The 72089-nt window shown below is 47.4% G+C and overlaps 1 protein-coding gene across 1 annotated transcript; it reads right to left on the bottom strand.

The window, feature by feature from the left end:
- Positions 1-20184: 20184 nt before the first annotated feature.
- On the bottom strand, positions 20185-48039 carry LOC146206764 (uncharacterized). Its single transcript, XM_084575558.1, has 2 exons — positions 47323-48039; positions 20185-20343 (listed from the first exon to the last, which is right to left on the bottom strand). The coding sequence occupies exons 1-2, from the start codon at positions 48037-48039 to the stop codon at positions 20185-20187; spliced, it is 876 nt and encodes a 291-aa protein (XP_084431684.1).
- Positions 48040-72089: the final 24050 nt, after the last annotated feature.

Below are 72089 nucleotides of genomic sequence, written 5' to 3'. Positions count from 1 at the left end.
ACAAGCAGATCAATTAAGGGGAAATGAGGGTGCTCGTTATAATACATGAAGGAAAGAAGCCAACAGTCGGCGAGGCCAAGGAAAGCGTTGGGGATGGTACTTTTATGTATTTTTTTAATGTTTGCTTAGATAATCACAGAAATTAGTAATGTAATCTGTTTAGGGGAAAGATAATTAAACACAAAGTAGAAGAAAAAACAATGTGCCGATGGTGGGATCCGAACCCACGACCTCCGAATATCGCGTCCGGTGCTCTTCCAACTGAGCTACATCGGCCGCTGTCCCCCCTGCTACTTGCTTGGGTATTTATGTTGTCTGTATACGAACCTTGAGAGTGTTCACCAGCGCCACCCTCAGCCATAGCGGCGGACGTAGAACGTCCTTTGTTACCGCCAGCGTCACGTAGAACGTGATCAAGAGCGAGGGCGAAAGCTGTGCTAGAACCCTCTTACGCTACCTATGGCTTCAAGACTGCCAGAACCGAGACCCCCGTAAGCTACAAGCAGATCAATTAAGGGGAAATGAGGGTGCTCGTTATAACACATGAAGGAAAGAAGCCAACAGTCGGCGAGGCCAAGGAAAGCGTTGGGGATGGTACTTTTATGTATTTTTTTAATGTTTGCTTAGATAATCACAGAAATTAGTAATGTAATCTGTTTAGGGGAAAGATAATTAAACACAAAGTAGAAGAAAAAACAACGTGCCGATGGTGGGATCCGAACCCACGACCTCCGAATATCGCGTCCGGTGCTCTTCCAACTGAGCTACATCGGCCGCTGTCCCCCCTGCTACTTGCTTGGGTATTTATGTTGTCTGTATACGAACCTTGAGAGTGCTCACCAGCGCCACCCTCAGCCATAGCGGCGGACGTAGAACGTCCTTTGTTACCGCCAGCGTCACGTAGAACGTGATCAAGAGCGAGGGCGAAAGCTGTGCTAGAACCCTCTTACGCTACCTATGGCTTCAAGACTGCCAGAACCGAGACCCCCGTAAGCTACAAGCAGATCAATTAAGGGGAAATGAGGGTGCTCGTTATAATACATGAAGGAAAGAAGCCAACAGTCGGCGAGGCCAAGGAAAGCGTTGGGGATGGTACTTTTATGTATTTTTTTAATGTTTGCTTAGATAATCACAGAAATTAGTAATGTAATCTGTTTAGGGGAAAGATAATTAAACACAAAGTAGAATATATATATATATATATATATACAGAGTGTTCAAAATTCGGCTTTACTGATTATATAAAAAAAGAAAAATGATGCATACTCATGCCATTTTTGTACGTTGGTAATGCGGCCAGGCAGATACAAATCGGGGAATTAATTCCAATCCGTAGCGCACACAAGACGAGGGACTGAGAACGATCCCTCGTTCTCAGTTGCTCGTCTTGTGTGCGCTACAGATTGGAAGTATGAACCAACAAGCCCAAACTTCGACATTATTTGGGTATCAATATTCCCCGTAAACTCAGTATTTAACGAAAATTCAATAATTAACTTTTTATTGGCTGCAGTTAGCGTGCATATTTATATTGAGAACTTGGAGGCAAATCTTTTTAGGGCCATTTCATTTTAGGGAATTTTAGTAACGCGGCTGTGTCCTGAAATGCGCACGTCTAAAATTTTGTCCGAGTTCGTCTAATTACGCATGCGATAAGGCGGCTCTCGGCGTGAAGCACCTCCCACGTGTGACGCGACCGGTGACACACGGCGATTGTAGAGCGAGGCACAATATCGTCCGAACAAGACGGTCCGAGCTCTCAGTGCGCGCGCCATCTGATCAGCGCCTTCATCGTAGTTAGCTTCGGCGCTGTATCATCTTCTTCCTTACAATTGCCCCGGCGGAAAGAGGGAGCCATTCTGGCGACTTAGGGTGAGGGTATGACAAGGGCGTCGTAGTAGAGCTTAAGTCGACTGACGTGAACAACTTCTCGCCCGTGGCGACGGTGGTCTGAAGAAGGCTTTGCCGGATCCATGACGTAGTTAACTGGGGATTTACGCTCTAATACACGATAAGGGCCATTATACTTTGCAGAGAATTTTGAATCAGCCGGAACACGCAGCCCAACGAGGGCGTTGGTTGGAAAGTCAGCAGCGGGCTTTCCGTGATCGCTCTCATGTCGGCGAAGATCTTGAATGTCTGACGTGAATGAGCGCGTCAGCTGACGGAACTGCTCAGCATTACGGGCAACAGCAGAAAGAGAAGTGTACTCTGAACTGTCGGGGTGGTAAGGAAGTATGGTGTCCAGTAGACAGGAAGGCTCACGACCGTATAGAAGAAAGAATGGGGAAAATCTAGTCGTTGCCTGAGACGCTGTGTTATAGGCATAGGTGATGTACGGAAGCACCTGATCCCAATTAGACGCGTCAGAAGAAACGTACATGGCGAGCATGTTACCAAGCGTTCGGTTAAACCTTTCTGTGAGGCCGTTGGTTTGAGGATGGTAAGCTGTGGTGGTTCGATGTACTGTTTGGCAAGCTTCCAACAGCTCGCTGACCACTTGAGACAGGGAGACGCGGCCACGGTCACTGAGAAGTTCACAAGGAGCCCCGTGACGTAGAACGAAGTGACGCAGGATGAAGGAGGCGACGTCCGTAGGCAGGGCTGCAGTCTCCGCGTAGCGAGAGAGGTGATCCATGGCGGCTATTATCCAGTGGTTGCCTGATGTCGAAGATGGAAGGGGGCCAAAGAGGTCGATGCCGACACGATCAAAGGGTCGCGCTGGACTAGGAAATTGCTTTAATGGGCCAGCGGAGGGGCGCGGAGACGACTTCCGCTGCTGACAAGCAGTACAGGACCGAATATAGCGGCAGACAAATTTTTACATCCCCCGCCAGTAGTACCGCTGGCGAAGACGCTCGTAAGTCTTCAACAGGCCAGCATGTGCGCTTTGCGGGTCGGCATGATGATGGGCACAAATTTCTGTGCGAAGATGGCGGGGAATGACCAAGAGCCATTTGCGAACATCGGGGCGATAGCTTTTGCGATACAACAGACCACCCCGGATCGTAAAATGGGAAGCTTGGCGACGAAGAGCTCGCGGGAATGAAGACGTTGAGGGCGCGGTGAGGACGTCTAGGAGCGAAGATATTCAGGGATCCCGGCGTTGTTCAAAAGGCAGGTCGTCGGACGTGAGGGCTGTAACGGAGGGTTCGGATATCGAGTGCGAGGGTGCAGGAGAAGGCAGCGGCGAGCACGACAAGGCGTCAGCGTCGGAGTGTTTGTGTCCCGATCGATATATCACGTCGAAGTCAAAATCTTGAAGGCGAAGAGCCCAGCGGCCGAGGCGCCCAGAAGGGTCTTTCAGGGAAGCCAACCAGCAGTGGGCATGGTGGTAGGTGATGACGTTGAAGCGGCGACCATATAAGTAAGGGCGAAACTTTGTTAAGGCCCACACGATTGCAAGACACTCCTTTTTTGTGACGGTGTAGTTAGATTCAGCTTTTGTTAGCGTTTGGCTAGCCTAAGCAACCACATATTCGGAAAATCCTTGCTTGCGTTGAGCGAGGACAGCACCGAGGCCGATGCCGCTGGCGTCAATGTGCACCTCTGTAGGAGCGGATGGGTCGTAACGGCGGAGAATTGGCGGTGAAGTTAGTAGACGTCGGAGCGTAGTGAAAGCATCATTGCAGAGTGGGGTCCTTGTAGACAAGTCGGCGGGACCATTCAGCAAATTTGTAAGCGGTGCAATGAGGGTAGCGAAATTGTGGACAAAACGTCGAAAATATTAACATAGGCCGATGAAGCTGCGCAGCTCTTTAACAGACGTCGGTTTCGGGAATTCAGTGACCGCACGTAGTTTGTCCGGATCGGGCAGGACGCCATCTTTGGGCACGACATCACCCAGTATTGTCAGCTTGCGGGCGCCAAAACGACACTTCAAGTTAAATTGGAGACCGGCGCCAGTGAGACAGCTCAGGATTTGGTGCAAGCGCAGGAGGTGCGTCGGAAAATCGGGAGAGAAAACGACGATGTCATCCAAATAATAAAGACAAATGTTCCACTTGAGACCCCGTAATAGGTTGTCTATCATTCGCTCAAACGTAGCAGGAGCGTTGCAAAGACCAAACGGCATCACAGTGAACTCATATAGTCCATCAGGGGTAACAAAGGCTGTCTTGGGTCGGTCAGACTCAGCCATAGGGACTTGCCAATAGCCAGAACGCAGGTCTAGGGACGAAAAGAAGTCGGCACCTTGTAAACATTCGATGGCGTCGTCAATTCAGGGTAGTTGGTATACGTCTTTACGAGTAATTTTGTTAAGACGGCGGTAGTCAACTAGTCAACGCAAAATCTTATGGAGCCATTTTTCTTTTTCACAAGTACCACAGGAGACGACCACGGACTAGATGAAGGCTGAATTACACCACATGGAAGCATGTCGTCGACTTGGTCAGCAATAACGCGGCGCTCCGTAGGCGAAACACGGTAAGGGCGCTGGCGAAGAGGGGCATGAGGGGTGTTGTTGTGCCTGGCCAAAGCCGCCTAGAAATTCAGCCGGACGCCAAACTTCTTCGGCGAACGCCTCCTTCACAAACTTTGGATACTTCTCTGCAAAGCACCAATGCACTGGAGGCGAGCCGTACCAAAGGGACAGAAGCGACGTGTTTCAGCATGCGCTGAACGTCCAGACAGCACGGCGCGCCGTGGCCCTGACGGTGAACCCCTTCTCGCCCCGCGGCATATTTGAAGCGAGAGCGCAGCAAGCTCTCCCATTGGCCCTGCGAAAGTGCTGCCGTCGGATTGGACCATTTTGAGCGTCAACGGTTCTCGGCAACGGAGTCTCAAGTGCTTCCGTTCGAGACTCCGAGAGTGAGTTCGTCACGAGCGTCCATCGGGAGCAGTTCGCCCCCTGACAGTGCGGACGCGGCGGAATCTCCCCGGCCGTCGCTGCGCGAGAACAGTCGCGTATGGCTATGTTAGCTTTCGGCCCCAGAGCCGATCTTGTTGTGTAAATACATGTAAATAGTGTATAAAGCCTTTTCTTCATCTCACCAACGCCGACTCGGATTCATCGCTACCGCCCAGGGAGCTGACAGCCCTCGTTCACGAAACGGGTGACGAGCGCTGCGTTACCAACTCCTTGGCACAGCCCTGTTGACGGTGGGCTACTGTGTGATAACCCCACCGGCACAACATTGGTGGCAGTTGCAGGATCCACTGGCACAACCCTGTTGACGGTGGGCTACTGTGTGATAACCCCACCGGCACAACATTGGTGGCAGCGGTGGGATCAACTGGCACAACATTGGTGGCAGCGGTGGGATCCGCTGGCACAACATTGGATGGCAGCTGCGGGATTGACCGGCGTCAGGCACCTCGGTGCGGTGAGTACCTGAAGTTTCCCACAAACGCCAGACTTCTCTAACACACAGGGTAGCTTAGAGAAAGGCTGAGCGTAGCATTGTGTTAACCTTGCGTGTTTCAAGCCTACAGGAAGTGTTTTGAAAACCAGGGGATACTGAGAAGGGAATCAGTGTGAGAAAGGCTTGCGCATCTCTTGCTAGGAGCGAGATAGCGAACGTATAGTACACTATTTTAAAAACGCAAACAACAAGAGACCGGTAAAAGATGGAGAGTTACAAGGTCAAAGAACTTCTCCAAATTTGTGAGGAGTTGGGCATCGATTTGGGCTCAACAAAAAGAAAAAAGTAAATTCTTGAGATCATGCAGGCAGAGGAAGTGACGGTTGAGGAAGCCGCAGAGGCCTGGGATGATATTCAAGAGAGAAAAGAGAAGGAACGTCACGAGAAAGAGGATCGTGAACGTCGTGAGAAAGAGGATCGTGAACGTAGGGAACGTCACGAGAAAGAGGACGCCCGCGTAAGGCAACTGATGCAGCTGGAGATTTCAGCGCATAGAATGAGCGTAGAAAAGATTAAAACTTTTAATGCCATTCATTGTAACGGTTCAATACCGCGAGATCGTTCACCACCGTTCCTTATCGCCGAGGATATGGCAGTGTATTTGGCAGACTTCGAGAATGTCTGCAGAAGTAAACGTTTCGAGCGAGATAGTTGGGCGCAGAAGTTGGTAGCTCTTCTCTCCGCTGAAGCGTCGGAAGAAATCAAGCGATTGGTTGGCGACCGCTTGAAAAATTACGATGAGCTAAAAGAGTCATTGCTGATACGATATCAGATAACGCCTCAGGATCTTCGAAAAAGATATGAGAGCGAGAAACATTTTTACAAGTCGTACCTTGATTTGGCGTATCAATTGAAAGCCGATGTAACCGAATGGCTAGACAGTCAGGAAGTCTCGGAGCAAATTGTGCTTGTACCGGAGAATGAGACACAGCTTGGGGAAGCGGTCGAGCAACGCGATAGCAGCAGCGAGCTGATCGAGTCTCGAACAGAAGTGTCTGGGGTTACCTTGGTCGAGCCACTGGCAGCTGAGACGGTTGGAGCCGACTCCATCGGCGAGAAGTCCGAAGTGACAACGTCCTGCACGCATTCCCACGTAGCTGTAGGCATTCCACCAATCGAGAGTGAGGAACTGGCAGTAAATCAACCGCCTGACAACTCAGAAGCAGAAGTTGTCAAGCATGGCGGAGATGTAGTGAGGCTAGGAGACGACAAATTGGCAATTTCCGAAGTCAGAGTCGACGTGGATCATGACACACAGAAAAACGAAGTTGCGCTCATGGAAATTGCGCAGCTCACAAGTGTTGAACAGCTAAGGCAGACCCATGACGCGGACGCTGTCGAGAGCCACACTTGTAAAGTCGACACCGAACGGCTAGACTGGAGCCACGCATCTTCCTGTTCTGACGCGCTCAATTGTGTTGGCGAAAACAACCCTGGTGCGAACATGGACCTCACGCGATCAGAAGCGCCCCAGCTGTCAGACGACCTTGATCGTGCGCCGGTTAGCGCTGAGCGATGCGGCACACCGGCAGATCAGTGTAACTTGAGTGGCGAGCCTGCAGAGCATATACCTAGCTCGGGGGCTGGCGTGAGCGAGCCTTGTCCTTGTTCGGACGCGACTGGCAGTGAGTCATGCGCTGCTGGCCGCGATGCAGGCGCGGCGCCGAACTCCGACGATGTCGGCGCCATACTAGCTCCGGTTACCGGCAGCTTGAAAGAGTTGGCACAAAAAGAAAGTAAGCAAAAACTCAAGTGCCGCCACCGAAAAGAGCGGAAAGGCAGGTGCATGAAAGAATGCTCTCATCGGAAGGTGAGAAAACGCAAACGATCGCGAAAGGAAAAGAAACGGCGATCCCAGCGGCACAAATGCACCCGTGCTGAGAAAATGCGCGATTGGTGCGCAAAGCGTAAGGAACGAGACAGATCCTTCAACAAAGCGAGTAACTTGTGCTCGTCTGTTCCTTCACACTCAAAGTAGAAAGAAAGGTCTCGTAGAGAAATGGACAGCCGAGGCTGTAGCGGAGGTAGGAGAGCCAAACCGCCCGAATACTGCTTCGCGTTCTGCCGCTTGCGGAAGAGAGCAGCACAATGCGAAATCGGATGCTTTGAGTCATGCATTCAAAACATAGCTACCTTCGACGAGCGTTTCGTCGCTAACGGTAACTTTGTAGGCAGATCGGGGCAAAATTGAATGACCTCCTTACTTCCTCACTTATGGTCTACGGTCCAAGTGATTTCAAGGAGACTCTTTTCCATTATTGATTATTAATCTTCTTTGCTATTTAATGTATCCTTAATGCGCAAAATTGTTGTTTGAACCTTGTGTACTGCATCGTATACACTTGTCTCTTGTTGTAGTGGGAGCAAAAACGGGACAACAATTTAGCTAATTGAATTTGAAATTTTGCCTCTGTCTGGTGCTTGACGGGTGACCGAGGGTACTTGCTTGTGTTGGGTGTTGCCTGTTGTCGGTCGGTTTCGCAAGCCGCAGAAAAGTCTACCGTTACCAGTGGCAAGTGGCAAGGGCATCGGAGCGATCGAGCGAAGTTCATCGGCGTGCCCCGGCAACAAGGCTGTCGGCAGAGATCCTGACCTGGCGAGTGGAACCCGAGGCACGTGAGGCTACCTGGCGCCCGGACACTGTACGTGAGCTTGGAGGAACCTGGCGAACGAGCGCGTCCGGCATCCGAGCCACATGCGAGCAGCTCGTCTTCCCGGCGGATTGTCTGATGGCGGGGGTGCTGTTGTGCCTGGCCAAAGCCGCCTAGAAATTCAGCCGGACGCCAAACTTCTTCGGCGAACGCCTCCTTCACAAACTTTGGATACTTCTCTGCAAAGCACCAATGCACTGGAGGCGAGCCGTACCAAAGGGACAGAAGCGACGTGTTTCAGCATGCGCTGAACGTCCAGACAGCACGGCGCGCCGTGGCCCTGACGGTGAACCCCTTCTCGCCCCGCGGCATATTTGAAGCGAGAGCGCAGCAAGCTCTCCCATTGGCCCTGCGAAAGTGCTGCCGTCGGATTGGACCATTTTGAGCGTCAACGGTTCTCGGCAACGGAGTCTCAAGTGCTTCCGTTCGAGACTCCGAGAGTGAGTTCGTCACGAGCGTCCATCGGGAGCAGTTCGCCCCCTGACAGTGCGGACGCGGCGGAATCTCCCCGGCCGTCGCTGCGCGAGAACAGTCGCGTATGGCTATGTTAGCTTTCGGCCCCAGAGCCGATCTTGTTGTGTAAATACATGTAAATAGTGTATAAAGCCTTTTCTTCATCTCACCAACGCCGACTCGGATTCATCGCTACCGCCCAGGGAGCTGACAGCCCTCGTTCACGAAACGGGTGACGAGCGCTGCGTTACCAACTCCTTGGCACAACCCTGTTGACGGTGGGCTACTGTGTGATAACCCCACCGGCACAACATTGGTGGCAGTTGCAGGATCCACTGGCACAACCCTGTTGACGGTGGGCTACTGTGTGATAACCCCACCGGCACAACATTGGTGGCAGCGGTGGGATCAACTGGCACAACAGTGTATTGGGAGTTATTCGGAGGTCTGGCGACGGCGACCGGTGACACAAGGCGATTGTAGAGCGAGGCACAATATAGTCCGAACAAGACGGCCCGAGCTCTCAGTGCGTGCGCCAGCTGATTGGCGTCTTCATCGTCGTTAGCTTCGGCGCTGTATCGTCTTCTTCCTTACAATATATATATATATATATATATATATATATATATATATATATATATATATATATATATATATATATATATATATATATATATATATACCGCTACGCCAGAGATGCAGCGGTGGAGTACCGGTAGGACATCCGCCTCGTATGCAAGAGGACCGAGGCTCAAATCCCGGTGCCGCGCAATTCTCCCCCGGATTTAAAAAAAAATCACGTGTCGATGGAATTGCATAAACAGGTTTGGGGTGCGACCTGATGCCGGTGAACACCTCCGGCAACGCACTCCCTCACCAGAACAGGAGTTGGCCACCCTGGTGCAGTAATTGGCCGCAGCCTCTCATGATAAGCACCATACAACCTCGGCCCTCAGTCACCAGCGCCTGCGGAACAACTGACCACGGCGGTGGTGAGACCTGTGACGCAGCAGGGGGTGCTAAGAATTCTTGGCTCCGCTGGACAGGCCGCCATTGGAAACTGACCCTGGCAACCTTTAACGCTAGAACCCTAGCTATAGTGAAGCCAGTTTAGCAGTGCTGTTAGAGGAACTAGATGGTATGAAATTGGATGTCATAGGGCTAGCTTAGTGAGGTTAGGAGGCCGAATGAGGCATATACTGTACTCAAGGATGGTCATGTACTGTGCTAGCCAGGTTTACCAGAGAGGCGACAACTAGGAGTAGGTTTCCTTGTCAATAAGTATATAGCGGGTAATATAGATGACAGAGTGGCAGGCATCGTATTTAGGCCTACTAAGCGGTATAAACTGAATGTTGTACAGGCCTATATGCACTGACATGCAGTTATGATGACCAGGCAGTTGAAAGCTTCTACGAAGATGTAGAATCGTCAATGCGAAAAGCAAAGACGCATTATACTGTACTAATGGGCGACTTCAATGCCAAGGTAGGGAAAAGCAGCGGTGCTAAAAGGAAATAAACTTGAACTTGAACTTGAGACCAGGCAGTAGGTGACTATGGCATTGGTTCTGGGAATAGCAGGGGGGAGTTACTAGTTGAGTTTGCAGAGCGCAATAACTCAAGAATCATGAATACCTTCTTCAGCAAACAGAACAACCGGAAATGGACATGGAAAAGTCCTAATGGGGAGACTAAAAATGGAATTGACTTCATAATGTGTTCAACCCCAGCCATTATGCAAGATGTAGAGGCAATCGCTAATGTGTGATGCAGTGACCATAGGACGGTGAGGTCCCGAATTAGCCTAAATCTGAAGAAGGAACGCAACAGATTAGTAAGAAATAAACCAATCAACGAATTAGCGGTGAGGGGGAGGGCAGAAGAGTTCAGGATCTCGCTACAGAATAGATATTCAGCTCTAACCGAGGATGGCGACATTACTCTAGAAGCAATGAACAATAATTTCAGAGATATTATTACTTAGCGTGCGGTAGAAGTGGGCGGTAGGATAGTAAGAGAGGATACCGGTAAGCTGTCTAAGGAGACGAAAGATTTGAATTAGAAACGCCAGAGCATGAGAGCTTCCAATCCAACAGACCAGATCGAATTGGCCGAGATATCAAAGCTAATCAATAAGCGTAAGGTGGCCGATATAAGGAAGTATAACACGGAGAAAATTGAGCATGCTGTAAAGAACGGGGGAAGCCTTAAAGCGGTAAAGAAGAAATTGGGCATAGGCAAAAACCAAATGTATGCGATAAGGGACAAGGCGGGCAACGTCATCACTAATATGGACAAGATAGTCAAAGTAGCCGAGGAGTTCTATACAGATCTCTACAGTAGCCAAAGTAGTCAGGACTGTAACGAGATTGGCGATAGGGAAAAACAATCAGACGTTCCACCATGTGACGAAGGACGAGGTCAAAAAAGCATTGGAAACTATGAAAAGAGGGAAATCAGCTGGAGAGGATCAGATAACTGCAGATTTGCTGAAGGACGGGGGGGATATCGTGTCAGAAAAGCTGGCCACCCTCCCTGTGTACGCACTGCCTGGTGTCATCGACGGTTCCGGAACCATGGAAAAATGCAAACATTATCCTCATTCATAAGAAAGGGGACTCTAAGGACTTTAAAAATTACAGACCAATCCGCTTACTGTCTGTTATGTAGAAGGTATTACTAAGGTAATCGCTAATAGAATCAGGACACCTTAGACTACAATCAAGCAAAAGATCAACCAGGTTTTCGGAAACGGTACTCTACTATCGATCATATCAATACCATCAATCAGGCGATAGAAAAATGCTCGGAATATATCTAGCCCTTATACATAGCATTCATTGATTACGAAAAAGCATTTGACTTAGTTGAAACCTCGGCGGTGGTGCAGCACATTGCGAATCAGGGGGCAGACGAGCCGTACGTGAAAGTGCTGGAAGATATATATAGTGGCTGCACAGCAACCATAGTTCTGCATAAAGAAAATAAAAAAAATCCCCATAAAGAAATGTGTTAGGCAAGGAGACACAATCTCCCCAGTACTATTCACAGCTTGCATAGAGGAAGTATTCAGAGGCTTGGAATGGGAGCAGTTAGGGATAAGGGTAGATAGAGAATACCTCAGCAATTTGCGATTTGCTGATGACATTGCCTTGCTAAGCAACTAGGGGGATGAACTACAAATAATGATTGATGACCTAGACAGGAAAAGTTGAAAGCTAGGCTTTAAAATCAATCTGCAGAAGACTAAGGTAATGTTCAACAGCCTCAGGAAGGAACAGCAGTTTACATTAGGTAGCGAAATACTGGAAGTAGTAGGCGAATATGTCTACTTAGGACAGGTAGTAACCGCAGATCTGGACCATGAAAAGGAAATAACAAGAAGAATAAGATTGGGATGGAGCGCATTTGGCAAGCACTCGCAGATTATGACTAGCAGCTTACCGGTATCGCTCAAGAGGAAAGTATACAACAGTTGCATCTTACATGTAGTCACCTAAGGGGCTGAAACGTGAAGGCTAACCAAGAGAGTTCTACTTAAGTTGAAGACAACTTAGAGAGCTATGGAAAGAAAGATGGTAGGGGTAACATTTAGAGATAGGAAGCGTGCAGTGTGGGTCAGAAAAATAACTCAAGTTACCGACATTGTAGTGGAAATTAAGAAGAAGAAATGGGCATGGGCAGGACATGTAGTGCGAAGAGAGGATAACCGATGGTCGCTTAGGGTAACAAACTGGAATCCAAGGAAAGAAAGCGTAGCAGGCGGCGGCAGAAAGTTAGGTGGGCGGATGAGGTTAAGAAGTTCGAAGGGGCCAAGTGGATGCAGCCAGCACAGAACCGGGTTAAGTGGATAAATATTGGAGAGGCCTTCGCTCTACAGTGGGTATAGTCAGGCTGATGATATATATATATATATATATATATATATATATATATATATATATATATATATATGAAGGAAAGAAGCCAACAGTCGGCGAGGCCAAGGAAAGCATTGGGGATTATAACGAGCACCCTCATTTCCCCTATATATATATATATGTATATATATATATATATACATATATATATATATATATATATATATATATATATGTATATATATGTATATATATATATATATATATATATATATATATATATATTGTAAGGAAGAAGATGATACAGCGCCGAAGCTAACGACGATGAAGACGCCGATCCTCTGGCGCGCGCACTGAGAGCTCGGACCATCATGTTCGGACGATATTGCGCCTCGCTCTACAATCGTCTTGTGTCACCGGTCGCCGTCTCCAGTCCTTCTAATAACCCCAAATAAACCCCTCTTTATTTGGTGGAACGTGCAGGGGTACGACTCTTACACGATTACCGTGGAGCTCCGCAGCCGTACGATACCTTTGGCGACAAACGAGGTAGGCCAGCAGCCTGAGGCAGCCCCTTCGCAGTCCATCTCATGCTCCGGTGCCATTCGGCAGCGATACCCCGCAGTTTTCAGCGGGCAAGGCGACCAGGACGTTGAAGATTGGTTGGCCTCGTACGAGCGGGTAAGTCGTCATAACTGGGATGACAGCATGAAAATCAACAACGTCATCTTCTACCTGAGTGACGTTGCTAACCTCTGGTATCGAAATGATGAGGCCGACATGCCAACTAGGGCCAACTTCAAGGCAAAGTTCACGGACGTTTTCGGTTGTCCCGGAGTTCGGAAACTACGCGCTGAAGAAGCCCTGCGCGTACGAGTTCAGCATGAAGGGGAAAGCTTCACAAGCTACATTGAAGACGTCGTTAATTTATGCAAGCGTGTCGACCCGTCTATGGATGGGCTGCCAAGATAAAATACATAATGAAGGACATTGATGTCCATGCATTGCAGATGCTGCGAGAAAAAAGCCCAAGCACGGTGGCATCAGTATACAACCTTTTCCAAAGTTTCGACGAAATGCTCAAGCAACGCCTCTGCACTCGTCGCTCTCCCACACCTGCTGCCTCCATCTCTGGCCTGGCTGTGAGCAGCGACCTTTTGGCTGACATCACAGACTTCGTTCGGGATGAGGTTTCCCGACAACTTGGGCTTTTGTCTGGCCCACACCCGTCGTCTACAGCCCAGCTGCTTACCCCTTCTATCCGACACACCATCACGCCGGAGGTTGCTGATGCCCTTCCCAGTTTTGGCCAGCCAGCGCCTATCACCCCTCATGCCGACCCTGTTCCGCTGCAGCCCACACCTCTTGTTGCACCATTGAGTTACAGCCCCCCTGTTGTCGTGCCGTCCCTACCTGTGCAAGTACAGATGCCTCCCACGTATTGACAAGTTACCGCCCGCTCACCGCCGCCACAGTCCTTTGCGTATGTGCCGACTATGGCGCCACCATCTGTCGCCTCACGGTTCCGATCTACGACGCCTCCCTACAATACTTGGCGCACGAATGACAACCGGCCTATTTGCTATGCCTGCGGTATTCCCGGCCACGTCGCCCGCCTGTGCCGTCGCACTCAGCACTCTGCCCCGGCACGCACTATGGATCATTGCAATTATCAGTACGACACCTTGCGCCCACCTTCGGGTACATCTCCAGGGCAGCCACACAACTCATCGGGCCGCCAGCACATTCCACTGCACCGCTCGCCGTCCACACGCCGTCGGTCCGTGTCTCCAATGCGGCGTCGCAGCGTGACACAAGACTCGGAATGCGCACAATTCGCCTACCACAAGTCCTCGTCTGTTTCTGCCGAACGTTCTCGAAGGTTTTGTTGATGGTGTTCGTACCCTTGCACTCGCCGATACAGGGGCCACTCTCTCCGTCATAAGCGAAAGTTTTTGTCACTCGCTTAATAAAATCCCCACCCCGTCTTCTGGACTCTCTCTTCGAACCGCCAACGCCCATTCCATTCTTCCGTCTGCTGCTTGCGCAGAGCGAGTCGTTATCGCGGTCGTCTTATACATCGTCGAGTTTTCAGTACTTGCGTCATGCTCGCATGACTTAATTCTTGGCTGGGATTTTCTGCCGCACCACAATGCTGTTAGTGACTGCGCCCGCGCCCACGTCGCCTTCTCTTCGCTCTGTGATGCGGTTCTTGACGATGCGCCGTCTTTTTCTTGCATCAAACTTGTTGTCGCCGACGAAACCGACATTCCACCCAACTCTGCTGTGATTGTTCCCGTGTGTGTTTCCTTTTCCTTAGACGCGACTGTTCTTTTTGTGCCTTCTCCCATGTTCGCTTCTCGCCGTAAACTCCTTCTTACCTTTGCTACCATCGATATTAAACGCTGCGCCGCTGACGTTGTTGTTACGAATGCCTCATTCGCTGTGGTCCCGCTACTTCGTGACGAATGCCTTTGCCATATTGAATTTGCTGACCTCATCTCGCCGTTTGATGTTGATGAGTATTTACCACAGAGTGCCCACTAGCCTCCCTAACGCCGATTACTGCGTCTTCTGATATACCGAGTTGGGACCTTTTTCAATCATCTGTGGCCAGTGACCTCGACCCGACTCACCGTGAGCAACTGTTTGCTCTCCTCAAACAGTTCCATTCTTCGTTTGACGTGCAGACGACTTCCTTGGGCCGTGCGACCGAGGTTGTTCACCACATCGACACCGGCAGTCATGACCCTCTTCGCCAGCGCCCTTACAGTGTTTCGCCTACGGAGCGGCGTGTTATTGCTGTGCATGTCGGCGACATGCTACAACGTGGTGTAATTCAGCCTTCATCTAGTCCGTGGTCGTCTCCCGTGGTATTTGGAAAAAGAAGGATGGTTCCAGAAGATTTTGCGTTGACTACCGCCGTCTCAACAAAATTACACGTAAAAACGTATACCCACTACCCCGCATTGACGACGTCATCGATTGTTTACAAGGAGACGAGTTCTTTTCGCCCCTGGACCAGCGCTCTGGTTATTGGCAAGTCCCTATGGCTGAGTATGACCGCCCCAAGACAGCCTTTGTTACACCTGATGCCGTTTGGTCTTTGCAACGCTCCTGCTACGTTTGAGCGAATGATGAACAACATCTTACGCGGCCTCAAGTGGAACATTTGCCTTTGTTATTTGGATGATATCGTCATTTTCTGTCGCAATTTTCTGACGCACCTCGTGCGCTTGCATGAAATCCTGAGCTGTCCCACTGGCGCCGGTCTTCAACTTAACCTGAAGTCTCGTTTTGGCGCCCGCAAGCTGACAGTACTGGGTCATGTTGTGTCCAAAGATGGGGTCCTGCGCGATCCGGTCAAACTACGTGCGGTCACTGAATTCCCGAAACCGACTTCTGTTAAAGAGCTGCGCAGCTTCGTCGCCCTATGCTCATATTTTCGCCGTTTTTTCCACATTTTCGTTACCATCATTGCACCGCTTACAAAGTTGCTAAATGGTCCCGCCGACGTGTCTACATGGACCCCACTCTGCAATGATGCTCTCACTACGCTGCGACGTCTACTAACTTCACCGCCCATTCTCCGCCATTACGACCCATCCGCTCCTACAGAGGTGAACACTGACGCCAGCGGCATCGGTCTCGGTGCTGTCCTCGCTCAACGCAAACCCGGCTTTTCTGAATATGTAGTTGCTTACGCTGTCCGAGCGCTAACGAAAGCTGAATATAACTACACCGTCACGGAAATGGAGTGTCTTGCAATTGTGTGGGCCTTAACAAAGTTTCGCCCCTACTTTTATGGCCGCCGCTTCAATGTTATCACCGACCACCATGCCCTCTGCTGGTTGGCTTCCCTGAAAGACCCTTCAGGACGCCTCGGCCGCTGGGCTCTTCGCCTTCAAGATTTTGACTTTGACGTGATATATCGATCGGGACGCAAACACTCCGACGCTGACGCCTTGTCGCGCTCGCCGCTGCCTTCTCCTGCACCCCCGGACTCAATATCCGAGCCCTTCGTTGCAGCCCTTACTTCCGACGATCTTCCTTTTGAACAACGCCGGGATCCCTGGATATCTTCACTCCTAGACGTCCTCCCCTCGATCGTCCTCAACACCTTCATTCCCGCGAGCCCTTCGTCGCCAAGCTTTCCATTTTATGATCCGGTGTGGTCTGCTGTATCGCAAAAGCTGTCGCCCGGATGGTCGCAAATGGCTCTTGGTCATTCCTCGCCATCTTCGCACAGAAATTTGTGACCATCACCCGGACCCGCAAAGCGCACATGCTGGTTTGTTGAAGACATACGAGCGTCTGCGCCAGCCGTTCTACTGGCGGGGGATGTACAACTTTGTCCGCCGCTATATTCGCTCCTGTACGGCTTGCCAGTAGCGGAGGTCTACTCCGTGCCTCTCTGCCGGCCCATTACAGCCATTGCCTTTTCCAGTGCGATCCTTCGATCGTGTCGGAATCGACCTCTATGGCCCTCTTCTATCTTCGACATCAGGCAACCGCTGGATAATAGTCGCCGTGAATCACCTCACTCGCTACGCGGAGGCTGCAGCCCTGCCTACGGCTAGTTCTCGTGACGTCGCTTCCTTTATCTTACGTCACTTCGTTCAACGTCACGGGGCTCCTCGTGAACTTCTCAGTGACCGCGGCTGCGTCTTCCTATCACAAGTGGTCCACGAGCTGTTGGAACCTTGCAAAATAATGCATCGAACCACCACAGCTTACCATCCTCAAACCAACGGTCTCACAGAAAGGTTTAACCGAACTCTTGGTGACATGCTCGCCTTGTACGTTTCTTCTGACGCGTCTAAGTGGGATCAGATGCTTCCGTACGTCACCTATGCCTATAACACAGCGTCTCAGGTAACGACTGCATTTTCCCCATTCTTTCTCCTCTACAGTCGGGAGCCTTCCTGTCTACTGGACACCATACTTCCTTACCACCCCGACAGTTCAGAGTACACTTCTCTTTCTGCTGTTGCCCGTAATGCTGAGCAGTGCCGTCAGCTGGCTCGCTCATTCACGTCGGACATTCAAGATTTTCGCCGACATGAGAGTGATCACGTCAAGCCCGCTGCTGACTTTCCTACCAACACCCTCGTTTGGCTCTGTGTTCCGGCTGATTTCAAATTCTCTTCAAAGTATAATGGCCCTTATTGTGTATTAGAGCGTACATCACCAGTTAACTGCGTCCTATAGCCGGCAACGCCTTCTTCGGACCACTGTCGCCCCGGCCGAGAAATTGTTCACGTCAGTCGACTTAAGCCTACTATGATCCCCTTGTCATACCCTCGCCTTAAGTCGCCAGGATGGCTCCCTCTTTCCGCCGGGGCAATTGCAAGGAAGAAGATGATACAGCGCCGACACTAACGATGATGAAGACGCCAATCAGCTAGGGCGCACTCAGAGAGCTCGGACTGTCTTGTTCGGACGATATTGTGCTTCGCTCTACGATCGTCTTGTGTCACCGGTCGCCGTCTCCTTACCTTCTGATAACCCCCAATAAACCCCCTCTTCAATATATATATATATATTCCGATTTATTCGTATACAGATACGAAGAAATGGGTTTTAGTTTTGCAATATACTGCGTAGCGTTCTCGGGAAAAAAATATATCACTACACCTGGGAAACCAGAAAGTTGCAAGTTTGGAGACCTGCTGCTAGCTTACTAAGATTTTTGTCACCTACTCTTTTTTACCCACTAAGTGTATGCAACATTTGTTTTTAGCAGAGTTACTACAAACATGTTTTGTTGTTGCAGTTTATTTAGTAAAAAATCGCATATATTGCAACGCGCCACAAAAAAGCCCATTTGCAACCTCCCATACGGGCATGATGCGAATGATGCGTTTTGTTTTTGTCATTACGTCTTTTCTCGCTTATTACTCAGGTAATTTTCTTAATGATAGGTACGATTGGGAGCTCTAGACTACTAGGTTTGTTCTACACAAAACATCAAATTCGCCCTAGGTTCTAAAACAGCAAAAAATGCGCAACTTCAATTCCAAATTTAAACCAAAACATCATCATAGATTTTTATGAAAATCCCTCAAAAGAATTCTCATTACCTTGGACATATTACGGCCTGAAAAAGTGCTGCATTATGTCGATTAAAAGTATAGAAATAAGTATGAAACCGGGGCTTGTTTTGAAAATTGTCAATGTCTGGCGCCACATATTGGCATCATTTAATAACGTGTTGTAGCTGAAACGACTTCTCTCTATTATTCTCGACTAGTTCTCAATTTCTGCAAAAATTTGAAGCTCTTGAATTGCTTATTCTTCCTCCATATTATTTTGAAAGCCGCGAAAATTCAAAATTAACAAAAAACGGCCAAATGTGACTCGAAAAAAAAAAAACAAAAAAATTACCGCATCTTTGATATTTATTGAATTAGCCTAAAAACAATCCTAAGTACTTTATAAACATGCGGTACTAGAATGTATTGCACTGTGTAAACTAAAACTATAAAAATGAACACAGAACTGGAATGGAATAATATAGTTATTCCAAAATCTACATAGTAGAAAGAGCAAATGGTAGCGTAACTTCCATAGAAGCCTCCGTGTCGACTCTGAGTGAGGCTTTAGTTTCTTGGCCCCTCCAGCGAACTGTGCAGCAAACAAAAAAAAAAACGTGACGTTGTGACGTCACAAAATATTGTGACGTCACAGTGACGTACAATGGGCGGAGAATTTTTTTTTTTTTTTAACTTTTGGATGCAAAAAAAAATAACGCCCAACGACGACGGAGGCAAAACGATGCTTGGTTAAGGCGGAAAAATGAACACCGTAACTGTTCAGCTAACATTATGTGACCGATTCCAACTGTAAAGTTTTACGTTAACTGAAATGTTACTTCAACCACCTTATCAGAGCATCGTTCTGGCTCCGTTGTCGTTAGCCTAGTCTTTCGTCGCGCGTCATGTAAACGCATTCTGGGGCTTATTTCTTCAGTCACGTTTCTGAACATAAAGGGCATTCAAGTGAATTAGGCAAGCACACGGATAAGTATAACACCCCCCCCCCCCCCCCCCATGGCTTGAGGGATTTCACTAAGGGCAGAAATGAGTGAAGCAGTGCTGCATCAAAAGCCAGGCTTTATTAATTCACGATAAGTTACATAGACCCGTCACGGCAATGCAAATCTTGAACTGTAGGAAACCAACCACCGTTGATTCATCTGTCATGGTTTTTCATGAAATCCTCGTGATAACAAAATGACCTGAGCGTAGATCTCCAGACAAGACGCGGTGAGATTATAAAAGGGTAAGAGATTTAGCGAACAAGCAAAATACATATAATCTACAAATACATATGTTGGGACCGCAGTAAAGAATGGCTATCAAAGAACAAGAAAAACGAATGGGATAACTGTAACGCTAGCGTTAGAATAGCCAGCTGTAAGAGCTTAGGTAAGAAATTCAAATGGGAATTGTTACTATTTAGAAGTTAATGCGTCTGAAAAGTGAGAATAACCGCGATACAGCTTCGCTCCCTACAACAAAAATTTCGCCCTGCTCGCGATTCCATTAGTTTACTAGCGCTTCATTTGTAGCTGAGAGGAGTCAATGTGAGGCTACAAATTTACAACTAAAGCATTTAACATATTCAAGAGAAAGACCCTACAGGCAATAGGAATATCCCTGTGATACCGGCTAAAGCACATTCAGCGAACATTGGTGCGATAATGCGACGCAGTTAAGCGAAACACGCAGCAAAGGGAGCGGAACGGAAGGCTTTGCGCAATGCGACATGCGTCTTGGGGTCAATAAAATCTCACCTTCACCGTTCAATTAAAATAGATGCAGCGATACGCCGCTCATGCAGGCGTGTATCAGTAAAACAAGCCACCACTTTTGCGACGTGCCTGGGAGGCTGAGCTGGCCAAGCCGCTGAGCGGTGACGCAGCACTGTCCCTGTTGAAGATTTGTGCCTGATGGCTGAGAAGGACGCAAACGAAGAGGAAGCAGGAGGACGGGATGCTCGAGGAGCACTGTGAGCGCCATGTTGGGGCCACAATAAAGAACAGTGATCAGCGGCTGGTGTGCCTTCCTTCTTCTACAATTTATAGTGCCGAAATCCGGGAGGCTATCATAAGCTCCGCCATCGATCCTTTCTGGAGGTTAACAAAAACAACGCATCGGCCCTCCAAAAGGCTACCAGGAACTTTGCCAGCGAACCGCCAAGGCAAGAGGAACACCCTTCTGACACCAGCCGCATTTTTTACTGCAGATGGAGCACGTCAAAGTTAAGCGGACCGCCCAACGTGCTTTACATACCCGGCTGCGGAATGAGGTTGCTCAATTCATCGAATCGGGCTCTGGCACTCTGCTCGCCTTCAGGTAGTTTCAGGTGTGCGTCAGAGTATGCAATGATGGCCTGCGTCCCTCAACAAACAGCTAGAGACATTCTTTTCAGACGAGGAGGTGGGAGAAGAATTTGATTTAGTTTGCAGTACGAAGACTCAGCCGCAGAAACTTTGACTATGACACCACATTGAAGGTTTGAAAGCGCCACCTCCTGTTGTGCATGCTCCTAGTCATACTACCGACACTGCCAGTGAGATCCCGACGGCAGACAGTGAACCAACTGCCATGGGTGCTGTTGAACGAACATGCCGAGTTGGGTCTCGCCTGTCAAAGCTCGACTTGCTTCGCTTTGATGGCAACGTGTCCAACTGGCCAGCTTTTTGGGGCATGTACCAACATGCCGTCCATACTAACGCACACTTGAGCAATATAGATCGCTTCCATTACTTGAAGAGCCTGCTCAGTGGAATGGCGGCACAAGCAATCGACGGCATTCAAGTGTCAGAAACCTCACACGGCGACGCCATCAGCATATTAAAGACCCGCTTCGGAAATCAACAGGTTATTATTCAGCGGTACTTCACCATGCTTCGCACACTTAAGCCCGTCAAGTCTTCTGCCGATATGGCTGGGTTACGCAGTCTTCTGGACTACGTCACCATCAATATCAGAGGGTTGCAGGCACTCGGTGTGCATGAACTATCTTGCTCTGCCATGCTGGAAGACATTCTTGTAAAAGTAATACCGAGTGAAGTCGTGATAGACTATACAAGCGGCGAAGCATCCAACCAAGAGAGACTGAACAGCAGTCGGCAGAAGCGGAGCTTCGACGGTTGCTGGATCACCTACGCATCGAGGTGGAAGCTCGAGAACAAGCTTGGTACATTGGGCGATCGAACTGTCAAGAGGTGGGTAATAGCTCACCAGTCGTGACCACACGCACTGGTAATGACGAAACACGCGGCTGGCGTCAGAACTCCTTACCGGCTTCTGTGCTACACAGTGCCACGTGTGGTCAAAGCGGTGAGTGCTTATTCTGCCGTTCGACGTCGCACGGAACGCGATCTTGCACTTTCGACATGAGTCTACCAGAGCGGAGAAGCCTCTTAGCCAGATCCGGCCGTTGTTTTAGATGCACGAATCCAGGGCATAGGTCGTAAGACTGTCTTTGTAACATTCGCTGTTTGCAGTGCGAAGGGAGGCATGCGACTTCAATGTGCAAGTATACTGATACTTCACGACAAACAGCTACCACTGAAAACAACGTCAACTTGCATGCCGCGACTAATGATGCAAGTTAAGTGCAGGCACAAGTACTGTTACAAACGTTTAAAGCTTGGTTGATCACAGAGAGCCACTCCGTGTACATCAGAGGCCTTTTTGATAACGGTAGCCAACGGGCATTCATTACAACCGACGTCTCACGGAAGTTAGTACTATAGGTTCATGAAGGCTATCGATTTGGCCATCAAAACGTTCGGGACAGCTACGTAATCACTGACACGCAAGCTCAATTTAGTGCGCCTACATGTGTGAAGCCAATATGACATCATCAAACGCGAAATCGAGGCCGTAGAAGTTCCGTTTATTTGCGACGCAATGGCTGAAATTCCTAGTATAAACATGTTTCTTAAACAGTTGGTTGGTGCGAAGAAATATCTTGCGGACGCGATGGGTTTACCCGGCCTGAATTACAGCAAAGGAATCGATTTGCTTTTCGGGGCAGACCAAGTTCACAAGTTGCTTTTAAATGAAGTCTGCTCCCATGACGAGGCAAACAGCCCCGCAGCCTTTAATACAAGGCTTGGTTGGACGTTTCAAGGCCCTGTGTCTTGCCATTGAGGCATTTCATCTCAAGTAGGGACAGTTTGCGTGCTACGAACGAGCTCTGTTGACTCAGAAGTTTCGAATAAATTCCTCTGTTTTGGGGAGCCGGACAGCATTGACATATGTGACCATTCAATGAGCGCTGCGAAGACAGCGTAGTTTTTGAAAATTTTCCCGAAAACAACCAGCTGCGAAACGTGGGGTATGAAGTCACACTTCCGGAGAAGACCTTGGACGTTAGCCTCGGTGACAATCGTTCGGTGGTGCCCATTCTACAGTACAGCTTGGTTCAACGCCTTTACGTTGGTGCCGATTTGCTTCAGCAGTACGACGCAGCAGTCAGGCAATATGAAGTGGATGAGTCCACAGGAAAAGTACCGTGTGAGCAGGATTTCGGAGAGAAGATTTAATAAATGCCTAACAAAGCTGCAATTCCAGAATCATTTACAAAATAGCGCCTACGCGTCGCCATGAATGCATCGTCGCACCCGAAGTGTTTCTCAGCAGTGAACGACCGCTCGACGAAAGCCACTTACCTCAGCGACGGTATGGTGACGATGCTAGTGATCTTCCTACTGAATTCAATAGGCCTCACCGCTGATGTGCTAGAGTGGTTTCTACAGTTCGCTGCTCAGCGGCATGACCAAAATGCTGTCGGAGATGGGAATCGGGTACCGCTGGACGGATCTTCAACCGCATCGACGCCCGCTCCACCCAAGAAGACGTGTCGCTGAGGAAAGGAATTAAGTGTTGAAAGATGAAAACTTGGTTTATTTACATTACTAGGAGGAGTAGAGAAGAACTGGCGATGCCCAAAATCACACACAGTTTTAAAGAGCTCGTGTTCCCCAGGTTCCCTAGGTGAAGGGCGGGCTCGTCGTTGAGGGAGTGTGGTTATCGCTTTAATTTTACTCTCATTATCTCATTTTCGCTCTCGCAGACACACCCCTCGAACGTTTAGACTTGGTGGGAAAGGGTGAAGCCGCTGTGGCGGTGTAGAGGGCAGCACACGAGGAGCTCGCTGTCTGCCGGCGTCTCATAGTCTGGGACACACCTGCGTCAATCGGCGTCAGTCGGCGTCTCATGATCGGGGGCACACCGGCGTCGAACGAGCCACCACGCGCCGTCGGCAAGACGAATTGGAGAAGCGTTGACTGCCGGCGCTCTTCGTCTGGGCACACACACATCTGCGTCGCAAGGGCCGCCGCTTGCCGCCGGCCAGACGAAGGAGATGACCGCGTGGCCGCCTTGAGGGTACCGACCCATGTGGGAGACACCGGACCTTTTTGTTCCGATGACCCGTACTTGACCACTGTTACTGACCAGCGGAACAACCCCGCGTTATTTTCCTGCTTTCTTTTGTGACGGCCACTCCAAGTGGCGTCACGCCGTCGCGTTCCTGATCGCTCACCTATTTCGGTCGGGACTTCTTGACTTGATGGACGAAAGCGGCAGCTCCCGTGCCAACCGGTTGTCGCCATCTTTAACAATGCTCTGCGTTTTTTATGGCTTCAGCACGTACCACTGTCCGAGAGTCATTTGCCGGCCATTCAGAAGCTAAAATGACGTGTACCCTTTGGGATGACTGCAAGTGCGTTTCGTTTGAGCGCCGCATTACTTCTCTATTTACTGCCAGAACTGCTAGAGACCAAGACTGTCTCCTGGTGCAACCAAGTTCAGAAAGATGATTTTGCTATGGCGCTCTTCTACCAACACACGAAGGGAAACCGTTTGAAGCATCCTCTGAGATGAGCAATCTTCACCATTTCTTCGATAACGCCTTTATTTCCAGGATCACGACCTGGCCTCTGAATGATCCAGTGACATCCACTGAAGTAGCGCCTGTGTTGCTCATCGGGGGAGACCCGTTAACACGCTTTGTGGTGTTGCATCCATATCGCAATGTTCTTCATGGCGGTGTTCGAGGCCGAGGAAAAATCCGGATGACAGGAGCTCGTCAGTGTGTCAGTGTATCCAGGCAAACCATGTGGTGTGTGCGCGATTTCGGCTGAAAGCAGCTGATGCTCCGACAGCATCTCTTCCGTCCTGTTGAACCTTTTTGTTCCCGATGGCCCGTAGTTTACCGCTGTCACTGAGCGGCGGAACAACCCCGCGTTCCTTTCCGTCTTTCCTTTGTCATGACCACTCTAAGCTGCGTCTGGCCGTCGCCGTTCCTGACCGTTCACCTCTTTCGGTCGGGACTTCTTGCCTTGATGGACGAAAGCGGCAGCTCCCGCGCCGACCCGTTGTCGCCATCCTCAACAGCTCCTCCGCGGCCGGGGAAAATCTCAATCGGCTAGTGGTCGCAATCACTTGCCGAAGAGAGATGGGCTTGCGTTCGCTCTGGTGGCCTGTCTTGAAGAGATCGTCTCCCCAGGCAACAGCACCCAAAGTCAGCCAACACCAACAAAGGAAAGCATAGGTGAAACTTTCCACACAACACAACACTAGCTGCCCTACTGAAAAAATTTTATGAGGCAATAACGTGACATTTTCTCACACAATCTCACTCAATTCACATAAGACATTACATACAAGTCGCATATAATTGCGTAAGATCTCATTGTTTCTTGCACATTAACATAAATTATGGAAGATATTTTATGATAATGATGCGCACCGTATGAGAGTCTATGTGATTTGATGAGACTGTGCGAAGTTATTTCCCCATAGAATTTTCGATTTTCAGTAGGATACCACACGCGCAAGCGCTCGGAATCCACTTAAGATGCCCCAGGCGTTGTGCTAAATCAAATAAATGAAATTCCTGGATTGTGATCCCCTCAAGTTTGCCCGAATTTCAAATCAGAGCAAGCTTCCATGTCCCGTATGAGGTAGCCAAAGATAAGTCCTGCAGGCTGTATGCGAAAAGGTGGGCGGGTGTTCCACAGAGCTAGAAAATCAAAACTAAAATTATCATCAGACCACTCTCATCCCCGTAAAGTTAGAATAACCGAAACAGCCTTCCTATTTTATATTTTTTATCTGAACGTTCAGGCTGACTTTGGAGCGCTCACCGAAGCAGCAAAAAATACTCAAAATTGAGAGGACTCGAAAACGGCAGTCTCTGATCGGCAAGCTTATTCCTCTGACGTTGCGCTTGCCAAAGTCACGAAAAACAATTCTGCAGTTGCCAGCTGTCTGTGCACCTGAGGATTACGATTACCAAAAAACGTAACTATCCCTGGACCACTCTATGCCTCAAACTAAGTTCAAACTTTTCAATGCTTCTATCGTCTATGAGAGACTTCACAAGCTCTTCTAAGTTTCACGAAATTTGCTAGCTTTGCCGTAGTATTCGCAAATAAATCTACAGTAGCCCTTTTATCATTCTGGGACGAAACGTCCCGCCAACTTCCAAGTAAAGTAGCATTTCGTTCCACAAATCCACAAGCTAAATAAAGAAAAACTGCTACTTTGAAACGCTACGCGAGGTTGATTAGGGCCCCTGCCCTGTCGAAAGTTTTATCCTTTCAGGTGCGCCCTGCAGGGTCGCGGCCTGTCTCTTTGAACCTAGTGTAGAGCCGTAACCAAAGGCGTCGCGACAAGTCGCTACTTGACCGCCATCTCCCTGCGCGCTCCCGGCGCTATAAATACTTTTGCACTGTGCAGGAAGTCGAAAAGCACTGCTGAACAATGAAGTGCAAGCCGAACGAGACTCTGGCCTCCCCCATCGCGTCTTGCAAGTGTTCTTCCCTGCCCGCTTTTGACAAAGCGTTTCCGCACATGTTACCGGCGATTCTTTCGCGTGGTGAATCAGCATATGTCCTTTCCGTTTTGAACTGCGTGCCAGTCTACTCTTAGGTCCGCGAACCCTATAGCCTCTAGACGTCTCAAGCTGCTTTATCTGCGGCCCCACTGCTTTTGCTCCAGGAGAGCCTTTTTTTACCCCCTCCGAGGCCTCCCGCATTTTCCGGGACTTCGCGCGTGTTGTGGTTCGCAAAAGCGCTTTTCTTTTGACGTTTCTTTACTTTGCGCTTGAACCTCTTGCAAACGTCGCCTGGTCACATATTGCTTTCGTGCGTTTCCGAGGTGCCCCTTGGGAAGGGATTAGCTTTGGCCCTTCGGCATTCCTGCTACTATTATTACAGGTGGCCGTCTGAGTGACTGAACCTAGAGCTCTACACTGGACCTGTCTCCGTTTAGCATTATTCCTTTCACGCCTAGATTGTTTCTTGCGCGTTTCGCGAACAAAATCAGCTTCCTGCGGATTTTGACTTGCACGGCGTGAACACTCTACTTCCTTTTCCAAAATGGCCTCTCAGCCCTCGCAGCGCAGCATCATCCCTCCTGAAACGACTGGCTGCACTTCGTGCACTGACGATCCTACTTGCACATTTCGCTGGTCCGTGTACTCTGCTCCTACCTGACAGTCCTCCACACTGAACTGTCCTGGCCTGTGTAGCTAAACTACGAATGGCCTCTCGCTATCTGCATTCGTGTGTCCCAAAATTGGCGCGCTCTTGCTGCCTAATCCCTCGACTGTCTCACTCTGGTAAGGAGTCAAGTCTGCCAACTTAGTGCACTTAGACGACAATTGCCCCTCCCTCTCTCTGGGCTTAGCGTCAGAACTACCCACATGTGTCGCACGATCCCAATTTACTCTCCTGTGCTTCTGACATACAGTGCGGATGTTTTCTTTGGGTTTCAAAACAACCCCACCCTTCTCATCAGTGACAGTTAGCACTGCCAACTCGAGATAGCAGCCTTCGTTGTCTTCTTTCAGTGGCAGTGGTGCTCTTTTCCCTTCTCGCGGATGCGTGCCTTCCACGTGCGCCTCGTGCTCTCCGGGATTCCCCTAGGCACTGCGGGTCCACTGCTATCCCGGTTCATGAACAACGCTCTCACTAGCATCGCAGCCAAGGGCGTACTCTAGAGCATCTACCGAACAACGGCTCCCTACATCAAGCTCACCATCTTGAGGGTTGTTTTGTGTCATTTCCACCTTTTCCTGTTTCAGGTCGCCTAGCTCCCCTGTGTCAAAGACTATGTGTTGGCACTGCTCCACACTGCACTGTGTACACTTTCCTAGGGCAACCTCAAGTTGAGGTTCGAGACCTGTACCTTTGGACACCTCTACTCTTACTTTTCTGTGACCATGCCGATTGGATGCTCGCACTGCATTTTTTCTCTCGTTGTCGCGCTTATTCAACTCGGTTTCACATGCCGCCTTCCTTACGACTGGGGTCGCACTTTCCCATTTTGCAGCTTTCTCTCCGCTGGTCACTTTCACGGGATCCCCTATTCTCTAATGCGGCGACTCGGCTGGTAAACTGTTTGCTTTGCGTCTACCACATCTCTTTGTAGAGTTCTCATTTTCATTTTCCACTTGAAACGATTAGGAACTCTTTTCTTATTCGCGGCGTTTGAAGCCGTCAACTTGCCTATGGTCTGGAGCGGAGCGGATCTTAGCGGAACAGGGGTCTGATCGCGCTTACCTTTATCATCGAAGTGAGTCCTGCAATTTTAGCTCTCGGTGTTTACTTTTAAGCGCCGCAGTTGAGCTGTAGTCCTTATCGAGTAGCCGTTCAACCCCTGATCTGTTTGATCACATCTAACTTCTTGCCTTCCTGTTTTCTGGCACTCTAATGTTTCGCATTTTCCGTTCTCCTAGGTTACCGCTCAGCCCTTCTGCAATGCCCTTCGTTTCATCTTAAGTCGGAGCTCAAGCGCCTCTAGTTCAGTGTCCAGCCTTTCCATTTCTTTCCGGTGTTTCGGTAATTTTGCTTCCCACTCTTGTTGTTTCTTTGCTGCTAGCCTGCGCTCTAGCTCCTGTTCTTCGGCTTCAAGCCGGCGTTCTTCCTCTTCTTTTTTTCTATGGTTTGACTTGAGGAGTTGCCAGGTAGATTAACTCCTCATCCCAGTTTCCAAAAGAGCTTTACAAATATCAGATTTCTCCAAGTGATATCAACTTCCACACCCATCTCCTCGCATATCGTCAGCAAATCTGCCACCGGCCTACTCATAAACTCCATGGTTGCTGCTCTGAGTTTTGACTTTGCTGACACACTGTTGTCGTGAGATGATCTTCATATCTCATATCAGGGCGTTCTAAATATGGTTCTGCGACTAAAGGTTAAATCTTCGCCAGGGCCTGATAATATTCCAAATGCCTTCCTTCGTCGTTATGCTGAGCCCATAACCAGATTCCTCGTTATCATCTTTCAAGCGTCAATAACATCAGCAACATTGCCCCTAGACTGGAAATTGGCTAGAGTCGTACCAGTATTTAAAAAGGGGGACCGCCGTTCTGTTCTTAACTATCGGCCCATTTCGATTGTTTCATCTTCCTGCAAGCTCCTGGAGCACATATTGACCAATTACATTAATGACTTTCTGGAAAGACACCACATTTTATCCCCTTTCCAGCATGGCTTCCGGAAAGGGTATTCCACCGTTACTCAATTAGCTACAGTAACTCATCATATTGCTTCGATTCTCGATAAAAGTGGTCAAGTTGACATGATTTTTCTAGATTTTAGTAAGGCATTTGACCGCGTTCCGCATGACAAATTAATCTATAAATTACAAATCATTGATCTTCCTAGTTTCATAATTGCTTGGGTATCTGAATATCTAGCTGGCCGTAATCAATATGTGGAGATAAAAAGCCACACTTCTAACGTCCTACCAGTTACTTCCGGTGTACCCCAAGGTAGTGTGCTTGGCCCCTTACTTTTCCTGATTTTTTGTAATGATATTGTAAATGTCATTAACGAGCCTACTAAAATCCGCTTATTTGCAGACGATTGCATCCTTTTCAACGAGGTACAGAGTATCTCTGACCAACATGCCCTAAGCTCTAATCTTACCAATATTGTAACCTGGTGTAATGAGTGGGGAATGAAAATTAACACCGAAAAATCTGTCCTACTTCGCGTTACCAACAAGAAAAAACCGTTTATATTTTCTTATTCTATAGAGGGCATGCTGCTAACTGAGGTCACTAAATTTAAGTATCTGGGTGTGACGCTAACGAACAACTGGAAGTGGAATTCCCATATTAGCGACATCTGCTCATCCGCGTTTCGCAGGCTTTGTTTACTGCGACATAAGCTTAAAGATGCCCCTTCACAGATTAAAAAACTAGCTTATACAGCCTTAATAAGATCCAAACTCGAGTACGCATGCGTCATCTGGGACCCACATACAAAGTTAAACATAGATGCGCTTGAAAAAATTCAGCGAAGATCAGTTCGTTTTATCTTCTCAAAGTACAGTCGCACTGACTCTGTTTCAAAACTTATGCATGGTGATGGTATCAGAACTCTACAGTCCAGACGCAAATTTTTGCGTCTGAAATTTTTATTTTTATTAATAAACCGCAAACTTGCTCTTGATCCTTACCCGTATCTATCCCCTCTTGCAACGCGCATAACCCGCCATACCCATCCCCTTTCTCTTACACCTTATTTTGCTAGGACAAACTTATTCAAATTTTCGCTCTTTCCCCGGACTGTTCATGACTGGAATGATTTACCTGCGTATTGCCTTCACTCGCTTGACTCCATTGACAGTGTGCTGCAATCAAATGGTTGATGTTATCCTTATGTATTTTGTTTTTGTAGCACCGCATCAATTCATCAATTTGTTTTTTTTTGCTTTTTTGTGTGCCCTGATCACGTACCATTGATTCAGTTTATGTATCTTGTGCTTGTATTTCATCGTTCTCTACATCTTGTATGCCCCTCCTGCCTGGGCTTTTCGCCTGCAGTATCATATAAATAAATAAATAAATAAAATAAATAAATCACACGCGTCCCACCTAACAACTTCCTTGATTCCCAGCAGTAAAATTAAATAACACAAAAATTGGAGCTTGGCGAATCTCAAGCAAAGTCCAAGCACTCAACCGCAGAAGCAGCACCAGGTCGCATGGTCGATCCAACCGCTGCCATCCAGTTGTTAGAGGTGGGAATCGGGTGCCGCTGGACGGGTCCTCGGCCGCATCGACGCCCGCTCCACCCAGAAAGAAGTGCCGATGAGCGAAGGAGTTAGGTGTTGAAGGACGAAAACTTGGTTGATTTACATTGATAGGAGGAGTAAAGGAGAACTGACGATGTTTGAACACACACACAGTTTTAAAAGGCTCGTGTTCCTCAGGTTCCCTAGGTGAAGGACGGGCTCTGCATTGAGGGAGTGTCCTTATCTATTTAATGTCACTCACATTAACACACTTTCACTCTCTCAGACACGCCCCCTCTAAAGTTAAGACTTGGTGGGGAAGGGGGAAGCCGCTGTGGTGGTGTAGGGGGCAGCACACGAGGAGCTCGCTGTCTGCCGGCGTCTCATAGTCTGGGACACACCTGCGTCGATTGGCGTCTGTCGGCGTCTAATGGTCGGGGGCACACCTGCGTCGAACGAGCCCCCGCGCGTCGTCGGCAAGACGAATTGGAGAAGCGTTGACTGCCGGCGCTCTTCGTCTGGGCACACACACACCTGCGTCGCAAGGGCCGCCGCTTGCCGCCGGCCAGACGAAGGAGATGACCGCGTGGCCGCCTTGAGGGTACCGACCCATGCCGAAGACACCGGGATCCTTTTGAAACTTTTTGTTCCCGATGGCCCGTAATTGACCGCTCTCACTGACCAGCGGAACAACCCCGCGTTCCTTTCCGGCTTTCTTTTGTGATGGACACTCCAAGTGGCGTCTCGCCGTCGCCGTTCCTGATCGTTCACCTCTTTCGGTCGGGACTTCTTGCCTTGATGGACGAAAGCGGCAGCTCCCGCCCCAACCCGTTGTAGTCATCGTTAACAATGCTCTGCGTTTCTTATGGCTTCAGCACGCACCACTGTCCGAGAGTCATTTGCCTGGCATTTAGGAGCACAAATTGACGCGCGTACCCTTTGGGACGACTGCAAGTCCGTTTCGTTTGAGCGCAGCATTACTTCCCCATTTACTGCTAGAACTGCTTGAGACCAAGACTGTCTCCTGGTGCAACCAAGTTCAGAAAGAGGTTTTTGCTATGGCGCTCTTCTACCAACACACGAAGAGAAGACGTTTTCACGCATTCTCGAAGATGCGCAATCTTCCCCATTTCATCGATGACGCCTTTGTGCCCAGGATCAGCACCTAGGTTCTGAATGCTCCAGTGATATCCACTGAAGTAGCGCCTGTGTTGTTCCCCGTGGAAGACCCGTCAACACGCTTTGTGGTGTTGCATTCATATCGCAATGTTCTCCATGGCGATGTGCGAGATGCGAGGAAGGATCCGGATGACACGAGCTTGTCAGTGTGTCAGTGTGTCCAGGCAAAATATATGGTGTGTGCGCGTTTTCGACTGAAAGCAGCTGACGCTCTGACAGCATATCTTCCGTGCGAAAGGCTGCCGAACGCTCAACCTTTCTATATCAGAGCTGTTGATTTTCCTGATCGGTCAAAAGACCATCTAGGCATGTAGAAAAGTTTCAAATTTTTATTCGACGGTAACATGTGAAAGACTACCGTGGTAGTGATATTAGAACATAAAAGTTTTTGCCGAGAGAGCTGCTTCGTGGGGAGGGGAAAGTTTGATCAGAATCGTTAAGGTATGCCGGCGGAAAACGTTTGGAAAAGCATTTTGATACGCCGCAGCTCTGAACACGGCTATATGAAACTGAAGCTGTTGTTAATTGAAGAACAATCACCTTCATTTATGCCAGTGCTAATGACCCAGGTGTTTGTCACTCTGAACAATGTGCGAAAGCAGTTTGGCCGACTGGTGTTATCGTGGAATGTATAATGGGTAAGGAGGGGTTAGTCTGCTCATACTGAATTTGTTTACAGCAAGGATAGGAGGTAGTTAGGCCTACTTGATATCTCTATCTATTACCGGTTGTCACCTCGGGGCCGGGAGTGTGCTGAAGATTTGTGCCTGATGGTTGAGAAGGACGAAAAGGAAGAGGAAGCGGGAGGACATGGTGCTCGAGGAGCACTGTGAGCGCCATGTTGAAACCGCAGCATACAACGGCTGTCAGCGGCTGGTGTGCCTTCTTTCTTCTACAGTCCCATCGTCCGAAAATGCGCACATGTAGATGCAATCAGTTTGTCATCGAGCACACACAGTCTTCATTTTGCTGTAAAGCTTTGCCGCAACCAGCAGAACGAAATACTGACTGTTTGACACAGATAACCCCCTTTGCACGCAGCACACAACGTTGAATGTTGTACCGGGGGCCCTATTTTCTACACACATGGCCGGCTTTCGGCGCGATGTTGTTTCTCTGATTGGTTGTCAGAAAAGTCGCGTGTTTCAAATTTGTGGCGCGAATTTGCGGTCTGTCGAAACGGCTTTTTGCGGTGACGTAACAACAACGTGAACTTGAAAACTGATGTTTAGCAGCGCTGTTCATGATATCTGGATGGTATTTATAAGTAATTGTGGAGGGAAAACAGAGGTATATATGATAGAAAGAGCTATTACGAATGGGCTGAAATGAACTGCCCACTGTCAAGAGCTGACTCCTGAAATCTGATTGGCTGACGTGGTGGGAAATACGGCATGCATAAACATTTAATGATGACGTCAAAATGACGTCTCATTACATAAAAAATAGTCTGCCATTGCTGTGAATGACCAAAGTTGGGCGCCGCAATTCGAACCGCTTAATGTGGCCGCGTAAAACACATGACGAATTCGACGTGCAGGGTGGGCGGCTGTTAGCTCACCGCAGTATGGTAGACAGTTTTGTGGATGATGAAGTAAGCTGAGAAGACATCTTGTTGTAATTGCAGAAAGCACTGAAACGACGTCATAAGGGAATTTTTTAGTTGCGTCATCTTTTAGAGTTAATGAAGACGCAAATTTACAGCCACACGAGGGTCGTAGCTACCCTCCCGTTGCAAATGCTTTGCTCTCATAGAGAAACCATCGATCCGCGCCGTCATTGCCAAGCGCAGCAATGCGGCTAGCTAACTCTAGCGGTGTACAGATAAGGCCGATTAAATATGTTATTGATGTAATAACCCCCGCTTGCCTATATCTACAATCTTTGCATATTTTTGGGTACATTTCTGTCAGAAATGTATATAGCACGTGTAATACCTGTCTATAAGAAGGGTTCGCGGCATGAAGTCAACAACTATAGGCCGATATCAATCCTTCCCGTGTTTTCCAAAGTCATTGAAAAAATAAATCATAACCGTTCGTGTTCATTTTGTAATAAACATGGCATTATAACCACATCCCAGTACGGTTTTCAAAAGAACCGATGTAGAAAATTGGCACTCTGAATCAAAAAGAGTATAGTTTGCACAATTTTGAGATAAAACATGTCGCTGTAGGTGTATTTGTTGACTTCACTCAGGCATTTGATTATATCCATCATAACAATATCTTCGAAAAATTAGAGCATTATGGCATCTGTGTGCTTCCGCTTACTTTGTTGAAAAGTTATCTTTCACATAGGTATCAGTTTCTGTTAACACTTTGGTATCGAGCAAGAAGGAAATCATATCCGGCGTCCGACGGGATAGCATTTTCGGCCCTTTGCTTTTAATTCTGTACAGAAATGATCTGGTTAATATAGCACCAGGAAAAGTAAATTCATTCTTTATGCTGATAACACCACCATATTTAGTGCCTCTGCAAATGTCAAGGACGCAATTGTAAAAGCAAATTATGTCCTGCGAGCGTTAGATATGTGGACAAGAAATAACCACCTAAAGGTTAATGCTGCAAAACTAAAATCAATAATTTTTCAACCCAGAGTTAAACAGGCGGCCATGACTAGTGACTTAATATTTAAATCTTCGAAGATAGAAATCATGCTGTGCGTAAAGTTCTTGGAGTACATTTTTCCGAACACTTGCAGTGGGATGACCATGTAAATTTTGTGCTGAACAGACTGAGTAGTACGATAGGGATAGTAAATCGAAACAGATATCTTTTACCTGAGAGAGTGAAGTTATTTATTCAGGTCTCTGTTCGCACCCTACTTAAATTATTCATTTCCAGTATGGGGCACAACCACAGAGGGTAATCTAAATAAGTTATTATTAGCACAAAAGAAATTTCTACGCATTATTGCTAATGTACCATACCTGCTATCTACCTCACGGCTTTTTGAGCAGTTCAATATACTTAGAGTTACTGAGCTATATAGGTTTAGGTTATCGCGAGAATATATTAGTCAAAAGCGCGGAAGCAATACACTTACTGATATTGCCAGACTATGCTTAGCTGATCCAGTATATGCCACTAGGTCTGCCCCATTTTGGAAAATATCTGCCTGCCGAACTAATTACGGTCGACAAATGCTGTGTGATCTGTTACCATGGATGCTAAATGACTATATAAATACAGGTATCGATATTTATAAACTGAAAATTTCTGATCTCATCGCCATGTTCATCCGCTGAAACTTACTTAATTATTATTATTTATTAGTAATTTTCTGTACCATGAGATATGCGCTCAATTGTTGCAGTGTTATGCAGTTTATTTTGATAAGTTGCATATTTGTACCACTTGCTACGGTTCCATTTTATTGCTGTATGTTTTGCTTTGTACTGCGTCGTAGATCATTGTTTCTTGTGCTGTTCTCGCTGCTGCCAATGCCTGATATAAGTGGGGCCAAAGACAACTCAAGCCGTGCTTGAACGGCTTTTCCCTTGGCTCTTTTTTTTTTTTCACTGTATAGTGAGAAAAGAAAGAAAGAAAGAAAGAAAGAAAGAAAGAAAGAAAGAAAGAAAGAAAGAAAGAAAGAAAGAAAGAAAGAAAGAAAGAAAGAAAGAAAGAAAGAAAGAAAGAAAGAAAGAAAGAAAGAAAGAAAGAAAGAAAGAAAGAAAGGTTGATCTGCGCGAGACGAGGCATTCCAGAGAGCAACCGAAGGGAAAATTGAACGAGTTGTAACAAAGTTGTCCATGATGGTTTCGGGGGCACTGTTTAACACAGAGACAAATAAAAGAAGAGAAAGAAAGGCGCCAGTCCCGTGTTTTCTTCTCTTTGTCTCTGTGTTAAACAGCGCCCACCAAACCATCATGAATTTCAGAGAGCACCGCGATGCTTTCTAATTATCTGTCTGGTCGATTCGTGAATACAACCTGAAGGGTCATATGGTGCGATGGCTGTTCAGGAATTTCGCGTGACAGGCAGCGAAGGATCACCAAAGACTCTTAAACGTTGGCCCTAAACATTGCCTTTTTTGCCTAGCACTATGCACTCACTGCAATGTTAATGAATTGAACAGCCTTTGCACGATGGGAAAAGCAAGCAAAAATACTCACAGCTTCTATTTTAATAAAGGAGTGTATGTTACATGTACATGGCACATATTTGCTTGCCACATGTGATGTGTCTTTTATATAATGTCTTGTTTTTTATACATGCGGGATAACCATTTGCTCATTTTTTAGAAAAAAATAAATACTCCAGAGTACGTTATGACGGTACGCTCTAATCATATGATGTAGTTGAGTGACAGTTTGTGTTGATTGCTTTTGTTGTAATATAGCCGGAAAATAATCTCCCTTTAATGATTTGCATTTTACCGTTTCGACAGTAGGGAATACGCGCGCGCGGCTTCGCCCTAGCTTCATACCAAGATTTCCTCAGTCATCTTTTGCTTTCTTTCCTTATTCTGTTTATCCCCCTCTGCACGTGTATGGTAGCCTCGGCATCGCCTAATTAACCTTACTGCTGTTCCGTTCTTCTGTTTCTTTTTCTCGGACATCTTTTGCGTTTCGCAAGAGTTTATCGCACGCCAGCGCATGAACATTTAACCTGCTATATAGTGTAAGGCCCAGCGTATACCTTCCACAGTGTGTGTGTGTGTGTATGTGTAAGACACACACACACACTCTCTCTCTCTCTCCCTCTATCTCCCTCTCTGCTGCTGCTTTCCGCGCTCTACACTACTCAAGCCGACGCAATATGTTAGAAATTTACGCAGACTTGGTGACTTGACGATAGCTGGTCATAACGCGGCTTTTCGAAACAGGTGGGTAGCACAGCCAGTAGCTTATAGTAATTGATACTTTGAGACTGCGAGCGTTGTCCTCAGACATGGACCATGGCGGCTGCGCCGGCGCCTCTTCGTCAGCGCTGGAGCTACTTTGGAAATCTGTCGATTCTTTCTGTTTACGACCACGTCCTTAAACGTTTTAGTTCCTGAATTTAAAAGCCACTGGTAAGTGAACGTGAGCGGTGATCGGCGGTTGTGAGGAACAATGCTACTTTCCGCGCCCATTCTGCGCCAACCCACTGAGCATGTTCAGTTGCCTTTCTTGCCCTTCAGATAAAACGCGAGCAGCCTCTCCGTGCATAGCTGCTGTCGAATGTTCGACCGCAAGTATGTCATGACACGCTGATACCGCAAAGCCACAACATACTTCACTCGCCTCACTGCAACCCGAGGCTTCCGAATCACGGAATGCACCGCAGCGGATCGCTTCCTGCAAGAGCATCATCGTTTTTCATACTTGGCGCCAATATATAGTGGCAGACGACAGCGCGCTTTTTTCTGTCACTTTATTTTTCTTTTCCTCCAGAATGTGTAACCCGATTGTGTGCTTACCTAACCTGGCACCATCCAACTGCACACGTCATGCGTACGTCACAATTTGAACAAAAGGGCTAATTGTCCAAAATAGGGCCCCGGGGCCAATGACTCACCCACCCCGCAGGTAAAAACCTGTCTGAGCCATATCTAAGCTTTGTGCAACTACACAGCGGTTACTAAATGACCTAAAGAGGTCTTTAAAAACAAGTTAAATATTATAAATATTGAGAAGGGGTGTTTACTGTCTTTTAACGGGGATAAGAGCCGATGTTAAACTGCGGGCTAGCTGGCGGCATTCTTCCGCATGTTTGGCAACGTCTGAAAGGAAAGTCCACTCGGAGGAGTCGGGACGATATGGTAAAATAGTGTCCATCGTGGACGATGCCTCACGCCCATAAAGAAGGAAGAAAGGGCTAAATCCAACGGTTGACTGCATGGCGGTATGGTATGCGTACGTCACGAAAGGAAGAACAGCGTCCCAGTTGGTCTGATCAGCGGCAACGTACATTGTGAGCATATCTCCAAGAGTACCATTGAAGCGCTCAGTCAGCCCGTTAGTTTGAGGGTGGTAGGCTGTTGTGGTCCGATGTATGATGCGACATTCGGCCAGTAGAGCTTCAACGACGTTGGAAAGGAAGACGCGCCCTCGGTCACTCAGCAGCTCTCGCGGCGCGCCGCGGCGAAGAACAAAATGATGTAGCAAGAGCAGGGCAACTTCACGGGCAGTAGCGGCGGGTAAAGCAGCGGCCTCGGCATACCGGGTGAGGTGGTCGATGCCGACGATAATCCACCGGTTCCCAGAGACCGTGCAGGGAAGTGGCCCGTAAAGGTAAATGCTAACGCGGTCAAACGGGTGGGCCGGGCATGGAAGTAGTTGTAACGGGCCAGACGCACGAGGTGTGGATGACTTGCGGCGCTGACAGGCGATGCAGGAGCGGACGTATTTGCGAATATAGACGTACATGCCGCGCCAATAGTAGCGCTGAGAAATTCTCTGAAACGTCTTGACTACACCAGGATGGGCACACTGAGGGTCGGCATGGAAAGAGGCGCAAATTTCTTGTCGTAAATGGCGGGGAATGAGGAGAAGCCACCGCCGACCCTCAGACATATAATTGCGGCGGTAGAGAAGACCGTCTTGTAGGGCAAAGTGTGGTGCCTGACGGCGTAAAGTACGAGAAGGCGCAGCGTTTGGAGAAGTGGACACGATGTCGATAAGAGATGCGAGCCACGGGTTTTTTCGCTGCTCCGCAGGCATATCAGCGATTGTTAGAGACGAGAGGACGGGATCAGCCGCCGAGGAGCAAGCAGGTTCGATGGATAGGGGAGAACGAGACAGAGCGTCGGCGTCCATGTGTTTACGGCCAGAGCGATATATAACGCGGATGTCAAATTCCTGAAGGCGGAGAGCCCATCGTACGAGGCAGCCGGACGGGTCTTTAAGAGAGGACAGCCAACATAACGCGTGGTGGTCCGTGACGACGTCAAACTGGCGACCGTACAGGTAGGGTCGGAATTTCGTTAGTGCCCACACAATGGCCAAACACTCCTTTTCCGTAACTGAGTAGTTGCATTCAGCTTTGGAGAGGACGCGACTCGCGTACGCGACGACGTATTCTTGAAAGCCATTTTTCCGTTGAGCCAAAACCGTACCGAGGCCAACGCCACTCGCATCAGTATGGACCTCGGTAGGTGCGGTGGGGTCGTAGTGGCGAAGTCAAAAGACGGCGCAATGCGGTGAACGCTTCGTCGCACTCGACCGACCACGCAGTTAAAGGAGCCGCGAAGCGCTTCGTAATGTGATGTCGGTTATGCTTCAGGTCAATTCTTTGTCACAGGGATACTAGCTCAAAAAGAATTACAAAAATCGGTGCACAGGAACGGGAGTTATTCAATGAAGAAATTTAAAAATAGAAGCAAACAAAAAACTGCCCTCAACTCAAATTTTGCGGGGCTTCCCATTCCCATTTCGCTCTCCCATTGACGTCATTGGGTGCGACCAATCAAAAGAGGCAAACCGATGACGTCGCGGAAGTTATCACAGCATGGTTGCCTGTTTGCTTTAACTCGTTCCTGCCAAGGATGGCAGCGTCGTTTCTATGGTTACAAGGAACACGTGGGCGTAAGTTAACAGCGTCGCTCCCATGGTGATAAACAGGTGGATGGTCAGCGACGCTTCACCATCCGATATCAGCACTGCTAGCACCTTAGGAGTGCATAAGAAGTCACCGTAAATGAACTTGCCAGACTAATCGGAACTCAAACGCGAGATATCGCGACGGAGCGACGATCTGCGCGTTATTCCGTGCGGGGATACGCCGAAAGGGGACGAACAGCAGCCGACCAGCGTCGTCGCGTCCACCGCGCGGTGTTGACGATCGCCCAGCAACGCTGCCAGACCACCACCAAGCTGACGATGCGCACTGGTAAATATGAACCGCAGCACTTTTTTTTGCATCCTTTCTTGGGACTGAAACGAATTCTTGTAGAATGCAGTGGCTCGATTAGATCGTTTCCGCCAAGTCGTTCTCGGTACGCAGGCACGCCTCGTGAACTTCGAAAAACACCATACGTGTATTGGCGAAATGTGCCTTGTCCATATCGCTATTAAAAGCGTGGTGATAGAGCCACTGTGGTAACATTACGTCCAATTTTAACCCTGGAAGTCACGCGAGCGGAGAAAACACCACACTGATGACTTGAAACTGTTGCTGCGTCCAGGTGTACGGAGCCTCTGTGCTACCGAGATGTTGAGCCATGTGCAGCCAGGAACCGGGACTGCATATCTGTATATGCCAAGACGAATATATATATATATATATATATATATTTTTGTACTCTGCCTGGATACCGAGGTGTTGCAAATCGCATACGGCGACCTCATCGAGAAGGGCCAGCTAGGAGCCTGAAATGGATATCCACAACAAGGTATTTCCGAAGTTGAATCCCCTGAAAAAAGCACTAATGGTGGCTCGCCCGTTGTGCACGTAGCGCATTTCGTTTTCTTCTTTGGAATGAGGCCTTCTAAAAGCGTACCGCATGCCCTTCAAAAATGAGAAGGGTGCAGTGCACCAGAAACTGGCAGACTAGGTTTCCACATTAAGGACATTTGAACCTTTCCAACATGTGTGCATGCTGTAAAAGCACAGTATTTCACTGGATTCACTAGTGCAGCTTACTCATTTATTATCATTGCATATGTGTAGAAAGCACTATCAGTAATGTAATGACTAATCTATAGCAGAACTTAGAATGTACAACCTTTTCTTTTATATTTTTTTATTCCCTGAGGAGAGAAAACTTAAAAAAAAAAACAAAAAAAAAACCACTCTACATAGGGTATTTTGTCTCAAGGTACGGAGGTGACTTGTGGTGGTACTCTTTTTGCAGTATGCTAGACATTTGAGTCAAACCAATGTGGACTGGAGCTTTGTAAATCCTGAGGTTGCTCTTTCACAGATGTCTCTCTTCTTTTCGTTCTAGAAAATATGTGGCCTACCACCAGTTTGCGACATGGATTTGGGGGAAAGACTGAACTGGAGAACAAAGAGAGATCCCTTCAAGTGTGGTGACCATGATTAGGAAGATGTTTCCATCGGAATGCTACACAGGGTTAAATTTCCCAACTGTGAGGGGTAAAAAAAAATAAACCAGTTTTCAGTTTTTTCAAGCTTCATTTGTTTATACAGTGCACAGCTTGCAGCACGGATTACAGCATGTGGTACTGTTAAGCCGAAAAGCAATTATATGCCAGGCAAAGACAGAAAAGGGCAACACAGATATACAACTTTTGAAACACTTTTTTTCAAGGCTCTTCATTTTTGATCTTACACTTTCCGGAACCACGAGGCCAAACTACAACACCATATTGCAACACCGAGAAGAACCAAGAAAAGCAAATGCTTCCCCTGTGGCCATGTTAATGGCCATTTTTTAAATTCTCCTTAGCAAAACAGTGCACAGGGTGACGGAACAGAGTCATGAAGGCACTAACACAGAACTCGCTAGCAACTGAATAAATATATTGCTTGCAGGCAAGAAATACTGCATGCTGCTCCACAAAGAGACATGCACCAACTGGCCAGGCTACTTTCAGTGATGCATTTTGGAAAGGCTCTTGTGCCAATGGCACTTCGGATACACATTTAGGTGTCTGTTCCAAGGCTCAGCCACAACAATACCTATATTCTGATAGTGAGGCAAAAGTTCTCGCATTGCATAACTTTGACCTGCAACTATGTTGACGCATGAAGTATTGCAGCAAGGTATGAAGGTATGAAGGCAGTAAGGTATGAAGCAGACCATGTTGAGCTGCCAATGTCGAGAGCATACCAAAAAAGAAAAAGAGGTTCATATTTTTGATGTGCAAGATTCGACACCTACTCCTTGCTGCCAAGTATACTCACCTGGATAGCACTTTTGGAGCCACATAGATGGTAGGCAGCACTAAATGAAAGCAATGGTCACTCCAAATGCAGCAAGGTGCCAGTGACCACTTCACTTGGATGTTGGATGAATGCAGGGGCAGGTCTACAGCAGAGGCTGAAGGATAATAGGAAGCGTGGCTTCTATCACTGTCAACAATGTCTAGAAGTTTTCACAAATAGGAATCTGTGTTCTTGTCACCCTGAGAGACTGATAGAAATTTAAATCAACATGTGATCTGAGGAGATGGGCACCAGTTACAAAGCTACAGTTAAAATTTTCTGTGGAAGCACATACAAAGAAACAACAGAAAGAGCTTGTGAGCAGAGTTGTATCCTCACAGCTGCTACTTTAATGACGTCCAACCAAAGATTGGTGATGTTATCAAAAGACACATGCGGAATTTCCTGGAGTATGTATAGCAGCGAGACTTATATCAGAAAAACAGTTTACGTGGCAGTTTTTATCGGTCATATATCTAGACAGAGATCTTCCTTTTAGCAAGCTAGTTTCAGAGGGCTACAATCTGGACCACTGGACCACAGGTTTTGTTCAAGAATATTTTCAGTTCAGGTTCGTCCCAGCGCAGCTGCACTGCATTACAACTGGCACATTTCGCTGGTTTTGAGTTCTGCAAAGTTCAACAGGGTCATATACAGCACAACAAGCATTGCTTTCTAAGTGCTAATCATTAACTACAAGAAAAGCACAGCTGTAGGAAGTTGGTGAAGGTTCCAGGTAATATCGCTGGACATATGAACACAGGGCTTCGAACAAAATATAAAGAAAGGAAGGACAGATCTTCATTTCTGAGCTCCGTAATTTGCACACCATAATCCCTCACAACGTCGAAAAAGGATGCTGACTGGGACACACTGGACCAAAGCAGATTGTTTGCATGCCACTTATGACGTCTTGCAGTGGCCTGGTCCCTCAAGAACACGAACATTTTTGCTACAGCCGTTTGAACTTGTTTGCACTTAGGGGACAGTGGAGACTGTATCAAATGCAGTTGGTCAAAAACATGGACACACTTTGCAGATGCAGAAAAACATCCATCTTCAACACACAGGTCATGCACATGGTCGACACGGCACGGTTAGATGTTGGGACTGGCAACAAGGAACTTTCAATGGTGTAGTGGCAGCCAGTAGGAGCAGCTATCGAAACCAGCTGGATGATCACCACAGCTCGCATAAAGTCCGTTTTGCAAGTTTTGAAGTCATGGATGAAACCACACAACATTCAGCAATGATTCTTGGTACAAAACTTTGTCTAAGACATTTTGCATCTAAGGCAACGGGAAAGCATTTCAGCAAGCTCGATGGCTGCATGCTCTTTGAACCCGCAGTCAAATTTTCTGTGGCATATGCTGTTATGGCAAATGTCAGGACAACACAGTAGAACAGTGCATAAACACTTTGTAACAGTCAGTGAGCAAGATCATTCTTCATATATTATGTCATAACACCTTGATAACACATCTCCTCTTACGTGGCTTGCAGAAACCAGGCTTTCACTGTGATGCTGGCAGTATGAGATGAGAAGAATGCGACTTGCTATTCTGTACGAACATTCATGTGCAAGCCCTTGCATTGAGAATCAGCTGCGAGTCGGTGCTGATCCCAGTACTAGTACTATGGGCTCATAAGGAACATGATGAAGCTTTACCTTTTGAAAATGATGCCTTTCGCTGTTGGAGTGCCACCGAAATCCACGCCATTCATTGCTTCAGACTCTTATTGTTCACATTGCTATACCAGCCACTATCTTGTCACTTCTCGTGATCGTTGAGTGATGTGGCCGCGCGGAATTGTTGCTCATTCTCATGGTCTGGCAGCTCCATTAACCCACAGCCGATTCCTCAGCACTGGCCTCCTTTGGTTTTCACTGGCCCCTTAGAAATGTTCATGCTGGAGCAGCCATATCCTTCCCATAGGGACAGCACTGCCTTGAAGATGTGGCCATATTGCAAGTCTGCAAACACTACAATAAAATTGCAACTATTACCCCCCCCCTCTTGCGTTTATCCACAGCCACAGCAAGTGTGGCCAAGGAACTACAACTGGCAGCCAAAGTAGCAGATGCGCTCTTAATGTGAGTGCATCGCGTGAGCACACTTGTGAGCTCGAGCGGTGCTATGAGGAGGATTGGCAACGAAATTTTAAGGTTGAGTGCTGCGTACAACCTCTCGAATTATATAATATTGGTGAACTGTCGATCGCGTGGCTTGTCTGAGAGTTTGCGCAAGCTTGTTTTTCAGAGCATGGCTTGCTGGAGCTCCGACCGCATTATCAAAAAAAAGAGCAGGGGGGGGGGGGGGGTGTAAAAACGCGTTTCATCTGCTTTGTTGCGTCAACAGACCTTGTGGCAAGGGACAGGGAAACACGCGTGCTAAGGATGTACTCCCCCCCCCCCCCTTTTTTTTTCGATAATGCGGTCGGAGCTCCGGCAAGCCATGCTCTGAAAAAAAGAGAAAATCGACAAGCTTGCGCAAACTCACAGACAAGCCACGCGATCGACAGTTGACCAATATTATATAATTCGAGAGGTTGTAGGCAGCGCTCGACCTTAAAATTTCGTTGCTATTCCTCCTCATAGCACCGCTCGAGCTCTCAAGTGTGCTTACGCGCTCACGCGGCCCGATCTGTTGACAGTCGAGAGAACAGTGAGCGGCTGCCAAGGTCGTTACTCGTAACGATGACTGTCTGAGAAAGTATAAAACAGCAGTTAAAACATTGAATCCTTGATCGTGTATGAACTTCGACAGACTCGCTGATCAAAAACGTGGTCATTGGCACAACTTTCACTGCTCAGTCCGTCACGATACTTCCGTCTTAGACTGTTTTTCGCGAGCGCCTGGCATCGTTGGCACCGCGTTGCTGCGTAGCCGCCGTTGCTTGTAGCCTAGGGATGCATAAGCTACCGATGAACACTCGAAGGCGTCTGGAGTGAAGTGCGCCGAGCACACACGCCGATTCGGTTCTTTCTCAATGGCCAGAGCTTCTAACCACATTCTTTTTCGTTCATTATGGGAAGGAAATCTGTGGTACGACACTCCTCCAACGCCTTCGCTGCTCGAGCAGCCTGGGACTGCGCAGAATTTCTTCATGACAGCACGAAATATAACCAAGCTTCACCAGCGAAAACCGATCGGTCTAGGCAGGACAGCCTACTAGGATACGAAGAACCACCTACAACAAACCACGAGGAGTAAACAAACGGCAAACCACGTGCAAGGTCTGGCAAAGGCAAACACAGGGCAAACAGGAGCTACATGAGCAGATATTTCTACTAGAGGGACGCAAAATTCTTGGATTCGGGAAAATAGACAGAGCCTCTAGCATTATTTTTTGTAACATTTATTTGAAGTGCTTTAATCGAAAATAAATATGTCAGTTTTGTAAGTATATTAGAAAACGCAAGAACATTACAGAGCGTATCATTAATCATAAGTTCATTTAGCCGTGAATTTATTGTTCGTCCAATCATCAAATCGGACCCAATGTCGTCATATCCGCTGCCAAAATATGGCCGCTGTGTGCCGCCACCATCAGTGGTGCGAACTCGCTTTCACGAACAAATTAAAATATTAAATGCTGGATAATACACAAAACAACCACCGTTAATAGTGCCACTATAACTCAATCTACGTAACCAAGAGGCAAAACAATGTGCTTAAAAATCGTTTCGGGGCTCCTTTAAGTCACTGTTTCCCCCAAGTAGCTTCGTAAGGGGCGCAATTATAGAAGCGAAATTCCGCACGAAGCGCCTAAAATAGGAGCATAGACCAATGAAGCTTCGAAGTTGCTTGAGCGAGACCGGCTTAGGAAACTCCGCCACTGCGCGCAGCTTGGCCGGATCAGGGCGAACACCTTCCTTAGAGACGATGTGCCCCAAAATGGTCAACTCCCGGGCACCGAAGTGGCACTTCTTGAGATTCAGTTGTAGGCCGGCGTCACTAAGACAAACCAAAACTTGCCGCAAGCGCTCTAGGTGCGTGGCGACGTCGGTGGAAAAGACAACAATGTCGTCCAGGTAGCAGAGGCAGATGTGCCACTTGAACTTCCACAAGATGTTATCCATCATCCTCTCGAATGTGGCGGGCGCGTTGCACAAACCGTTGGCATTGCATTAAATACATAGAGGCCATCCGGTGTCACAAATTCGGTCTTCTCTATGTCACAGGCGGCCATTGGTACTTGCCAGTAACCGGAACGTAAATCAAGAGACGAAAAGTACTCGGCACCTTGGAGGCAATCAAGAGCGCCGTCTATACGTGGCAGGGGGTAATTGTCCTTGTGGGTAATTTTGTTCAGGCGCCGGTAATCGACACAAAAGAGAACTGAGCCATCTTTCTTCTTTAGACGGGCGGATTACACCACGTTGTAGCATGTCCTCAACTTGCTCACTGATGACGCGACGCTCTGCCGCTGACACACGATAGGGTTGCCGTCGAAAAGGTGAGTTAGAGCCGGTCTTAATATGATGCGCGACTGTGGAAGTGTGGCCGAGAGGTGTGTGGACGGTGTCGAAAGCGGAGCGAAACGTCTGTAAAAGGGCCACAAGCTGCGTCCGGCAGGTGGAAGTAAGAACGTCATCTATGGCGTTTCGGAAGAAGTCATCTGGCAACGAATCAGGCGTCGAATCGAACTGCAGAGCATCGATGTAGTTACTACGGTAGGTCTCGGAGGAGTCTAGGTTAGAGAGAAGGTTGGCTGGTTGAACAGAACCGGCAGATTCCCCCCGCAGCAGAGTAATCGGGCGCGGAGACGGATTGTAGATGAGTAGCATCGTGAAGCCACCGTAAACATCGAGAACAGCAGACGGCAGCGGCAGGTGCTTGCGACGGATGAAGGATGCAGACGGCATAAATAAAACACTAACGGCTGACACGGCAGGACACGATAAAGGCACAAGGGCACAAGCTTCTGGTGCTACGTCGACATCTTCAGCGATGGTAAGCTTTTGAGGACACACTGAACTGTTGTCGTCGGGCAGTTCATCGCACAGTGCAGAAAATTCCACTTCAGCTCGGGTGCAACCGATCACGACGTTATTTTTAGACAAGAAGTCCCATCCGAGGATCACGTCGTGGGAGCAAGACGACAAAACTACGAACTCAACACTGCACAAAACACCTTCAATGACGACACGTGCTGTACATGCTGCTAAAGGTGCAATCCTCTCTTCACTGGCAGTGCGGAGTGATAAGCCATCAAATGACGTCGTAACTTTGTGTAATCGTCGGCAGAGTCGCTCATGAATCCCTGACACTGCAGCACCCGTATCGACCAGCGCACATACGGACAGATCATCGATAGAGATCACTATAACGTTCGTGGGCAAAATTTGAGGCCTTGAGCTTTTCGCAGAGCACGCAGTTGTTGCCTCAGGAACCGCGGAGCTTAGTTTCCCTCGTAAGCAGGTGGTGGTCGCCTGCGCATTGGTGACAGTGACCGGCGCCGCGGAGAAGGAGAACGACGGGTTGTATACGAACGCTGTTCTGTGGCGTACGCAGGCGGAGAGTGGGCAGAATGAAGCAGCGGCGGGGAGTAATCAGAAAACGCAGGCTTGGGAGGAGCGGCCATGCGACAACGACATCGACGAGCTACATGTCCAGCGAAACCACAGTAGTAGCAAATTGGGCGATTTTCCGAAGTACGCCAAGGGTTGTAATGGCGCGGAGTGGCAGGATGAAGCGGAGCCGTTTGAGGAAGCGGTGCAGGGCGCATGACAGGCTGCATGGGTAGTGCCGGCTCAGGCGGTGGCCGCGCAGCCACAGCTGCGTAGGTCAAAGGGGCTGGAACAGCAGGTTGACTATACTGGACTGGTGCTCCGACGTATGTCAAAGGAGCAACAGAAGGAGCTTCAGGAAGCGTGGGAAGTGCTTCTGCGACTTGTTCGCGGATGACTTGTTGCAACTTCGGCACCAAAGCAGATGGAGCGTCAAGACGTTGGTGAACGAGTGATAGTTGACGGGCAACTTCTTCTCGAACAAACTGTTTTATTTGTGGCAGCAAGGACGACTGGTCAGTTTCAGGTATTAAAGCTGCAAGAGGTTTCTGGTGTGAGAGCGAAGACCGAGTGATGTTGCAGCGCTTGAGTAATTCATCACAGTTTTGACATGCATTGATAACATCGACGACGGTTGCTGGATTTCTGGCCAGAAGCATCTGGAACGCGTCATCCTCAATCCCTTGCATAATGTGACCAATCTTGGCATGGTCTGGCATTGAAGCGTCCACGCGCTTGCAAAGGTCTACAACATCTTCAATATAACTGGTAAAATTTTCGCCAGGAAGCTGTGCACGGCCGCGCAGGCGTTTCTCAGCACGTAGCTTGCGCACGACAGGTCGGCCGAAGATATCGGCAAAACTGGCCTTGAAAGCAGACCATGAAGTGATGTCGGCCTCGTGGTTGCGGAACCACAGGTTGGCCACGTCCGTTAGGTAGAATATTACATTATTGAATTTTCGGGCGTCGTCCCATTGGTTGTGAGTACTAACCCGCTCATATGAAGCCAGCCAGTCTTCCACGTCATGGTTGCCGGTTCCGCTGAATATAGGAGGATCTCGCTGGCGCAAAGCTCCAGCGCAGAAGACGGCGGACGAGGGCCCGGTTGGACTAGGGGTGCTGGCGTCGGTCATGACTGTTGTCGAGAGTGTGCGGCTTCGAAGCTCCAGGACGGCAGGAAATCCTCACCTCCACCAAGTGAAAGGGGGCGTTTACTGTCTTTTAACGGGGATAAGAGCCCTCTCTAAGTTGGACAGAGAAGCACACAAGAACACAGCCAGTCTAGGCCTCCACAAGCGAGCTCGAGCAGCGCAGCGGCACTTCATCGTTCTTCTCCTCGTCTTTGTGATATCCTCGCCTAGTTCATCCTCGTCTGCATAATATCTTCGCATAGTTCACTACAATATGAACATTTTTTCTTACGCAAGAAACAAAAGCTGCATTCATTTCTGCGCGTGAATATTATATTTACTTTCCAATCCTTTGCAATGATCTTATTTTTTTGTGCTTTAATATTTTGCCACACAGTTCGCAGGGGCGCTTTGCATCGTTCATCATCATCATCGAGTTGATGCCGCTGGCAATAGACACGCGTTTTCTTCCATCTAGCCCGACCAGTTGCACTGTCCTTGAAATCTATTCCATTACCTCGGCGATGACGTCGAAATTGCATATAAGGTGACGACTACGTGAACTTAGTTCTGACGTCCTGCAACGCAACCTTATTATGCACAAATTTTAACCGGCCAATAGCAGAGAATGCGATCGAATGGAATAGTTTTCGGATCGAATAGCACCGTTATATTATTCCCCCCCTGAACGCATCTTGTCATATAGATGTACCTCTGGCTTCCCCTTAAATGGAAACTGCACCGGTTTTAGATTTCGATGCGTTTCAAGGCGTCGAATGTTTATAGCTTGCAGTTTAAGCATGCGAAATATCTTGGTGCTAGCGTTTGAATCAGTGTCGCAATTGGCGATTAAAGCCGCGACCGTTATCAGGCTTTTCTGCACAACACGGCTACGGGTGGTAGCGGCATAATGACGTCATTGACGGTACCAGTACATTTCCCGCATAGAAACGCTTGGCTTGAAAAGTAAAAACAGTTCTAACGACAGCAAAGTCCCAGAGACGTTCTTTGGCGGCATCAGAAAAGGCACCGCTGGAAGTGAGCGAAAACAAGGATATGTTACCGTCCGTGACGTCATCACCAAGCTTTTCTGGAGATCTTGAGTGCTGTGAGGAGAAGCTCGAGGTTTAATCGTCGATTACGCCATCAGTTTGAATGCTAGCGCAAAAACACTTCACATACATTACCTACAGCTTCTAGGAATTTGAATCCTTGAATATTCCGGAATTCTCGAAAAGTGACGCAGCTGCCCTCTAAAGAGTAGGCTTCAAAAGTTCGATTTAGAACTTGCTGAATTTAGTTACATTTTACCTTTTGCAATATCCAAAGCCTTCTCAATGCTTGTAAAGTCGTTTTTTGCTGGTTGGCAGTGTTGATGATTGCTTAAAGTGGAATAAATTTACTATTTCTGGCAATGTCATGGGAGAACGCAAGCCACGGTTGAACTTTTCCTCTATCGTGGACTTTTTTTTGTTGTGAGGTGCTGTGCTATTCAATCCAGTTCTTAATTGTTATTTCATTCTCCTTTATGAAAAAATATTAGCTGGGGCTTAGCTTTGTTAAGCCTGGTAGTTGCGAAAGCAATACCCTGTGGCTATGCCCTGTTTCAGCTGGTGGTGTGACTGGAGGTGGCGCTTGGTTACACTCGTTCTTATTCTTGTGCACGTCGTTTTCGTTTTGTTTCCGCTGCACGGGCCTGCCATGGACGTTCCTTTTCAAGTCGCTGTGCTCGCTCTTCAGGGGTTTCTTGGGCACGTCGCTGTCGCTTAGTCGCGTTCCAACTTTCAGCACTAGACACAGATACACTACTCATTTCAGCATCACTATCCATAGCGTTAAGCATACTCATCAAGTCAGGGCGTACTTCTATAGTTTCTTCAGTAGCTTCGGCAGTAGAGGCTGCACGTTGTCGCCGAGCCGCATACTGAACACGCTGCTTAGGCAGTCTTTCTTAACGCTCTTCTTAACGCTCTTCAGCTCGCCGTTGAGTCATCCGCTCATTTAGGCGAGCGGCCTTCGCGGTAGGCGGCATTGCAACGTGTGCCTGAAGGCGCGCCGCGCGCCCGCTTTCATGACGTCATACCGCTAGGCGCGCCACGCGCGGCAGGAGCAGAAACTAGGCCCGGTTGGTGCGCACCGCCATGCAAGGCGACGACATGAGTTCGGCGGGAGAATGTCTTTGCAGATAGGGACACATGGGTGACTTAGCCTACACGTTACGTACGCGTATCTCGCGGAGTCTTTCTTTTTTTTCCCTTGTAAGAGGAACCGCTCGCGGAGTTGGTTTTGTCCACGCCATGGCTCCCCAATACAGTCTTCTCCCCTCCCCCATGGCTCCAAGGGGTGCTGACATCACTATGGGCTGCAGAAAAACAGAATTTTCCTCCCCCGGGGGAATGAGTGAGTGCAGATTCTGTGCGTTCGCAGTCTTTTCCTTTCCTTCTCTTTCTTCCGGTGGTCTGGCGGGGTTAGAGCTGGTATTCGAAGCGACGCAAGGACTTCGAGTCGCGAGTCTGCTTCTTTGCAGCGCGCTGCAGTGAAAGTGAGTTTGCTTCCTCCTCATCATCATCATCATCAGCCTGATTATACCCACTGCAGGGCGAAGGCCTCTCCCATATTTCTCCACTTAACCCGGTTCTGTGCGAGCTGCATCCACTTGACCCCTGCGAACTTCTTAATCTCATCCGCCCACCTAACTTTCTACCGCCCCCTGCTACGCTTTCCTTCCCTTGGAATCCAGTTTGTTACCTTCAGCGACCATCGGTTATCCTCTCTTCGCACTACATGTCCTGCCCATGTCCATTTCTTCTTCTTAATTTCCACCCTTCCTAATTTGCTTCCTCACTACAATGAAAACGTGCAAGAGTACCGACCTTATACAGGGCCGCAAATATATTGAGTACCTGCGCATGAGTTATTTGCACACACGCGCGCCCACAAACCTGTAGTTTCGAAGTGGCAAAAAGCAAATAACTTTAACTGCATGAGAGCACCTTGCGCGCAAACGCTGGTGTTTTTAAGCTGTGAAATTATACAAGATGTTACTTAGCTTACGGATACGTCACTACATATATATATATATATATATATATATATATATATATATATATATATATATATATATATATATATATATATATATATATATATATATATATATTAAATTTATAGTTGTATGTACATAATTGAGGCGTAACTTTTAAGAGCAGCTGATTGAGCCAAGTAAACGGCACAGCAAATCTTCAGCACTCCCTCCGCTGCCGCTCAAGCAAAACCAGCCCATACCTCACAGCTAGGGAAAAGGAAGGAAGCAAGCGTGCATACTGCTTTACGGAGGGCAGCTCCAAGCCGTCACTCATTTGAAACCACACTGTCTACGTTGGCTAGTCTACCTGCCCCTAAAGCCCCTTTATTGAGGGGCTTTACTCGCCCCTCCTTTCAACCTCTCCCCCCTAATAGGGGAAAAAAATACAGAAGAAAGCGTGCGTGCTGTTGAGTGTGGACGGCTAGATGCTCTCCCTCCGCCAGCTCAAAGCCGCGCTCCGACGGCCAAGCGCTTTTCTCACTGCCCCAGTAGAATAAAAAAAAAGAAAAAAACGTCGACAGGACACACAGAAGTGACGTAGCGCTACGTCACTTTTGTGGCTCGTAATTGCGCGTTCACGACCTGCACAATATCCTCCCGAGTTCGGCGCCCGCTCTTGCTGCTTTGACGTCATACCAATAGGCGCGCCGCGCGCAGCAGGAGCAGGAACTAGGCCCGGTTGGTGCGCACGGCCATGCAAGGCGACGGCATGAATTGGGCGCCTGGTTTTTGCGGCAGCTGGGATGACGTCACTCCAAAGTTCAAGCTAAAGGTCAAATGGTATGCACCGCCATGTCACGCGAGGAGCTGAAAGTGAAAGTAGTATTGCTTTCGCAATAAAATTGATAATTTCAATTCTTGAAGATAATTTTTCTAATGTACACATATTCAAATTCATAAGCAAAACGCTTTACAGCAAGATAGTTTAGGTGGAAAATATTTTTTATAACAGCAGCACGAATGAGCCGAGGTGCTTAGCATTCTTGTCTCAGGACTTCAGACGCAGGCTCAGAGATCATCAGAATGACGTCACGGACGGCCGCTCCACATCTAATGCTTTGGCGGAACACAGCATATCAACGGGACACATCATCGATTCGGATGAAGCATCAGTCATTACCACAGAGAGAAACTTATCACGCCTTATTTTAGAATCTTTTCATATTCATAACACGAAGCATGCTCCTAACAGGACACGTGGAGATCTTCTAGAGATATACAATCGGACACTACACAATTTTAACCGTATTTAAGCAGCCGTCGTTCCATGCAGCGCTCTGTGTGATCGAGCGACCCGTAACTGCCCCGAAACGTCGTGTTTCCTTTTTTAAAAAATTACAAGAGTTCCACGCTGCTCAACCAAATATTCAGCGAAAGCATTAGCTACGGGTGGCCGAGCGTTCTTCTTCTCTTTTTCTTCTTCCTCAGCCCACATATAAAGCACGGTCGCTTTAACCAAGCCGTATGAACGGGCTTTAAGGGCCTGGAAGCAGCCATCGCAGCAGCATGGCTAACCCGCTTCTGTTCTTCGCACCACAGGCGTTCCTGTCCCTGGCGACGTGCTGTCTGCTTTCTTGGCAACCTTCCGGTGCGGATGCTCCCGGTTATCTACCTCTTGCCGAACCGGCATATCAGCGGGCTCACGCATGCGCCTACGTTGAAGGACAATCAGCCGTTATTGTGCCAGCAATCAACGACATTGCCTCTGCAGTGACATCACACAAGACCAAGGCTATAAAGACCCTCCAGACCGTCATCCTCTTCAGTGGGCAAGGAAGCAGCCATCGCAGTAGCATGGCTAACCCGCTTCTGTTCTTCGCACCACAGGTGTGTAATCAGCTCTCTCTTTTCGCTAAAAAATTCGACAATAGATTCCTCTTATCTCTTCCTTGCCCAAGTGTAGTTTGTGTTGTTGCCCGCGAGTGCCTTGATTCTGCTCTTTTGTTGCTATGCTGCGGTGATGTCGAGTCAAACCCCGGTCCCAACACGCGGGCTGGCACTGGCTCCTCAGTGACGGAGCGTGAGCCCGAGCATATGAGCGAAGTGATTAAATTACTTAAAGACATTGACAAAAAAACGACGGGACTCACGACTGGACAAGCGAAACTAAGCGCTGACGTCAATGCAATCAAAGCAAACCAAGAAGCATTAGAAATTAAGTTGCTCGATGTATTCAACCGTCTGGAACAGGTCGAAAACACGTACAAAACTGTGGGGGCCCTAGAACTTGATATCGCCTCAACTCAAGATACTGTCAGCCAGCTAACCTTGCAACAACATGAATTACAGGCCCGTATAGACGACCTTCAGGACCGCTCACGCCGCAACAATTTAATCTTGCGAGGTATACCCGATGAACGCGAAACCTTTGATGAAACGGAACGCAAGGTGTCTGCCGTCTTTTCAAATGCCTTTGACAATGAACTTCCCGATTCGTTCATAGAGTGCTCACTGCATAGGCTCATTTTCAGTGGACAGGTGTCGGCCCATAGTTGTCCGCTTCCTTTCGTTTAAAGTTCGTTCTTTGATACTGGCATCGCGATCCAAACTTAAATCTGACAACATTTCCGTGTCGGAAGATTTTTCGCCCGCCACCCGCAAAGCGCGCCAGCAGCTTACTGATTTCGCTAAAAGCCTGCCGCTATCACCTAAGTTCCAATTGCGTCACAACAAACTTTACGTTAACAACAAATGCTACATGTGTGACCACATCACCCACAACATCAAACTGATAAAGAACTTGCCAGTTGAATCATCACATGAATACACACCTCGGCGAGCCACAGTACATGCCGAACATTCCGATAACGTCCCATAGCATCACGTGAAGGGACGTGGACAGCCATCTAAACCACGAGTATCTATCCTACTAGCAAACGTGAGAAGCATTGCTAACAAGCGTGACATATTTCATTCTGTAGCTGACACTTGTAACCCAGATGTTATTGCGCGCACCGAAACCTGGCTTCATTCTAATATACGTAACACAGAAATCTTTAACGACTCATCCCTCTACACGGTCTATCGCTGCGACCGCACATCACGTCAGGGTGGTGGCGTCTTACTTGCTGTTTCCAAAATGATCCGGTCATACGCACTGAACATCATTACAAACCTCGAGATTGTCTGGGCATGGACACTTAAAGCTCATTTTCGGTGTATGCTACCGACCTCCCGGTCATTCTATTAACTTCATCGATGACTTACACGATGCAATAAATGCAGTTTCTACTCGTCACCCAACGGCGCCTATTTTCTTACTGGGTGACTTCAACTTTCCCAACATATCTTGGTCCTCTGAAGCCCCTGTCCAGAGTCCAGTTTCAAGTCTAAGCACCGACTTCATAAACCTTTGTTCCACTTTTTCATTTTCCCAACTAGCATCTCAACCGACAAGAATTACCAACACTACCGCCAACACCCTTGATTTAATACTGACCACACATCCCGATATTGCCTCAAAAATTACGTACCTGCCTGGACTTAAGTGACCACTTATCGCTCTCGTTTGACATTTGCGTACATACTTCACCCGCTCGCAAAATCACCAAACAGATCCGTGACTATAAAAAGGCTAATTTTCCGGCGATTAACGCGGAACTCGCTGAATTTCTTGACTTTTTTTCCGTGGGCTTTGATAACCGCTCTGTTGAAACTAACTGGAATCTCTTTCTTACTAAAATCAATGACTTGACAAATACTTATATTCCGTTACGGTCTATATCTTCCCACTCAAAAGCTCCGTGGTATAACTCATACTTAAAACGGCTGTCAAATAGGAAAAAGCGCTTCTACCGAATTGCCAAAAGGTCCGGCAGTCAAGAAAAATGGGAGGCGTATTACGGGGCTAACAATGCTTACGTATCTGCACTTAAAAACGCGAGGCATAATTTTCTTCACAATACGCTTCCCAACATTCTTACCACGGACCCTAAAAGGTTTTGGAGGGTGGTTAATCCAACCGATAATAACACCATTTCTTTATTAGACGCTGACGGCCTTTCCATCCCGGATGAAGAATGCGCAACAGTTTTGAACTCAGCCTTCTGCAGTAATTTCGTTCAGTGTAACTACACCACATTTCCGCAAACTAAAAACTATAATTACCTAACTATGGATCCAATAATAATCGAACCGCGGGGTATAGAGAAGATAATCGACTCCCTTAAAATATGTTCTAACCCAGGCAGTGACTTCATCAATTCAAAATTTCTAAAGGGTGCTAAAACTTACTGTTCATTATTACTGTCTAAGATATTTCAGCAGTCCCTCCACACTGGTGCCCTACCTGCTGACTGGACGGTCGGGAAGGTGATCCCCATCTATAAATCAGGTAACAAGAATTCACCCCTGAATCACCGCCCCATCCCCTTAACAAGCATTCCATGTAAAGTTTTAGAACACATATTATATTCAGGCATTGCAAACTTTCTGGATTCCAATTCATTTTTTACTAATACACAGCACGGTTTCCGTAAGCGGTTGTCTTGCGAAACACAGTTAGTATCATTCACACATAAACTTCATTCCATCCTCGATCGCCGCTCATTAGCCGACTGCGTCTTTCTCGACTTCTCAAAGGCGTTTGAAAAAGTATCCCATAAACTACTACTCCTCAAGCTAAGTAAACTTAACCTCGATCGAAATCTTTTTTCCTGGCTTGAATATTTTCTTTGTAACCGCTCTCAGTTCGTATCTACTAACAATACATCTTCCCCATTACGTCCCGTAGAATCTGGCGTACCTCAGGGTTCGGTTTTAGGCCCTCTCCTCTTTCTAATTTATATTAACGACTTACCTAATTGCGTATCTTCTAACATTCACCTTTTTGCTGATGACTGCGTTATTTTTCGGGAAATTAACGACATTAACGATTTCTGTGCTCTACAAGACGATCTCACTTCCATATCCGCGTGGTGTAAATTATGGCTAACGCAACTAAATTCTTTAAAATGCAAAGTTTTACGTGTTTCCCGCACATCACCTGCTACTAATACATATCATCTGAATAACACTGCACTCGAGGCTGTCCCATCATATCGATATCTTGGCGTCCATATAACTTCTTCTCTCACTTGGTCACTCCACATTACCACCGTAATTAACAACGCTAACAGCATGTTAGGCTACCTGCGCCGCAACTTCTCCGCCGCTCCTACTTCATTAAAACTAACGCTATATAAAACGCTTCTCCGCACTAAACTCGAATACGCATCAGCAATTTGGGACCCAAGCTCCACTAACTTAACTAATTCACTCGAGCTAGTGCAAAACAACTCTGCCCGGTTCATCCTTCTTAACTACAATCGTACAGCAAGTGTCACCTCCATGAAAAACATGCTAAATCTACCTACTTTAGCCTCCCGTCGAAAATTCTCACGGTTATGCTTATTTCATAAACTTTTCTACAATTGCCCCATTCTACGAGATGAACTAATTTCTGTGCCATATTTCATCTCATCCCGGCTTGATCACGCAGATAAAGTCGGCATCACATCATACAAAACCAAAGCTTGTTCGCAGTCGTTTATTCCCCGCACTTCAGCAGATTGGAATCACCTTCCCGGATCGACAGCCAGCATTCAAGACAGCCTGCGATTCCGTGCCAACTTAGTTAACATTGTATACCCAGGCCCTTAACAATTGTAATCATTGCTGTTACAATCACCAATGCTATTTTTGCCTTGAACTTACAGCTATATTCTTACTATAGCAGCTAAAAATGCATAACCAGGAACATGACGCTTGTATTTTACATTTTTGTTCTTTAATCTCTGTTCTATTATTTTTGTAACCACTCCCCTCTGAAATGCGCCTGGCCTTGAGGGTAATCATAAATAAAATAAATAAATAAATAAATAAATAAATAGGGGTAACGTGAATGCCAGGGTTCTTGCCGGCTGATTCTGACATAACCTTCCCATTCGAAACGAGAGACCCAAGTTGGCAGCTCCTGCCAACTGAGCCGCGGCTCCGACCGCGCCACGCCGACAGCTTGAGTTGGAAGCCCATCTCTCGCTTTTGTGTCACGTGGGGTGTGACGTCACAGCGTCACGTGGGTAAGACGTGGCTACTGCCGCGCTACGCCGACCGCTTGATTTAGTAGCCCAGCTCTCCCCCTAAGTGTCACGTGGGGTGTGACGTCACAGCGTCACGTGGGTAAGACGTAGCTACCGCCGGGCTACGCTGAAGGCTAAGAAACCTAGAGTAGTATTGCTTTCGCAATAAAACATTTTGGCTAGTGTATGTTTGTTCCTGCAATGTCCGCTCCTCGCCACACACGGTAGTGCGTCAAACTCTGGCCTATATAAAAAGATTATTGAAAACAAAAAAAAAGGGTCATGGGACCTCGATTACCGTTCTGCTCCGAGCACACCCATATAATATATATATATATATATATATATATATATATATATATATATATCGAACAGTGATGGCTTTGCTGTACCTGTTGATATGGCTTATCAGTGTGTTTGAATGGTTGATATAATAACGCGCAATTATGTACGAGCCGTACTTGTTCAAAATTCTATTGCGAATTGTGCGCTCACGACAGCGCTTTACAGCTAGGTAATAAATTTCTGCAATCTGCGGCAAAATATCTGCGCGAAATTTGTGATAAGTAGGCTAAGCCCGTTCCTCTTGAATAGGTGCTGGTTTGATTCCTTCCTGTGCCATCTCCTTTGCCTGTCACATTGGTTTCATTCTCAACTACACTCAAACAGCAGGATTCAAGCACAATATGAATGACAGGTTGGCGTGCGCTGGAAAGCTCGCTTTAAAAGGACGGGGTAGTAAATACGCCACAATGGAAACGCTCACTTCACAATTCTAGCCAATAGCATAGGTAAGCGTGACGTCATTAAACGTTGCAAAATTAACTTCCCCCCAAAACCCTGTATACAGGGGGAGCTGGTGTACCCAAGAGACGCCATGTTTTGAACACATCGGCGTGTATAGAGCCTTCGCTACCAGGGTACATACCGATTTTTACGCTGATGAGCACGCTTCTTCCTCTAACACTTCTGGCGACCGCTTCTTCTAGGATGAAAACAGACGGCTCAGGTCACCGCCTGCCCTTAACGGGTACAATTCTGCTTCTTGTTTTATGCCGGGCGATGGTTGTAACACCTCATTTGCCTTAATTCTACCTTATCTAGGCCATATGTTGCTCTATTGTTGGGCATTTTTTCTTCTTGGTGTCTAATTTAACTGAAGCTCTATACTGGAGAACTTCGTAATGCAGGTCGAAGCATGAAAATAAGCTGGTGGTTGTTATGAGTCGCACAGAAGACATTATACCATAAGGCTAAACCTCCTTGGGGAGAGTTTCCTGTCTTCACGAGAGCACAGTTGACTTTTTCTAATAATATATGCAAGCTTATTGTAGAGATGATCGACGACGTACAAAAGCCCCATTTTGATAAAGCGATGGATGGCATTTATCACACTGCTGGTTTCGCGCTCTGTAGAGATCCTGACGCCCAGCCCGGAGTTTCTTTACGCGCCGGCGGCGCCGTGAATAACTGCAAGAGGGGCTCCTGTTGCGCGATAGTTCGCTCACCCTGAAACTCTGTGCAACTCAAGCCCAGCAGTTTTGTCGGTTACAGACCATACAAGCTGGGATGCCGCCAGCTGCGTGCGCATTGTTCTTAAAAACACTTGAAATCGTAATTGATAGCGCGTACGTAATAAGCGCTCAAGTGTTTAAATCAGTGAAGCAGCAGTGAATAGGGATTCGTAATATAGGGGGACACAACCGGTTACGGATATAAGGTAATAGCAGGGCACAATGCGCACGCGCGGAATACTGAGATGAACGCGCGACGCGCTCCGCCATTATCCTCTTTCCCTAACCGATGGCGTCTCAGTATTCTAAAACTCGCTAATAACGCTTGCAAACAAGTCGTACTCAGAATTAATCGGCTCTTTTATCAACAAGGAGGCACTTGGATTACGAGGAGCAAGCACTGAATTGATCAGTTTATCTGTGGCAATGTCAGTAATTAAACCTAATAAGCAATGACCTCAGTTTTAAATACATGATTTTGAGGGCTATTTATGCGTCTTTCATTCAAGTTCCAGCGAGTTTAGCTTTACCTCATTTCAAATACGTGATGTATTCTGAAGTAAAAATGAAATAAACGCTATATGGGGCCAAGCGTCATAAGGGAAATAGTGATACATTCTAGAGAAATGTAGGCACAACAGCTTGAAAGTTCGAACGTATGGCAGCAGATTAACGTTTGAGTAGTGTATGCGTCTGTAGCAGAAAGCCGATTCGTACCACCTCCTTGTGTACCTAGGACTCGATTCTGTACGTGTCCTCCTAAAGTGGCTAACAATCATTTGAAGGTGCACTGCAAGCTGTGAACTACAAAATGGCAGTCAGGTAGCGTTCGGTATAACGAGCCCCGTAAGAAGGAAGCCAAAGCACTGGTCAGTCCCGCCGGGGTGGCGCAGTGGTTACGGCGCTCGACTACTGTTCCCAAGGACGCGGGATCGAATCCCGGCCTCGGCGGCATCTTTTCGATGGAGGCGAAAAGCAAGGCGCCCGTGTGCTGTGCGATGTCAGTGCACGTTAAAGAACCCCAGGTGGTCGAAATTTCCGGAGTCCTCCACTACGGCGTCTCTCATAGCCTGAGTTGCTTTGGGACGTTAAACCCCACAAACCAAACCAACCAAGCACTGGTCAGTTTTCACGTGCTCCATTTCACGCGGCTCAGGAAGACACTGTATATCCTTTTTTCGCAGAGCGCCTACTATTTAATAAACTCCATGCCATCTTATAGTAGTTTTCTGTGTGCAATGTTTGATAGTGTGCAAAACGTACGCACTGAATAGCCAGCACTATCATAAAACACAGTGAACAAGGGGTTGACGGACGCCTCAATTCGTTAGCCGACCTTTCGACGTGGGAACTTTTCTTCCGCTAGGCATTCATTGTTGGCATGGGTAAATAGGGCCAGTGGCTCGGGTGGAAGAGGGCGTGATTTGAAAAGCGGTGGTAAGATAGAAACTGTGTACTCTAAAACCTATTTTCCTTTCACTTGCTGCATTCAGTGCCGTTCTGAGAGTATTGTTGCGTAAAGTGCGCAAAGTGCGTACAGAACCCGTGCCCCTTGAAGTTTGAGTGCGTAAGCAAACTCAGTGATTCTTCAGTACGCTCTAAAGTAACGACTGTCTCCACTGAAGAAAATCCACGTACCTTGGGCAACATATGTATTGCTGAAAACTGTAACGACCAACAAGAAAACAGCAAGACTTTTTTTTTTTTTTGTCCGGGATTTATAAGTAATTTTTGTGTATTTCCATACCAAAATGTCTTGTAAAGCTTTGACTGAGTCCAATATGTACACCTGTGTGCTTCCTGTTGGCCAGCTCGTGAGTGGATTTTGCAATACGTACGATAATGAGCAATATGAGCAGGAACACGCGAGGCCTCGAAACGCTGCGGCCGCTGTCAAAAACAAGGTGATAAGGGTGCCGGGTATTCAGTAGTTCTGCGCCAAATACAGTTGTTAACCTTTACCCCCCCCCCCCTTTTTTTTTCTTTGTGGGCTATTTAAAAACCTCGCCTGAAAATATTCGTTGCAACATGCGTACAACACACACACACACACAAACGCACACACACACAGAAGTTAAATTAGGACCCCTATTCAAGTCTTGAATAAGAGAGATTCCATGGGCTTATTTTTCGGATAGAAATGGGAGCTTGCGTCGGGTTCCGTCGCGTACGCCTGGGAACAGAGCTTTATTGGACCATCTCAATAGCTTAAATAATTTTACTTCAGCAAGGTCAGCAACGATGCAAGAAGAGCGAAATGCTTGTAGTCGTTATCAAGCAAAACTACAGATATAAACGCGACTATCAGCTTTTGCGCTGCTCTATCCAGCGGTGGCGGTAGCGCCCAATGCTCAGAATCCAGGCTGGATGCTGGCTTCTTCACGAAGCAGTACGCTGCCAGAGCAAGGAAGGATCGTGCGAAAACCAGATGGTCTCATTCTTCTGATTGAAGGCGTTGACACGGAAGTTGCACTGGGCGGTATTCATGATAACTTGTCTGAGGCAGCGTCTGTTGTAGTAATTTCAAATGATAGAGATAGAGCATTACATATTGTGACGTGCTCGGACATGCGTCAATTCAAAACTACTTTGCGCGGGAAAAGCAAATATCCGCCCGAACCAAGAGTGCCAGTGACGGTAGTCAGGGCGCAAGAATTCATTGCATGGAATGCACTTCTTCACACTTGCTATAAAAATTAATCCACGACTTCCGCACTGCCAAACTTGTCTTATCTACTACGTTCAAGGGAGCAGATTAACTGTGCCGCTTCCACCGGCGCTATTCGAAGGCGCTGATCATCTGTAAGGCAGCTGACAGCACTCTGCTCTTGTAAAAAAACCTTATTCCCTGAATTCAGTGACCGCTTACCTCTAACCGGCCGGTTATGTGGCAGCTTCAGTTATGTCATAACAGCAACAGCAGTGCTGTAGCCGGTGCGCGTTATCGTCGCAGTAGTTAAAACTCGCCAAATTTGACAACTCGCTTACTCGCTGAAATGCTTTCTTGCTGAATGAGTGGGTCACCTCCAATTAAACTTATACAGACCCAGATTGAGGTGTATATTCAATAAATAAATGACCGTAATAATAACGCGCAACTAAACTGCCTACGAAAGCATCTTACAGCAGCAGTTCAACGCACGGTATCCCACTTAGTTCGTCACGCGGGCGCATCCGAGAAGTGGCGCCACGACATGTACTCGTGTCATATACAGACCTTGTTTGTGCGGAAAGGCTCCGTGAAGCTTTATTCATTCCTTTCGGCATTATGATAGCGTTTATTTGCTCTAAATAAATATTTTTTGCACATTCACTGTGAGAGAGATGCTAACCATTAGGTGGATGCCGGTCCTAGACTGTAATCCAAATTGCCAACCTGTTTAGCCGATAGTGCTGCTGACGAAATACTTCACCAGAGCCAAAGAGCTCAATTATGAGACGCATGCTGTCCAAATAGGAGAAACTCACGATGAGCTGTTGCACATGAAACAAACCACGGCATCGAAAGCATGAAATCTTCTCTAAGAACGTCGAAACCGACGTCTCTTCTGCGTATGAAGCCTTGCTCGCTGTTTCCATTTACGGCTTCCTTAACGAGCCAGGAAACGTTCTCCCCCGCAGCCTAGTCACACCGCGCGAGCCCCGTTCACCCGCTTTTAGGCGAAAACAGACTCGCTTTTCAAAGCAGCCGCCTGCCATACCTCGTTTGTAAATTGATCCCTCTTAGTCTAAAATACCGTCCATAATTACGCGCAAGGAAGGGGAACTCTAAAAGCCTCATTGCTCTTCAAAGGGAGCATTTTATTTCTGTCTGGGAGGAATCTAGTTTAATTTTTCTTCATTGCACAAACTCAGTGACGTTCGGTATTGCATCCTCTGCGGGAAGCTGGAAATTAACTTCAAAGCGAAAATTCTGCCATGACGCCACCTTCCGTCCAGAGCAGTTGTAGGGAACTAAGCCGCTCTCTTGAAAGCCTCAGACGCGCTGTACTTGGGCGCTATATAGACCATGATTTAAAGAAAACATAAGGTATTATCTGATACGGAACGGAATGCCGGCATGGGCAAGACATAAAAATGAAATAGATAACTTGAAATGTTAATTAGCGTTATGGCGTCCGTACTATATGGCCATGCCACACACACATACACACCCACACACGCACGCACGCACAAAGAAGTTTCATGGAACACGTACTTATTTACCCATTTCAGTACGTACAAATCCCCGAAATGGGTATTAATGTAAAGGGGTAAAGAAAAAAGAGCAAATGTGCTCCGCATCAACATAAACACAATCAAGCAGGTCTAGAAGCAGCTGAAACACTTCAGAAATTGCCCACGTTACACGTAAACCTGGCAACAATCAAACCGAGACAAAAAACAGTCAATGCTATGCTGCCTGGTGCAATCACAGGTCAGTTATTTATTTATGTGTTCAAATGTTAGATTAAAGCTGCTGTCGTCTGTTGCGAAGGGAGCCTAGTTCGGACATGTATTCTCCGGGGTTTCCTGATCAAGCCCTGTTCCATAATCCGCAAAGATAGGCTATAGGAAACATTGTTTCATATGACTATTTTCGGAAAATATATGTGTAAAGTGTAGGGGGGGGGGGGGCAGCTAAGCTTTGAGGCAGTTTCCAGTTTTTTTTGTTAGCGTTTTTAATCAGAATGTCATTGGGACGACCAAAATTAATGAGGTGCGACTGGAGCTGCAGGGGAGCCCGCACTTGCTGATATTTTAGCGCGCTGACACTGCTCTGTCGACCATATCGGTTTAAAATGAAAGGGACAGCACAATTTTATGTTGTCTCAAGTTTTTTATGAGGATTTCAGTAGCCGGATCATACACTGCCTATAAGCACTGTAGAATACTATAACGTACAGGTGCGGACATAAGTATACGGAGCACGCTTTTCCGTTCAAATTACAATCACACCTTCTTCACTGGAGATAAGAAAACAATATTTGTCCAATTGAACAGGCACTGACGTCTACTACCGGTGCGCACATATTATGGCTGCCAGTTTCAATTATCCAACGTGTGAAAACTTTTAGAAGGAAATAGCGTGCTTCGTTTACTTTGGTCCGCACCGGTACGTTAAATATAGAGCCAGCTTCCTTCACGGCACTGGTTGCAGAGGAGAAATTTTTTTAATGAAGTGCAGTACGCTACCAGCCATTTAAAGCTGAGTAATTAATATGCTTGTTGCAGGCTGAATATTGCCGGGAACAATACAAATCTTTATCTGTTGTTTTTAGACCCCCACCGGCATGCGACCTTATCACTGTAATTCTAGTGCACGGGTCCATTCTGTAATTTTTGTTTTGTTTCCTGCTGTGAGTTGGTCAGTGCACGTTAAATAACCATCGGTGGCCGAAAATTCCGGAGTCCTCCACTACGGCGTCTCTCATAGCCTGAGTTGCTTTGGGATGTTAAACCCCACAAACCAAACCGAACCATTATTTAAAAATGAAAGTATTATTGCTGATGTTAACTGTTTCCGAATAAAACGAATATGGCAGCATTTTGTAGGATTTAGGCACTTTTATCGACTGAAACGAATGTAGCAGCATTTTTTAGGATTCAGTCATGTTCCATTTACTACACCATGCTATGATCAGATTAGGCTCTGCTTGCATTGTCAAGTAGGTGTCGAGCCTCTGATCATCTTAAGCAAATTGTGGGCTGAGAATGCAGTCGCATTAAAGTCTAAATTTCGTTTTACTTGCTTCGCTTCATGAACCATTGCCTGTGGTGTGGCCAAGAAGGGGCCATTGGTTGGTTTCCAGGATTAATGTACGCGGACGACATTGTTCGATCAGCCAATAGCCAGGAAGATTTAGAAGCATTGGTTAATACATGTGGAAACTAGGGAGATGCAGGCGGCTTTACTTTGGGTCTGATGGGTCTGATGCAACTTATGAGTCTGATGGTATTCCACAATTTCACTGATAAATAGCTTATAATTCAAGATACCAAGACTGGCAAAATACAAATATCTCTGGGTATGGATAAGTAAAGGGCACGTATACATGTAAAAACATGAACAGGCAACCAGGGAGAATAGACGAAGGGATGCCGCGATAATGAAGCACAGGGCCTTATGGGGGTACAATAGGTATGAATTACTTAGAGGTATTTGGAAAGGAATATTGATACCAGAGGTTACATCTGGGAACGCGCGGTTTTGTACTTGAAAGCAGAAGTCCAGTCGGGGTTAGGAAGTGAATCAGAGATCTGTGGGAACGTTAGTACACGGAGCACACGGCAAAACTACACAGCAAGCAGTACAATAAGACATGGGCTGGGCCTCTTTGTAGGCACGAGAGGCTCAGAGCAAAATATTTTACAAAGAACGCCTCAGCAAAATGGACGACAATAGGTGGGCAGTTAGAGTATTTTAATATTAATACCAAACGGGCATTGACTCACAGTGACCGAAAAGGACCAGACAACTAATCTATAGTAAGTATGTAGGAAGGCAGGATGAAGAAATAAGGAACAGTAAACGACAGGTAATTAGCGCAAAGGCTAAGAACTGGAATAATTCAATGGAAAAGAAGCCGACCTTACATTAGAAAAAATGGAAAACTCGGAATAAGAAGGAAACCTTTTATGACAACTCAAGATGCAGCGGCCTTCTCTTTGAAGCTAGATAAGGATGTCTTAGAATCCGAAGCTACAAAATGAAGTTTAATCAAGATGATGAACCTTGTTCAATGTGCGGTAGAATGCCCAGAAACAATTGAACATCTTATCTGACATTATCCACACAGATACCGATGCGGGCATAGTCACTCTTGTCAAGACCCTGGTGTTTAGAGGTAACAAAGGAAGCATGAATGAATCGGAGGTAGAGCTAAGAAAGAGGCGTTAGGACGGTTGATGGATAAATAGCAGGGCAGGGACGCATTATAGCTAAATCGAACTTAAACAAGAGTATTTAAAGATAACCCGTGTCTAAAAGTAAAGTCGTAAAAGTTGAAGAGTTGTCTAAGTTAAAAAGCATAAAGATGAAATGGTTGAGCAAGGGAATTGCTATCGCTATCCCCAGGCGACGAATTGCAAAGAATGATTGATGGCATTAGAAAGCAAAAGCAGAATGGTAGGTCTAAGAATTAATACGCAGAAAACTAAGGTAATGTTTAACTAAGGTAAGGTAAACATAGGTCTCGAATAGTTGCTCCGATGTAGCAGTGATCAGTTCCGCCATAGGACAACAATAAGTCCGCCTTGTGCGGCAAAAGCCCATTATGTGGCCCCTTTTTTTTTTTTCTTTTTTGAACCAACATTTTGGCTCAAGGCCCGGTTTCCCAAGCATTTGACCACAGAGGAGCCGAACACCAGGCTGGGGGAAATCTTGTACCCATTGGAAACCGGTGGGTACCTGGCTGCACTGGGGATCGAACCCCGTACCTCCCGAATGCGGGGCGGATGCTCTACCACAAAGCCACGCTTCGGTAAAGGGTCCACATAATGGGCTTTTGCCGCACAAGGTGGACTTATTGTTGTCCGATGGCGGAACTGATCACTGCCACATCGGAGCAACTATTTGAGACCCATGGCCCCTTTCCGAAACATTTCACCCCAAAGAGCCGAGCAACAGGGCGGGGGAAAGCTTGTACCCATTGAAAAGCCGGTGGGTACCCGGCGGCACCAGAGATCGAACCTAGTACCTCCCGAACACGAGGCGGATGCTCTACCACAAGGCCACAGACTTGGGAAGGAACAGCTGTTTACATTAGGTAGCGAAGTACTGGAAGTAGTAGGCGAATATGCCTACTTAGGACAGGTGGTAACCGCAGATCCGGACCATGAAAATGAAATAACAAGAAGAATAAGATTGGGATGGAGCGCATTTGGCAAGCACTCGCAAATTATGACTAGCAGCTTACCGGTATCACTCAAGAGGAAAGTATACAACAGCTGCATCTTACCTGTACTCACCAATGGGACTAAAACGTGGAGGCTAACCAAGAGGGTTCTACTTAAGTTGAGGACAGCGCAGAGGGCTATGGAACGAAAAATGGTAGGGGTAACATTACGAGATAGGAAGCGTGCAGAGTGGGTCAGAGAAATAACTCAAGTTACCGACATTCTAGCGGAAATTAAGAAGAAGAAATGGACATGGGCAGGACATGTTGTGCGAAGAGAGGATAACCGATGGTCGCTTAGGGTAACAAACTCGATTCCAAGGGAAGGAGAGTGTAGCGGAGGGCGGCAGAAAGTTAGGTGGGCGGATGAGGTTAATAAGTTCGCAGGGGTCAAGTGGATGCAGCTAGCACAGAACCGGGTTAAGTGGAGAAATATGGGAGAGGCCTTCGCCCTGCAGTAGGTATATTCAGGCTGATGATGATGATGATGATGATTGTGTACTTAAGACACTGTTTCCCGTAATTTGAACGCGACGTCGGTACTGACCAATCTTCGAAATGTCTCGTGATATAACCTTGAGTTCTGTCCTGTAATTGGGATTGGTTACATAGATTCTTGACATTCCTGTGGGTTTCCTGTTTATACATATGACTTAAGTTATAGCACCAGGCAGTACACGTCTATTAGATTAAAGGCCAACTGTAGTTTCAACTACCTCCTAAAGTTTTTTTTTTTGTTGCCCTCAGAATCTGCAATGAGCTTGGCTTGTAGTAGTATTCCTTTTTTTGTTTCCTGATTAGTGCAGCTGACATATTGCTAAAATGTTTAAATTGATTGCAGTAATGATCATTATTTTTAAGCTGCTTCCATTTGTGGTACTAGCTGACCATTTGTTTTAGTATATTCAAAATGTTAGGTGTCATCGAAGGGCAAATCGAATTAATGTATTAATGCTGACGGTGCTTTGTGATACCGCGCTTTTGCTAGAAAACTGTTAGATTATATGCTTGCATCCTCATCATACGTGATGAGAGAACCTGTTTGACTTATTTTGACTAGTAGTAGCAATCGCCTTGATCGTCCAAAGAGTTTTGTCATTAAATGATCAATGCTGATGGCTACAAAAATGTGCAAATGGTCTGAAATTGGAACAGGAAGTACACCACCACACAGAACCTTCTTAAAGTTACAAAGGGCATAACCAATAAGCGTACTTGACTTGTTAGAGATACGCGTAGGTTCTAAAGAAAAATGTAGGGTCTCTGACCAAGTCAAAGTTTAACGAAAACGTAACGACGTTTCTCGAAGCCCTACGGCTTCCTTGTTCACCTCTCTGTGGTTACGTTGTGTAGGTTGAAAGACTGCAAAAGTAGCGTGTATTCATTGCCGGCATCGCAACTCAAGTCAATATAAAGTCTCCTACAACTACTTTGCTGTTGCAGTGCATGTAGGAAACGCCCAAAAGCACAGGCGCCTTAAGAAATGTTTTGATCGAAGAACCTGGCGGGCGGTATACTACGCCAATGATTGGACCTCCAACAATCTTGATAAATAGTGTTTTTATAACGCCGTTACTGACCGGTGTATCACACATCGCGCTGCACACAATATGCCCTCGTACAGACGAGCCAACTGTGCCCCCTCTAGCACGCGAGTTCCGTGGTTGCGATTAAAGACCGTAACCCTGCATGCTGATTGTTCTCGTCAAGCTTTAACCACGTTTCGCTCACAGCAGCAAAGTCAAAAATAACATTTGGACGTGCTATACAAGATACCAAATGGTTTATATTTGTCTTCAGGCTTCGCACATTGCAGTGGAAAACTGAAAGGGTATTACACTTCTGTTTTTAAGGTCTCAAAGACAAGCCATATTGATTAAGGTTGCGTTTTGTTCAGAAACCTACACAACTTTCTTAAAATCCCCTTCAGACTGAACATATAGACAGTCGAATTTTCAGCTTTCTGCATCAAAATCCGGCTCTGATATATCTACGCACACTTCCAATTATTCTATTTTCCCTTCACGAGCTTTCCTGAACAATATCTGAACCATATCTAAGCAGAGATGCTCGCTGGTGTAGATTTGGATCAGTGCCCCAAAGGCCAAGTGACTTGCGTTCAGTTTCTTTTTATTAGCAGCAGACACAAACCTCTCGCGAGATTTCCTGGTCGAGAATCTTACCACAACGTTTGGTTTATTTTTATCATTGGATGGCACACGATGGACAACATCAACACCTCGCTCTGACAGCTAGACAAGTGGCTATTTGCTCGACTGTCTTCTTAAGGTTCTCATTATCAACATCTGGAAGCCCTTGGATCTCTACGTTCATGCTCCTTCTGTGTTGCTTAAGCTCAACAGACTCCCGCTTTGCATCAGCGAGCTGTCTGGTCATTTCTTGATTCTACTTCTTAATCTCTTGGTTTTGAATCTTGACCTATGTAAGCTCTCGCCGAAAGATCCCAAGATCGTTCTTAATCTCTTCAAACCTCACAATCATGAATTCAACTTACGCATTTTACTCACTCCGGATTTAATTTCTTCGCTGGAGCCCTCAACCTTGATGATGTGCGCCTTAATGTCGACTGTGAAGGCATCTAGCTTAGTAGCTTATTCATATATCACCTCGACAACCTCTTTGATATTGCTGACGTAAGCGCTATCTGAATTTTTTGTGAAGAAGCAAAAGTAAGCCTACGAAAAAAACCTGTATTAAATAATTCGTGAGACAAGTTACGATCGCCGACGTAATGTTAAAACATTGAACTTGTATTGTTTTTATGTGACTTCGTGAGTTGAAAAATATAACTCTTCGCACTTTCATGGGTCAATGAAAATGGTAATGTGTGGCATTTTAGGTTTTTTTACATTAACCTCGATAATGTGCAAGCCGAAACAATTTTTTCCGCTTTTTCTGTTTGCTGTAGTTATTGTTTTAAATAAACTTAACGTGGTGAACAACAAAGCAAAGCGCAAAATACCACAAAGGACGAGGAGGGAACAGGACAAGCGCTTTGTGGTATTTTGCGCTTTGCTTTGTTGACGATGAATCAGCACGGCCAAACATTTTCCCTTGTGCGGAACAAAACATTTTTCTCAAAGAAATATGTTCAAATTGAAAAAAAAAGTGACTTTATATTCATATTCATGTCTGTATTGAGAATTAAGACCATCAAGATGAAAGCACTCAAGATGGCTCAATATACGTATTGTTATGTTAGGCGGTGCATGCACTATATGCGCATGAGAAGGAAAAAGAAGAATCTCGGTAGTTTTGGCGAAGACGACGACGACGTTCTAGCAGTGTCGGCTGGTGCCTGCAGGAAAGGCCTATTGTGTGAAAGCCTTGTCTACCGTCTCCGCTCTCTGAAACCTCAAGCTGAACTACCTCCGTAACATATTGGTGGAGGCGCTTTCGATGCCCTTGCCACAACTCCTCGATGAATACTAAAGGTGCAGCAAGAACAACCGGTGGGATGCTAGCATAATGCTTGCCAACATCATCTTCTATCTAGTGGGAATGGCGAAGGCCAGGTTTACCAACCACGAACAGGAGATGCCTACTTGGGACATCTGCAAACGAAAACTTAGGACTTGTTTGGCAAGCCGATTGGGCGAGCTCTAGCAGCCAAAAAAGACCTGGCTACTCGTGCTCAATCGTCAACCGAATCATACATCGCCTACATACAGGACGTCATCGCCATGTGTCGAAAGGTGAAACCTCTATGACCGAAGATGATAAAGTTGGCCATATACTTAAGGGTATCGCTGATGACCACCGCGACTGGGACATCTCTCGTTTGTGACATTTGCATACAATTCGTCGGGTCACGACACTACCAGCTACTCTCCCTTCTATCTTCTATACGGCCGTGAACCTCTGTTTCCTTTTGACAGCCTGCTTCCTTCTGTCGCCACTGCCAGCTCATATACTCATGACACCATAGCTCGAGCTGATGCTGCCCGCGTTGTTGCTCGCAACCGACTCGGAGCCTCCCAGCACTTCCAGAAACGTCGCTATGATTTCTATCATCGCAACACCCATTATTCTTGCGGGTCTCTCGTGCTGCTTTGGACCCCAGCTCGCCGCGTTGGCCCACGGAAAAACTTTTGCTCCGTTATACAGGATCCTACCATATTTTACGACAATTCTCATTCAGAAGAATGCCGGACAGGAGAACGTAAACACCTACGCTAGCAGGTCCCTCTCGAAAGCCGAAGCCAATTACACGACGACCGAGAAGGAGTGCCTCACGATCATCTGGGTCATTTCAAGAATTCGACACCACAGCGTCTGCAAGTCAGGCCGCAAGCACTCCGATGCAGACTGCTTGTCCCGAGCCCCCGTTGATGCGTCGGCGAAGGAAGACGACGAAGACGCCTTTTTATACCGGTAAACGCCAGCAGTTTCGCCGAACAAAAGCGATCAGACCCTAAACTGAAAGCGCTAGCTGATTACTTAGAAGGGAAAACCGCTTCCCCTCCTGCTCTGTTGAGGCGTCCTTTATCATCGTTTGCGTCGTTAAGCAATGGCCTCCTTGTGAAGAACTTCGCACCTAACAGGACCGCGCAGCTTCTTCTTGTGCCTAAAAGCCTCCGGCAGGATATTCGGCAGGCGTTGCACGACGAGCCTTAAGCAGGCCATCTCGGGTTAGCACGTACGTTGCATCGAATCCTACTAGCGAAATACTGTTGGCCGCGACTGCCTGCCGAAGTTGCTCACTACGTGAAGTCGTGCCGTGAGTGCCAACGACGCAAGACGCAGCCGATCAGACCAGCTGGCCTACAGAACCAGATTCCGCCTCCAACCCTGCCTTTTCAACAAATTGGAATAGATCTCCTCGGCCCCTTTCTATCCTCTACGAGTAACAAGTGGATCATCTTGGCCACCGACTACCTAACCCGTTACGCCGAAGCAAAATCACTCCCCAATGGTTCCGTGGCAGAAGTCGCCAAATTTTTTTTCGAACAAATTCACTTGCGACACGGCGCCCCAGAAGTGCTCATCACGGACATGGGAACGGCGTTTACGGCAGAGGTGACACAAGCCATCCTGGAATACAGTCATACAAGCCATCGACGAACAACTGCGTACCATCCCCAGACCAATGGACTTACGCCTGAACAAAACGATTGCGGACATGATCGCCATGTACGTCGACGCTGAACAGAAGACCTGGGGCGCCATCTAGCCGTACGTGATCTTCGCGTATAAAACGGCAGTCCAGGAGACGACCAGAGCGACCCCGTTCGAGCTTGTGTACGGCAGGGAGCCCACGACGACGCTCGACGCAATGCTGCCGTACGTGACAGAAGACAACTCCGACGTCGCCGTCTACCTGCAGCGTGCTGAGGAAGCCCGACAACTCGCCCGGCTGCGCATCCAAGACCAGCAGCACACGGACGCCCGGCGGTACAGCTTGCAACGACGCGCCGAAGAGTACAGGCCGGGAGACCAAGTATAGGTTTGGACGCCGATACGCCGCCGCGGACTGAGTGAAAAGTTCTTGCGGCGG

The sequence above is a fragment of the Amblyomma maculatum genome, chromosome 1 (genome assembly GCF_055883805.1).
Source record: "Amblyomma maculatum isolate TAMU_Amacu chromosome 1, ASM5588380v1, whole genome shotgun sequence".
NCBI lineage: Eukaryota > Metazoa > Arthropoda > Arachnida > Ixodida > Ixodidae > Amblyomma > Amblyomma maculatum.
The sequence above is the reverse complement of the archived record's forward strand: the minus strand, read 5'-3'. Positions and strand labels throughout refer to the sequence as shown.

What these genes read in the sequence shown, in the direction of transcription:
- LOC146206764 (XM_084575558.1), bottom strand. Translation starts at nt 48,039, where the DNA reads ATGACCGACGCCAGCACCCCTAGTCCAACCGGGCCCTCGTCCGCCGTC. An exon ending in TTGACGCTCCATCTGCTTTG is followed by an intron (nt 20,344 to 47,322) that starts GTGCCGAAGTTG and finishes TGGCGCTCACAG; the next exon opens with TGCTCCTCGAGCATCCCGTC.